The sequence below is a fragment of the Eulemur rufifrons genome, chromosome 24, assembly GCF_041146395.1.
Source record: "Eulemur rufifrons isolate Redbay chromosome 24, OSU_ERuf_1, whole genome shotgun sequence".
NCBI classification, from domain to species: domain Eukaryota; kingdom Metazoa; phylum Chordata; class Mammalia; order Primates; family Lemuridae; genus Eulemur; species Eulemur rufifrons.
In genome coordinates this window covers 18654946-18723670 of record NC_091006.1, presented here as the reverse complement: position 1 = coordinate 18723670, position 68725 = coordinate 18654946, and the positions used below count along the sequence as shown (strand labels likewise).

General features: G+C 52.2%; 6 protein-coding genes across 6 annotated transcripts; 2 read left to right on the top strand and 4 right to left on the bottom strand.

The window, feature by feature from the left end:
- The first annotated feature begins 9692 nt into the window (after window positions 1-9692).
- On the top strand, window positions 9693-13373 carry LOC138375112 (zinc finger protein 132-like). The gene is made up of 2 exons (XM_069458509.1): window positions 9693-9846; window positions 11527-13373. Exons 1-2 carry the CDS (start codon window positions 9813-9815, stop codon window positions 13371-13373), a joined length of 1881 nt encoding a protein of 626 aa, XP_069314610.1. The 5' UTR covers window positions 9693-9812.
- Window positions 13374-18971: 5598 nt separating this feature from the next.
- Window positions 18972-24020, bottom strand: A1BG (alpha-1-B glycoprotein). Its single transcript, XM_069458507.1, has 8 exons — window positions 23893-24020; window positions 23777-23812; window positions 23412-23681; window positions 22840-23112; window positions 22229-22525; window positions 20991-21287; window positions 19910-20197; window positions 18972-19122 (listed from the first exon to the last, which is right to left on the bottom strand). Exons 1-8 carry the CDS (start codon window positions 23924-23926, stop codon window positions 19115-19117), a joined length of 1503 nt encoding a protein of 500 aa, XP_069314608.1. The 5' UTR covers window positions 23927-24020; the 3' UTR covers window positions 18972-19114.
- A 6033-nt stretch (window positions 24021-30053) lies between these two features.
- On the bottom strand, window positions 30054-34645 carry ZNF584 (zinc finger protein 584). Its single transcript, XM_069458510.1, has 3 exons — window positions 34610-34645; window positions 33650-33776; window positions 30054-32548 (listed from the first exon to the last, which is right to left on the bottom strand). Exons 1-3 carry the CDS (start codon window positions 34625-34627, stop codon window positions 31548-31550), a joined length of 1146 nt encoding a protein of 381 aa, XP_069314611.1. The 5' UTR covers window positions 34628-34645; the 3' UTR covers window positions 30054-31547.
- A 5064-nt stretch (window positions 34646-39709) lies between these two features.
- On the bottom strand, window positions 39710-40684 carry RNF225 (ring finger protein 225). Its single transcript, XM_069458511.1, has one exon. It carries the CDS (start codon window positions 40682-40684, stop codon window positions 39710-39712), a length of 975 nt encoding a protein of 324 aa, XP_069314612.1.
- Window positions 40685-42075: 1391 nt separating this feature from the next.
- RPS5 (ribosomal protein S5) lies at window positions 42076-46625 on the bottom strand. Its single transcript, XM_069458512.1, has 6 exons — window positions 46542-46625; window positions 45620-45728; window positions 43685-43894; window positions 43379-43507; window positions 42284-42382; window positions 42076-42195 (listed from the first exon to the last, which is right to left on the bottom strand). The coding sequence occupies exons 2-6, from the start codon at window positions 45725-45727 to the stop codon at window positions 42127-42129; spliced, it is 615 nt and encodes a 204-aa protein (XP_069314613.1). The 5' UTR covers window position 45728; window positions 46542-46625; the 3' UTR covers window positions 42076-42126.
- Window positions 46626-50364: 3739 nt separating this feature from the next.
- On the top strand, window positions 50365-60972 carry LOC138375109 (zinc finger protein 837-like). Its single transcript, XM_069458505.1, has 2 exons — window positions 50365-50410; window positions 59365-60972. The coding sequence occupies exon 2, from the start codon at window positions 59405-59407 to the stop codon at window positions 60938-60940; it is 1536 nt and encodes a 511-aa protein (XP_069314606.1). The 5' UTR covers window positions 50365-50410; window positions 59365-59404; the 3' UTR covers window positions 60941-60972.
- Window positions 60973-68725: the final 7753 nt, after the last annotated feature.

Below are 68725 nucleotides of genomic sequence, written 5' to 3'. Positions count from 1 at the left end.
GGTGTGTGTAGGGCAGCCATGGCCTTCATCATCTGTTGATTTTTGCTGCCACTGAAGGAGGGCTGTCCCAGGGCATAGGTAAGACAGATGGTAGAATCAACATACAGTTGCCCCATTTTCTGGTTTTCCAAGTTGACCAAAGTGCATATTTTTATATGGAGGCTTTCGATTTTATAAATGTTAGAAACCATTTCCCACAAATAGTTCTACACAGAGATGGTTTACTGGAACCTATGTGTATAAGGTCTCTACATGTGTTCCAGGGCCAAGGCCTCCCTTGAAGCAGTGAACTCATCATGCATTGTCCCATCATATTAAAATGTAAACTCCTCACTCCAGTTTACTAGGCCAGCATGACAGGGTTCCTCAGGCACACTAGCTCATTCCTGCCTGGGACGTTTACACTGGAGTTTCCTCTAGGTGGAACACTGTTTTTTTTTTTTTTTTTTTTTTGAGACAGTCTCGCTCTGTTGCCCAGGCTAAAGTGCTGTGGCGTCAGCCTAGCTCACAGCATCCTCAAACTCCTGGGCTCAAGCAATCCTTCTGCCTCTGCCTCCCAAGTAGCTGAGACTACAGGCATGTGCTACCATGCCCGGCTAATTTTTTTCTATATATATTTTTAGTTGTCCAGATAATTTCTTTCTATTTTTTAGTCGAGACAAAGTCTCGCTCTTGCTCAGGCTGGTCTTAAACTCCTGACCTCAAGCAATCCTCCCACTTCGGCCTCCCAGAGTGCTAGGATTACAGGCATGAGCCATGGTGCCCTTTCCCTAGAATCACCACCACAGGGAGGTCTTTCTGCCAATCTGAACACGTCTTGTGTTTTGTTTCCTTCACAGATCTATTGGAAATACTAGTATCTGGAATTATCCTAGTTTCTCTGCTTGTATGTTAAATCTCTATATTCTCCACTAGACGGAGATCTCCTGTGGGTGAAGACCATGCCTGTTATATTATCTCATGGCTCTGTTTACCCTAGGTCCCAGCAAAAAGCCTGGCATACAGTATGAATTCAACAAACACATTTGTGGACTTGCCATTCCACAGGACCTGTGTGTGAGCCCACCTCATGCCCACACAGTCATGGATGATGCTTTTTGCAGCACGTGGGAGAAGGAGGATCATGACAGAAAAAGTAAGAATGAGCACCTTCCTTTGGAGGAAGCATTCTTGATACCAGATCATTATCTCACATTGTATACCCTATATTCATCAAGGAACCTATTTATTCAGTTATTTAACCAGTGCCATTAGAGCAACCACTGCATGCTGGGGACTGCACTAGTACAGCAGTGAACAAAATACACAGGTACTCTCTCATTCTAATTCATTGAAAAATTTAAAAAAGAAATCACAAATATAAACTGGAAACCTTCTGCTTTCAGCAAAGATGGAGTATCAGGGACCAGACTTAACTTTCCACCTGGAACAATGAAACAACCGGACACAATATAAGAGATATTGGTTTTCAAACACTGGACAGCAGACAGCATAGACCAGTGACCCCTAAGACAAGACAAACACAAGGGGTGAGTTCTGTCACTGTCTCCAGCTCTCTGACTACCTGGAAAGAGTTTGCAGGCCACAGAGAAGGAAGGGAAACGTGGTACAATCTAGAGATGTTTCTCACTAGAGGAAACTGTCCTCATTGTCCAGGGAGGCCAAGGCAGGGAGAACTCACAATAAGAGAACTGGAGAGGAGAGAGCTGCATGGAGAACTCTAGAAAATGGCAGAGTCCCCTTTGATTCTCCATCTGAAGGCTGATCAGCAAATGCACGTAAGCAACTACCTGAGGCTGGGGAAAGAACCACCCAAATGGAGAGAGGGAACAAGCCCCAGAGCATAAACAGGATTGGCTATAGTTCATTTTCCCACCAGCCAAGGAAGAAAAGCTCATAGTCTGCAGGGTCAGGTATTTAGATGAGTAGTGCCTCACAGTGGGGAAAATTAGCCACAGATTAAAAGCTGCTCTGGTCCCACTTAACAAACTTTGAAAGCAAACCTTGAATTGATCTAATGGCAACAATCATAAATTGAATTTTTTTTTTTTTTTTTTTGAGACAGAGTTTCACTCTGTTGCCCTGAGTAGAGTGCCGTGGCATCAGCCTAGCTCACAGCAACCTCAAACTCCTGGGCTCAAGCAATCCTTCTGCCTCTGCCTCCCAAGTAGCTGGGACTACAGGCATACACCACCATGCCCAGTTAATTTTCTCTATATATATTTTTAGCTGTCCATATAATTTCTTTCTATTTTTAGTAGAGATAGGGTCTCGCTCTTGCTCAGGCTGGTCTCGAACTCCTGAGCTCAAACAATCTGCCCACCTCAGCCTCCCAGAGTGCTAGGATTACAGGCGTGAGCCACCTCGCCCGGCCCATAAATTGAAATTTTAAAATAAATATGCCCATTAAAGTAGCATGAAAATATATGGGAGGCTCAGATGGGAGGATCACTTGAGCTAAGAAGTTCAAGACCAGCCTGAGCAAGAGCGAGACCCCATCTCCACTAAAAATAGAAAAATTAGCCAGGCATGGTGGTGCATGCCTGTAGTCCCAGCTACAAAAATGTGAATACTTAGGATTATGTGTTGCGGCCCGATTACAGAGTGGGGGATGAACACATAAACATACATACAGACACACAGAAAAAACACATGGACACACGAAGACGGTAAAGACTGCAGAACGGAAAGCAGCAGTCGCTTTATTTTTAAAGTCCTTTTGTCCAGCAGCTACTTCCTGGTACGTGACTATCTTTAGAGTCTAGAGGCGACATGTTCCATTTCTTATGGAAACTGCTCAAGAGAAGGCAAACGTTTGCGTCTTAACCTTTGGACCAATGAGACACACCTTGGCTATTTGCCATAGGAAACAGTTTGTCTATTTCAATAGGCCATTGACCTTTAGCTCCAAGAATCATTCAGCAGTCAATGGGCCGTGTCCGGACCCATTGACTTCTAGCCTCAAGGAACATTCTGGACCCATTGACCTTTGGACGCAAGAAGCACGTCCAGCTTCGCTGACTCTGAGCTCAAGCCAATTCTTGCTCAGGGAGGATCCCTACCTTATGTTTGACTTATAGTTTGCAGGACCAGTACACTGGGAGCTACAGACATTGCTCAGAGTGTGCAGTGAGGGAAGTCCAGGACATCAACACCTGTGCCCACACTCCTCAGAGGGAATAAGACAGTCTCATGGAAGAACGGGTTTTCAAGAACTATTTAAAGATACACATTAGCTCAGAACACATCAAGGGAAGGCCATGGGTAGGAAACCTGGCTATAAGAGGGAAGAAGGGGAAAGGGTGACACTTAGAAGACCAGTAATAGGCTGGCCAGTCAGAGGACAGGAGTCAGGCGAAAGTAGGAGTCACGGGAAAGCAGGATGGAGTGTCAGAAGAGGGTCAGGAAGACAAAAAAAGAGGCATGACCATTCATCTTGGTGCCAGGACAACAGAAAGAACAGGTCAGGTACCAGGTGAGCCACCAGCCCACTACCAATGGCCCTGCCACATCTGTCTTTCACTCACCAGGACTGGTCCTCCGTGGGGCCTCTCTGGCCATGGCCTGACTGGAGCCACCGTGTCTACCAGCCAGGTCTTCTAATTTGTTGGGGACCATATTTGGTGGTGGAGGCAGTGATTCCTATGGAGAGTCAGACCCAGGTCAAGGTGATCTACCCCATGACAAAGCACAACAGGTAAATATCACCTGTGTAGTTATATATCTGGGAAGAACTGAATTTCACAAAATGTATGCTCAGGAAATTCTTACTAAGAAAGCTCAGTGACCCCACAATCAATGGTCATGTCACTGCCTATGATGCTGGCATGTCTACTGGCAAGGGACAGCTGACAGAAAACTTCTACTAGAGTGAGGGGGTGGGCAGAGAGGACAGAAAAGCTATAGATCCTGACAGGGTCACCTAACCAGGAAATGACCCAGCTACATGTGATATGCTACACGGGTTGTGAGAATTCTGGCACTGGACCATGGTTGTCAAGGTTCCAGGGCAGAAGGTGTGGGAGTGGTTTGTGCAGCAGCCAGAGAAGGGGGTAGCAGGACACAGGCAAATGCCAGGGCCAGCAGCACTCCCCACAGGGAACATGGGAAAGGCAGAGGAAAACATAGATGTCAGGTGTCAGAGAATGAGGGGACACAGTAGACTGACCAAGTGAGGACAACAGTATAAAGGTCTCCAGCATCATGTCACTGTATAAGCCCCAGTGGGCCAAAGGAACCACACTTTTTCCTGAAAGAGGTATTGGCCTTGTCCTCAAAGATCACTGAGCCCTGCAACACCAGGCTGGTGGGCAGACGAATGTGACCTAAGCACCGGGCATGTGACCCAGTCCCTGCTCTGCTTGCCACCTCCCATTCATGTTTCCTGGACCTTGCCCTTAACACACTTGCTCACTCTCTCATATCTGACAACATGGGCTCTCCCCCTGGATGTGTACCCTCCCCAGGCCCATGGGCCTTTGGATAGTACTTCCCTCATTTTTCTGAACCCATCCCTTCCACCTAGCCATTGGTCCTTAGTTTCAACACCTCACACTCACCTCAGGGCCCATCTGTAACCACAACCTAAGACTCTCCTTCCCAAATCCCAGCCTCAGGGCCTTTCTTGGTCCAGGCCACCAGCACAATGCAGTCTGGACATCCTGAGGCCACAGCAGAATGCCCTGTGAGTGCAGGAGCCCATGTGACAACTCCACTCAGAGGTCTCCAGACAATTCAGACTCTATACCTACGAAATTCAACTGCTAATCTTGCCTGAAATATCCTCTCCTCTCAACCTCCAATCTCCATGGGTGGCATCTTCATTTTTCCTAAACACTTGGGATGGTCCTTCACCCCTACTCAAGCTCACTCCCCTTATCTGATGTAATAGGAAATTCCATCAGCTCTATCTTGAAAATCTATGGGAAGTCAGACCACTTCTTCCACCTCTCCTGCTTCCATTCAAGACAAGCTACCATTATAACTTCCCAGAACATTGCAGTAGCCTCTTCATGAGTCTCCATGCTTCCAGCCCCACCACAACCTCCTCCTCCACCAGTGTGTTCATTCAGCAGCCACTGGAATACTTTCAAAATCCTAACTCAGACCATGTCTATCCTCTTTTGTTCAAAACCTTTCATGGCTCCCAGCACCATTGTAACTGGCTCCATAACAAGAAGATGTTTTCTCAATATTTTTTTTAGTTCCCTCATATTTCAAATGAGTTTTCAGTGTTCACACTGTGGCGAGGGCTGGCTGCTTTAAGCGACCTTGACAGTGAGTTTTATCTCAGCCCTGGTGGCTTAGCAGCTGCAGTCTCAAAATAGGCAGAAAATAGAGAGCTCTCAGTAAGATGTGCTGACCAGAACTTTGTAACTTTCTGTTGCACTGATGAATTATCTTTTGAGTTTCTTTCCCAGAAACAGTGCAACCTCGTTGTAGCCACGAGATAACTACAAAGCCTCACACAATCTGTCGGAAGAAGACAAGATAAGCCATACTCCACAGATCATGCCCAGTGAACCACTGGGCCTGCACACAAGGCTGAAAGAATGACCAATATTAATCCCTAGCTCATTATAATACTAAAATCCGGCCCTGGGAGGGATTTATCCGCCATTTTTTGATCAAGATTACTCACTGCGCTTGCATGCCCTGCACTCCACCCCAAACGCATAATAATGCTCACTCCCCTCATGCATTATTCATTTCACCTCCAAAATAACCTCCCTCCCCCCCTCCCGTTGGGCTGAGAGGTGGACTTGAGGCAGTTCATACCTCCCCTTCCCAGCAGACTCGTCTCCTGCAATAAATCATTTCTTCCCTGACAATCCTAGTTATTTCAATAATTGGCTTTCTGTGCTGCGAGCAACACTGAATCCCATTTGTGGGTTCGTTAACACCATTAACCGGCCGTTAGAGGCAGGACTCCCCTCATCCTCTCTGTTCCCTGGAGACATGAGAGCTCAGATCAGACTCACGTCCAAGTCTTTGCATATGCAGATCCCTCTGCCTGAACCCTCCACGTCTCAGCATACTGGATTCTGAAATGGTGACGTCCACTTGTGAACCCTCCATTGTTCTGTGGGGCTGCAGGGGGTCCCGGGCAGGTGGCTTCTCAGTTGAGGACTTAGGACACTAGTGCTTGAGGTCCAGCCGAGTGGGGGCCAGGACACCCTCCCTCACCTAGGCCTTGTCGACTGGCTCATGTACCATGCTCACGTGAGTCCCGCCACATGCTGGGTTATGATCTCGGAGCTGACAGCTGTTTTTGGCCTCTGTCTCCCGCTCTGTAAAGGGGACACAACGCCAAGGGCAACGACTCCGGGGCCCACGGGCAAAGATGGGCTGTGGCGGAGGCCCCGGCGGACACCCCAGCGCGACGCAGCCCGAAAGCCCCACGGGGCCTCCCCTCTGTGGCCAGGGACGCCGAGGCTCGGGGAGGAACATTCGCGCACAGATCACAGAGGCGAAATTTCTCGTTTCCGCGCCCCGGGGAGCCTCCCGGACGCCACCCCTAGCCCAGCAACACGGTCCCTCCGTCAGGTGCGGACGTAACCGCGAGACGCCAGAGTACGGTTCCTGGCCCGGCGTCCTGGCCAGCCCTGAAGTCCCCTCTCCCGGACTCTGGTGGCCGGCCTGGTGTAATGCAGTTCGCTCTGTGGGAGCTGTGACGCGAGAAGCGCCTTTGCTCATCACCTTGGCAACGACGAAGCTGCACCGAGAGGGGCTCAGGGAAAGAGCGTCATAGTCGAGGGCGGGCCCGAGCCAATGAAGGGACCGCTCGACCGACGGCAGTGGATGGGGGACTTCCGGCGACGACATTGTCGTCTCGTTTTGCTGCTGCTGGAGGGGAGGGGGCGGGACCGTCACCGTCCTGTCACTTGCGCTGTGACCCCTGGCTGGTGGATCTGCCTCTCTGGCCTTGGTTTTCCCGAATGTGGAACCAGCAACGCGCATCTCCGGGCCTCTGCACCTACCCTTCGTCCCCACTGTGCCCGGAGGTGGCTCCCTGGGCCTCAGGCGCGTTTTCTAGCCGGGAAGACAGAGACCCTGCGTGCGACCCGCAGCCCGTGTTCGCGCCGCCCATTGTAGCTGTGGGGGTTCGGCTGTGCCCGCGAGGCTCGCCCTGGCACGGCCTCTCACGGCCCCGCCCAGCCCTCGAGCTCCAGTGGGGCCCGCAGCGTCGCTGATGGACCCGGTGCAGGTAAGCGGAGGATGCCCGAGCTTCACCCACTGGGAGCCCGGCCCCTATGATCCTGGAGCCCCGAAATAGCGGGTGGTGGTGTCTTGGGACCCAGCATCCTGAATCCAGGCCGGGGGTTATACAGAAGAATTCCCATCTCTGGAATACTGTGGAATGAAGTCCAGAAGACTGTCCCAGGCACAGGGATCAGCATGTGTAAATTGGTTGGATGTGATGAAATGAAAGTATTCAGGGGACTGCAAGTCTCCATTTAGTCTGGTGGAAACAGAGAGCAGGGAGAGCGGAGTTAGGCCTGGAAGGGCAGGCTGAGGAGCTGGGCCCCTATTCTGACGCTGGTGGGAGCCATGGAAGGTTTGCAGCAGAGGAAGGAGGTGCTCTGACTCTGGTCTTAACAGGCTCCCTGTGGATGCCTAGTGGAGAACAGACTTGGGGGATGGTGAGGGCAGAGACAGGAAGACCAGCGAGGGTGTGACTGCAGTGGTCCAGCTGTGTGCTTTTGGTGGCTGGACAGAGGGGTGCCTTCGAAGGTAGAAGTGGTAACTACTGAATCAAGTTGAGACATTGATTACCTGATGTGGGGCAGTAAAAGAAAGTGAGATGTCAAAGTTGACTCTAGATTATTCCGATGTGGAAGTTGGTGTGAGGAGTAGATTTGAGGAGGAAAATAAAGACTTGGGTTTTGGCCGTGTTGTATTTGAAATGTCCCAGAGACTGCCAAATGGAGGTGCCAAGTGGACCACTGAACATGCGATTATGGAGTTATGACAAGTCCAGGCTGGAGACCTCCAAGGGGTGGAGGCTTGTGTGTGGACACTGCACACAGCTGTGGAGTGGGTCTAGGACAGTGACCAAGTCTCCTGAACAGAAAGTAGACTTAGGATAAAAATGAAGTATAGGTTGGGCACAGTGGCTCATGCCTGTAATCTCAGCACTTTGGGAGCCTGAGCCAGGAGGATTGCTTGAGGCCAGGAGTTCAAGACCAGCCTGTGCAACGCAACCAGACCCTGTCTCTACAAAAATTTAAAAATTAACTGGGTGTGGTGGTGTGTGCCTGTAGTCCTTGCTACTGGGGAGGCTAAAGCTAGAGGCTCTCTTGAGCCCAGGAATTTGAGGCTTCAGTGACCTATGATTGTACCACTGTGCTCCAGCCTGGGTGACAGAGTGAGAACCTCTTTAAAAAAAAAGAAAAAAAAAAGTGGTCAGGCGTGGTGGCTCACACCTGTAATCCTAGCACTCTGGGAGGCTGAGTCGGAAGGATCAATCGAGATCAGGAGTTCGAGACCAGCCTGAGCAAGAGCAAGACCCTGTCTCTACTAAAAATAGAAAGAAATGATCTGGACAGCTAAAAATGTATAAAAAAAAATTAGCTGGGCATGGTGGCACATGCGTGTAGTCCCACTACTTGGGAGGCTGAGGCAGAAGAATTGCTTGAGCCCAGGAGTTTGAGGTTGCTGTGAGCTAGGCTGACGTCACGGCACTCTAGCCCGGGCACCTGGGAAACAGAGAGAGACTCTGTCTAAAAAAAAAGAAGAATGAAAGAAAAAAGAAGAAGATGTGTATAGAAGTGACAGGTAGGATGAGTGGATGCTTGAGATTAGGTTGATTCACCTCTCTACAGCTCACCAGGTGTTTGTGGCCATCCTTCCTAGGTCCTAGGGGTTTTGTCAGGCTGCTAGAATAGTAGGATCATAAAAGGTCAGCCCAAGCTGAGTGGGGGCCAGTGGGTCTGGGATTTGGGTGTTAGAGAGAGTGAGAACAGCTATGACTGCTGAGAGGACAGCATATACAAAGGCAGAGGTAGAAGAGGGCAGAGACATTTGAGATCTGCGTATAGTTCTGGGCAGCTGATTGTTGAAGCAATAGGGCAAAGCAGGCAGATGGACATGAGGGACAATGGCAGCCTCTGGCAGTGGGGTTTTGGAGATCTATGGCAGGCCTGGGCCAGGAGTGGATCCTGGCTGCCCTTGTCAGGTATCTGCATAGTAGGATATAGGATGCTAGGGAGTGGCCTATGGTGTGAACAGGGAGAGGGTGATTGTGTTGGTAGAGAGGGGTGGAGATATAAGGACAGTACAATCTGAAGAGTGATATGGACAAGGTGAGGGAATGTGAACCGATAGACCTAGAACCCGGGTCCTGTAGGCTTAAGGAAAAAGGAGAGCCCAGATTTTCTTATGTTCAGGAGGTGTGATCTGGGAGACACAGGGGAACTGGCCAGCAGGAGGAAGGGGACAGCATCTACCTTCCCACCTGTATGTTGTTCCTTTGGGTTGGGTTGGCCTGGATATAGTAACCAGTGGGACTATGAGGATAGAGTGGTGCCAGGGCTTGTTCTCTTAGGTGGGGCCTGGGAGAAAGATAAGCTAAGGGTAGGTGAGGGGTAGACTGAGAGGATCATGAGAAGAAGAGATGTCAGTAGTAGATGTGGCAGGACTCTGAGTCACTTGACCATTTTTTGTTTGTTTTTTAGCCTGCCTTTTGGCCCCCTGGCTCAGCTGTCCCATCATTGCAGAGCCTTGTAACCTTTGAAGATGTGGCTGTATATTTCTCCCAGGATGAGTGGGGGCTCCTTGATTCAGCCCAGAGGCACCTGTACCACAGAGTGATGCTGGAGAACTTTGAGCTCATGACCTCACTTGGTAAGGCCCCTATTCCCTGCCCCAGTATGGTGGTGGCCAGCTTCTGCCCTATGCCTTTTCCCCATAGAAAATTCTGTTCACCCCAAAGCCAGATCATGGATAGTGCTTCCTTCCCAGGTTTCCTCTTGTAGGTACCGTGGGTGCCTGGACTCTGCTGTGTGTACCTCCCGTGTCTCTCCCTGAGCAGCCTCATGAGCATTCTTAATAGCTATTTCCCAGGAGCCTTGTGGGGGCAGAGCTTAGGGATCCAGACTGCCTAATGAATCCCATCAAGCTTGACCAATCCCTGGTGGGGTGATCCAGTATGAGGCTATGCCCAAGTTCTGTTCCTTTACTCCATGAGACATTTTTTAAAAACAGCTTAATTGAGATAAACCATAAAATTCACTTTTTAAAGTGTACAATTCAGTGGTTTTTAATATATTTTAACATCTTATAACCATCACTATAATCTAATCTTAGAATGTTTTCATCACCTAAAGACAAACTTTGTGTCTGTTAGCAGTCACTCCTCATCTTCCCTTATTTCTTCCCTCCAGTTCTAGAAACACAAATCTACTTTCTAACTATATAGATTTACCTATTCTGGACATTTTTTATAAATGGAATCATACCATATGTTTTTCTATGACTAGCTTCACTTAGCATGTTTTCGAGGTTCATCAATGTTGTAGCATGTATCAGTATTTCATTCCTTTTTATAGTCAAATAATATTCCATTGTGTAGATACACCCCAGTTTGTTTATTCATTCATCCATTCACGGGCATTTGGCTTGTTTCTACTTTTTAGCTGTTATGAAAAATGCTGCTATTGAAGCTGGGCATGGTGGTTTGTGCCTATAATCCCAGCTACTCAGGAAGCTGAGGCTAGAGGATCTCTTGAGCCTATGAGTTGGAGACGAGCGTGGTACAAAAGATTTAAAAATTAGCCAAGTGTGATGGCACATGACTGTGGTCTTAGCTACTCGGGAGGCTGAGGTAGAAAGATTGCTTGAGCCCAGAAATTTGAGGTTGCAGTGAGCTATGATCGTGCCACTGTATTATAGCCTGGGCTATAGAGTGAAACCCTGTCTTTGGAAAAAAAAAAAAAAAAACAGCAACAGATAATTTTTTTTTTAATTTTAAATGCTACCGTGAACATTCCTGTACAAGTTGCTGTGTGGATATGTTTTCAGTTCTCTTGTGTAGCTATGTAGGAGCAGAATTGCCAAACTGTTCCAAATTGGCTGCACCATTTTACATTCCCAACTGTAGTGTATAAATGTTCCAGTTTTTCTACTTCATCGTCAAAATTTGTTTTTATTGTAGCTATCCTAGTGGGTGTAAAGTGGTATTTCATTGTGGTTTTCATTCGCATACTCCTAATGACTAATGATATTGAACATCTTTTTATGTGCTTATTGGCCATTTGTATGTATTTATTTTGGAGAAATGTCTATCCAGGTCCTATGACTCATTTCTGTTTCTGTGCCACTGGTGAGGTCTCCCTTATTCTGTGGCTTGCCTGGGCCCTGTGCTCCATAGTGGGCCCTCCTTCACCTTGATTCCTACTCCCTTGCGCTGTCAGCAATCCTTTGGACCTATTCCTAGGTGTGAATTCCTGGGTGACACATTTCTAATAAAGTCACCCTTTCCCACCAAGTGGTATACTCAGTTAACTGGCATTTCTCTGCTTTCAGGTTATTGGCATGGAGTGGAGGGTGAGGAGGCCCATCCCAAGCAGAATGTTTCTATAGAAGGGGTGTCACAGGTCAGGATCCCCAATGCAGATCCTTCCACCCACAAGGATAACTCCTGTGACATGTGTGGACCATTCTTGAAAGACATTTTGCACCTAGCTGAGCATCAGAGAGTACACCCTGAGGAGAAACCCTACACATGTGGAGCATGTGGGAGAGATTTTTGGTTCAATGCAAACCTTCACCAGGACCAGAAGGAGCTTAGCAGAGAGAAGCCCTTCAGATGGTACAAGGACAGGGATTCGTTTGTGAAGAGCTCTAATGTCCACCTGTCAGAGAAGCCCTTTGCTTGCAGGGAAGGTAGGAAGGCCATTCTGGACAGCCAGGATCTACAGCATCAGGCCATTGGCAGCAGGAGGAAGCCATATTTCAATTTTGGACAGCTCCCAGAAATCCATACCACACAGAAACTCTTCCAGGGCAACAACTGTGGAAAAGCCTTTCTAAAGACCTCCACCCTCCTCAACCACCTGAGAACTCATTCTGGTGAGAAATCAACCTTTGTTAATCAAATATTGCACACTGGAGAAATACCTCATGTGTGTAAGGAGTGTGGGAAGGCCTTTAGTCATCTGTCTAAACTGAGGAAGCACCAGAATTTTCACACTGGAGTAAAATATTATGAGTGCAGTGAATGTGGGAAAACATTCAGCCACAAACTCACACTTGTTAATCATCAGAGAATTCACACAGGAGAAAGACCTTATGAATGTAGTGACTGTGGGAAAGCCTTCAATAACAAGTCACACCTCACTCGGCACGAGAAAGTTCACACTGGAGAAAGGCCTTTTGAGTGCCTCAAATGTGGAAGAGCCTTCAGCCAAAGCTCCAATTTCCTTCGGCACCAGAAAGTTCATACCCAAGTAAGACCTTATGAGTGCAATCAATGTGGTAAATCCTTCAGCCGAAGCTCTGCTCTCATTCAGCACTGGAGAGTTCACACTGGAGAAAGGCCTTATGAGTGCAGTGAGTGTGGAAGAGCTTTTAACAATAACTCCAACCTTGCTCAGCACCAGAAAGTTCACACTGGAGAACGTCCTTTTGAGTGCAGTGAATGTGGAAGAGACTTCAGCCAAAGCTCCCACCTCCTTCGACATCAGAAAGTTCACACTGGAGAACGGCCCTTTGAATGCAGTGAATGTGGTAAAGCCTTCAGCAATACCTCTACCCTCATTCAGCACCAGAAAGTACATACTGGGCAAAGGCCTTATGAGTGCAGTGAATGTAGAAAGGCCTTCAGCCGCAGCTCCAGCCTAATTCAGCACTGGAGAATTCACACCGGAGAAAGGCCTTATGAGTGCAATGAGTGTGGGAAAGCCTTTGCTCACAGCTCTAGTCTCATTGAGCACTGGAGAGTTCACACAAAAGAAAGGCCTTATGAGTGCAATGAATGTGGGAAATTCTTTAGCCAAAACTCCATTCTCATTAAACATCAGAAAGTTCACACTGGAGAAAGACCTTATAAGTGCAGTGAATGTGGAAAATTCTTTAGCCGGAAGTCCAGCCTCATTTATCACTGGAGAGTTCACACCGGAGAAAGGCCTTATGAATGCAGTGAATGTAGGAGAACCTTCAGCAATAACTCCCACCTGGTTCGTCATCAGAGAGTTCACACACAAGAAAGGCCCTATGAGTGCAGCCAGTGTGGGAAAGCTTTTAGTGAAAGATCCACGCTTGTTCGACACCAGAGAGTTCACAACAGAGAAAGGACTTATGAGTGTAGCCAGTGTGGGAAAATCTTCAGCCGGCTTTGTAACCTTGCTCAGCATAAAAGGATTCATTCCTAAGTGGATCTTTATGGAAGCAGACTTTGTGAGAAAATTTTCAGCCAAGTCAAACTTCACGCAGCAGAATCCCCACCCCAAAGAAATTACCTATATGTACCACTAATGTGGAAAAGCCTTTAGAAGCTACTCTGTCCTTTCTGATTAGCCCAGGAACCTTGGCAGAGCCATCTCACCCTAGAACATAAAGCAGAATCCATAACCACTTTCTATCCTGCCTGGATCCAAATATTTGCAGCATTCCTCTCCTCATGCATGGGGAAAACAGCTCCCTCTGTCTCCTTTCTCCTTTCTTGGAGGGAAATTAGAATTGTCCTCAGCCCACTGGTATGTCTTAATTCCCATTGCCTCTGAGAGGTTTCATCGGTGAACTGACCCCATGCTGGTCAGTTCAATTTGACTGAGGGGAATTCAGTTTAAGCTTCTCAGGAAGATGCACATGCGTTATGGGATGTGGTAAAGTCTTCATATAACCACTATAATATGTCCAGTGAGCCCACAAATTACCCTCCACCTACCTTGTCTGCTCTATGCTGTGTGATACCAACGAACTTATTGATCAAGTCACCTTTAATCCTAGGGGTTCTATTGGGGTAGGTTGAGGAGAGGAATGGGTATAGTGGAGAATGGCTTTGTGGCATGTAGGAATTGCCCCAGGGCATAGTAAGAGAGTAGGGAGCCTCTGTCCTTTTATGTCCTACTTTGGATTGCTGTGTGAAGGACTGGGAAAGACTGAAAGGCTCTAGAGTGAACATAGGGGCCTATGTTTCAGAGTTACCTGAGGACTCAGAGCTTACCCTGAGGAAAAAGGAATTAGTCTACAACACTAATGTGGTCTGTTGGGTCAGAAAGCAGTTCCCCTCTAGGAGGCTGAGGCGGGAGGATCGCTTGAGGTCAGGAGTTCGAGACCAACCTGAGCAAGAGCGAGACCCCATCTCTACTAAAAATAGAAAGAAATTAGCTGGACAACCAAAAAATATATAGAAAAAATTAGCTGGGCATGGTGGCGCATGCCTGTAGTCCCAGCTACTTGGGAGGCTGAGGCAGTAGGATTGCTTGAGCCCAGGAGTTGGAGGTTGCTGTGAGCTAGGCTGACGCCATGGCACTCTAGCCTGGGCAACAGAGCGAGACCCTGTCTCAAAAAAAAAAAAAAAAAAAAAAAAAGAAGAAGGCAGTTCCCTGATTCCCCAGGAGAAGTCTGGGTTTCTCCAGCTGTCTGAGGGGAACTGTCTTCTGATTCCTAATAAGTAGATAATGAGCCTGGGAGGCTGTTAGGGAAGGTCACCAAGGCAGAGACCTAGAGGGGCCCAGTGGGAACTATATGTGGATAGAGAAACACTAGGTGTGAGGAAATAAATACAAAGTTAGGGAGATTGGTAAACTACAGGGCATGTGCCATCCTGGACAAAGGAGCAGTCATGGCTCCCTGTCAGCTGTGGCTATACAGGTGTGTAGAGCAACTCGAGAGCTGCAGACCTGTGTGCCTCCCATGCCTGAGGTCATACTTAAAGCAAATACAGTTTTATGTGCATTCACCTCACATCTCTTGAACCATATCTTGGCATCCATCCCCCCTAGGCAGGAACTCAAGACTAAGAAGTGATATCCAGTAGTCCAGGGAAGTGGTTTTTGTAACCTGGCTAGGGTTTCTGGTCACTGACACACACTGCCTTCATTGCTTTGCAGTCCTGCTGCCCAACAGAGGAGTGGACACAAGGGGATGAGTGGTATTTAACACAGCTGACAGATCTAGTATTTAAGAAGGAGCTTGAGATCCAGAATCTTGTAGAATCTGGTGTTTGGCACCTATTACCAAAAAAAAAAAAAAAAAAAAAAAAAAAAATTACCATGTAAGTTCAGCACAATCCACATGTGAACTGTTGCTGTTTCTTTATCTGACTCCCCCTCGGCCCCCAGACAGGGGAGTACTCCTCATGGAGAACTGGCTGGGATATTAACAGGAGTCCCTATAAAAGAGGAACATGGCCAGGCGTGGTGGAGAACACCTGTAGTCCCAGCTACTCGGGAGGCTGGGGTGAGAGGCTTGCTCAAGTCCAGCCTGGGCAACATAGCAAGACCCATCACTTAACAAAGAAGAAAGGAGGGGCCTGGGCTCACATCACTGACTATGGCATCAATAGCTACTGTTGCTGCCACTTCTGTCCCAGGTGCCTCCTCTCTCCACAGTTCTGCAGGCTTACTAGTGGGGTACATGGCAGGACCAGTACTCGATCACTGGTCGTTCCTCACCCTGACCATGGCACCCTTGGCCTGCCAAAGTTCCTATGAACTTTCCTGGCTGAACATTAGGCATTATACCCCCGGTCGAAACCCCACACATAGGAGTGCATCAAACCTTCACCACCAACAGGACCATTACTGGTGGAGATGGCCTTTGCAGATGTGGCATGGTGCAGAAGCTCATTTGTAAAGAGCACTTTTCTGTTCATGCACAGCAGGGTTCACAAGTGAGAGGACCCCATCTAGGGCCAGGCATCTGTGAAGGCCTTTAGGGGTAACTATGCTCTTCCAGCACTGGAATACCCGGAGCAGTGAGAACCCCAAAGGAGAATGACATGTGGACAGTCCTTTCCTTCTCCATCACCAGAGCACTCATGGCACAGGGAAGCATCAAAGAAGAGCTAAGTGGGAAGACGGTCCCACACAGGTCCAATCTCAGACAACTCCAGGCAGGCCATACCCGACAGAAGCCCTTCAAGAGCAGTGGCTGTGGAAAGGCCCGCATGAAGACTTTTGCCTTCTTCAACCACCTCAGAACCCACACTGAAGAGAGGCTCTTTAAACGCTCAGGAAGATATCAATCCTAACAATAACCAAAAAATTCACAGTAGAGAAACATCCCATGCATGTAAGCAATGTAGGAAGCTCTTCAGTTACCTCTCCTATGTAAGAAAGCAATAGAAAGTTCCTATGGGAGGCCAGGCGAGGTGGCTCACACCTGTAATCCTAGCACTCTGGGAGGCCGAGGTGGGCGGATCGCTCGAGGTCAGGAGTTCGAGACCAGCCTGAGCAAGATTGAGACCCCTGTCTCTACTAAAAATAGAAAGAAATTATATGGACAGTTAAAATATATATACACAAAAAATTAGCTGGGCATGGTGGGCACATGCCTGTAGTTCCAGCTACTCAGGAGGCTGAGGAAGAAGGATTGCTTAAGCCCAGGAGTTTGAGGTTGCTGTGAGCTAGGCTGACGCCACAGCACTCTAGCCAGGGCAAAAGAGCGAGACTCTGTCTCAAAAAATAAATAAATAAATAAACAACAACAATAACAAAAAATAAAAAAACCAAAATTGTACTCACATATGACAGATATAGAAATCTTAATTATAGTGGTGGTTACGTGGGTGTATATATTGTCAAATTCTATCAAACACTTGAAATGTGTACATTTTATTGTATATAAGTTATACCTTAATAAAGTTGACTTTTAAAGAATAGGAAATTACTTCTTTGTATGTTAAAAAAGGTAAAAAATGGGCCAGGCACGGTGGCTCATGCCTATAATCCTCTAGCCTGGGGAACAGATCAAGACCTTGTCTCAAAAAATTTTTAAAAAAGGTCAAAATGGCAATTTATATAGTTCAATGTAATGAAGTTGCCAATATTTGATCTTTTGATCCACAAAGAAGTAATTTCCTATGATTTAAACTAATACATGCCTGTTTTTTTGTTTTGTTTTGGTTAGGTTTGAGACAGGGTCTTGCTCTCTCTCCAAGGCTGGAGTGCAGTGGTGTGATCACAACCCACTGCAGCCTTGAACTCCTGGGCTCAAATGATCCTCCTGCCTCAGCTTCCCAAGTAGTTAGGACTATAGGCACACACCACACACCTAGCTAATTTTTAAAAAATTTTTGTAGACACGGGGTCTCACTATGTTGCCCAGGCTGGCCTTCAACTCCTAGCCTCAAGCAATCTCCTGCCTCAGCCTCCCAAAGTGCTGGGATTAGCTAGCAGGTATGAACTACCATGCCCAGCATGAGCCCCTTTTAAAGCCTAATAACTAAGCCGTTACTGATGTTTACCCAAAAGATCAGTGAAGAAACTGGAAAATAAGAGTAAATTAAATCGGAGGTGGCCGGGTGCAGTGGCTCACACCTGTAATCCTAGCACTCTGGGAGGCCGAGGTGGGCGGATCATTTGAGCTCAGGAGTTCGAGACCAGCCTGAGCAAGAGCGAGACCCCGTCTCTACTAAAAATAGAAAGAAATTATATAGACGGCTAAAAATATATATAGAAAAATTAGCCGGGCATGGTGGCGCATGCCTGTAGTCCCAGCTACTCGGGAGGCTGAGACAGGAGGATCCTTTGAGCTCAGGAGTTTGAGGTTGCTGTGAGCTAGGCTGACGCCACGGCACTCACTCTAGCCTGGGCAACAGAGTGAGACTCTGTCTCAAAAAAAACAAAACAAAACAAAAAAATAAATAAATAAATCGGAGGTAAGTAGACGAAAGAGAATAATAGTGATACTAGTAGAGATCCACAAAATAAAAAACAGACAATACGAAAAAATGAACAAAGACAAAAGTTAATTAGTTCTTTGAAAAGATTTTTATTTATGTATTTTTTATTTCCAGATATCACGGGGGTATAAACGTTTGGGTTACATGGATTGCTTTTGTACTGCTTGAGTCAAAGTGGTAAGTGTGCCCATCACCCAGATGGTGTACACTGTATCCGTTAGGTATGATTTCACCCGTCCCCTCCTCCCCTCTCCCACCTGCATGATTTCCATGGAGTTTTACTTCCATCTGTGCATATGAGTACTGATCCGTTAGATCCAATTTAATAGTGACGAAAAGATTTTTAAAATTGATAACCCCCTAGCAAGATGGGGAGGGGGGAGGAGAGACAGACAGAGAGAGACACAGAGAGAAGATACATCATCAAGCATGAAAGAGGTGATGTTATAGACCTTGCAAACACTAAAAAATACAGGAATATTATGAACTAGATATTATTTAATACTATGGCAGTAAATCAGAGCACTAGGCAAATTCCTTGAAAATGAATTCCTTGATAAAAAATTTATTAAGTATTAATTGATAACACTAATACACACCTACTGTGTACGAGGACCTTGAGGGCCAAGTCCAGGCAGGGACTAGGTAATGGGTCAGGTGGGTGTCGGGTGGGGCAAAGGGGTCTCAGGGCTGAGGGGCAGTGGGATGAACACAGAGGAATCCAGCCACTTCCACAGCTTTAAGCTCTGATGTGGGAGGCCTGGAACAGTCCAGCACCATCACCCTGTGACTGAAGGACAAGACCACAGAATGCAGCCTCTCTGAACTTCCTCCCCATCTAGGGACTGATGTGATCAAGGTAGAGTCAGGTATGAGCTACCTGCTCATACCTACTGGGGACCAGGCAGAGGTGCCTGGGGAGGAAGAGACAGCTTGGTGGAAGACGGCAGAAAAAAGAGGTCTTGAAGAATGCGGGCTTAAGGGCCAGTCCTCTACCCCTCCACTCTCAGCACCCAACCCAGAGTCCATCGACTTTCAGCACAGAGGATCCCAGCCCACTCAGCTCTGGGTCTGGACTCAGGGGCTGCTCTGGACCCACTGGCCAAAGACACATTTTAAACAAAGTCTTTCTTCCCGTTTATTAATTCCTAGGAGGAATGAGTGAGAGCCCTCCAGCCTCCCGCTATACAAGAGGGATAGCAGCCAGTCCAGCATTCCCAGTATTTCCCACAGTACCGTCAGCACCCTGAGTCTGCAGCCGGATCAGTGTCCTAGAAAAATGTGAAAAAAGAGAAGTGAGAAGCCTGTGCCCTCCTCCCACCATTCTCATGGCAGACCTCCCTGAGGCCCTTCAGGAAGGAAATGGCTTGGTCAGCCGCTGGCCAAGACCCCCCAGGTGCTCGCTCCAGGTGCTCTAGTTCAGCAGTGCCCAACCTTTTTGGCACCAGGGACCGGTTTCATGGAAGACAATTTTTCCACGGAGGCGGGGTGGAGTGGAAGATGGTATTGGGATGATTTCGAGCTCATTACATTTATTGTGCAGCCAAACCACTATGCTAATGATAATCTCTATTTGCTGCTGCGCCCCAGCGCTGGCATCACGGCCTCAGCTCCACTTCAGATCATCAGGCATTGGATTCTCATAAGGAGTCAACCTAGATCCCGCGCATGCGCAGTTTACACTGGGTTTTGCGCTCCTGAGAGACTCCAATGCCAGTGCTTATCTAACAGGAGGCGGAGCTTAGACGGTGATGCCAGCGATGGAGAGCGGCTGTGAAAACACATGACGTTTCGCTCTGTGCGACTCGGTTCCTAAAAGGCCGGTACTGGTCTGGCGGCGGGGGAGCTGGAGGGGTGGGGACCACAGCACTGGCTAACCGAGCCACTCTCTGCCTCAGGGCCTTTGCACGTGCGGTTCCCCCGCCTGCATTTCTGTCCCTGCACCAGGCTGGGACTAGACACACTGGCCAGTGTGCCCGGAAGGAGGCGCGGAGAAGTGCACAACCCAGGCAAAGGCAGGAGGCGGAGCCCAGCCTACAAGACCTAGGGAAATGGCACCTGCCACCAGGAGCTCCACAGGGTCGCTGAGTTCCGACTCGAAGCGGTTGGGCCACCAGGAGCGGTAGCGGCAGCTGTAGTTGCCAGCGTGCTGGGGCCCCACGTAGGTCAGCACGAAGTCCGTCGAGCGGTGGGTGGCAGAGAGCCTGTCCAAAGCCTCCGTCTCACCCACGCGCAGCAGCTCGACGGTGACGTCCGGTAGGTGGCCTTCGCAGCGCAGGACGGCATCACGGCCCGGGGTCACCACCCCGCTCCACAGGGCTCGCAGCCGCGGCCTGGGAGGCGGTCCTGGGCGGGGCAAGGGGGTCACGGGTGAGACCCAGCCCCAGCCCCCTTCACCTGCCCTGCGCCCTCCACACCTCCAGGCTGGGCGTCAGCCGTGCGCTTAACCCCCTCCCTCGTCTGCATCCGGAGCTGGGGCAGCTTTTCTGCGCCTGCACCCGGTCGGCCTGCAGGGCAGCCTCTGCGCCTCCTGCGAGTCCCCAGAGCCAGGTGCTCTGAGGCTTCTTAGGGTCCCATCGGGCACTCGGGACACGTGCAGGGAAGGAAGAAATGACCAAGGGAAACGGTGCTCCCTGTAGAGCGCACGGCCCAAAATTCTGGCGGCGGAACCTGTGCCCAGCGGCTCTGCGTGGCCCCTGCCCCCAGGCAGACCTCGATGAGGAAATCATAAGGACAGACAGACCCCAGGGATGGCGAAGGTGTGGGGAGAATTACACGAGACCCTCGGCTGTGGGTCAGGGGTCCAGGGAGGGGAAGGGTGATAGTCCAATATAACAACTGACAAGAGTGTAGCACAGGAAAACCGAGGCACGGGCAGGTGCAAAGCTGGCAGGAATTTGAACAGGAGAACCCGGGCCGGCCCTCCACGCTCTCCACCTGGCTCACGTCCGTTTGAAATGTGCCAAAGGGTTCCGGGACCCTTGGCCGCCGCTCCCAGCCCCGGTCCCCCTCCCTACAGGGGTAGGCGATGGGGGCCGGAGCAAAGCCCGGGCGCAGTCGTTGGGTCCCCGAGGAAAGGCGAGCACCCTCGTCGGCGCCCGGCAGAGAGGCCTGAGGGACGCGGTCCTCCCGGGCTCACCGTGGACCTGCAGCTCCACGCGCGCGCTGGGCGCCGAGCCGGAGAACGGCGGCTTCGGGTCCACGTAGACGCAGCTGTAGTTGGCCGAGTCGGCCACCGAGACATCGTGGAGCTCGAACTGGGCTTCGGTCCCCGCGGGGCTCAGCAGACTGTGCACCCGGCTCCCGCCCTCGTCCTCGCGCACCAGGGAGAACCGCAGGCCGGCCAGGGGCGCCTGGCACCGCAGCCGCACGAGCGTGCCGGGCTCTGGGCTGCGACCCGCCGGCTCTGCCGAGAGCCGGGGCGGGGGCAGCTTCTCTGTGGAGGAGGATGCGGGCTGAGCAGGGCGCCAAGCGGGTGGCCGGGGGCGGGACCCTTGGGCCGGGCTCTTGGTCTTTGCCCGGCCTGAGTCTTCCACCTGCAGTGATCTGCCCTGCTCCGCCCTGTTCCCTTCCTCGCCTACTCAGGGAGGCCCGCCGGGACCACCCTGCTGAAAGCTGCACCACCCGCCCGGCTTCTGGTCGCTGGTCCTTCTTGGATCTCTCTCACACATCCCTTCACTGTTTCTTATTAAGTTGTTTATCTATAAAAACAGACGGGGCAGGGGGACACGTTTTGTCCATGGCTTGGTGCCTCCTACACATGGCTGCTCAAGAGTGGATTGGGTGCGGTGCGCAGCGTCTGGGAGACGGACACACTTGAAGCTCTGACTCGGGTGGGGCAATGGCAATATATATAATCTAAACATTTGTACCCCCGTATTATGCTGAAATAAAAAATATAGTGGATTCACCCCGGGATTGTCTGCCAGGCACCGCCCCAAGGCCCGCCCACCTGGGGCACCTGTGAACTCCCTGGGTGTGGGGCTCGCAGTCCAGTGCTCAGTCAGGGGTTGCCAACTGTCACTGAGCCCAAGGCGAGCGGTCGGAGGAGCAGCCGCAGCCTGGCCGCCTGGGCAGGCCTCAGCGCCACTCAGACCTGGGGAGGCCAAGGGGACCCCGGGCGGGCGGCGCCGGGTTGCCTGTGCCAGACCTGAAGACCCAATTGTTCGCTGGGCCTCAGGTTGCCACGCTCATTGCCCCATTCGCAGTTGAGGAAACTGAGGCGGGTGGGGGCGGGGGTGGATGAAGTGGGACTGGTCTCCGCCCGGAGCCCCGCACTTCCGGGTACCCTACAGCGGGGCCCTGCTCCTGAGCCTCCAGGACTGAGCCCTCTCGACCCCCATCCCTGCTCCGTCCCTGCGTGGCCACCGGGCTCACCGTCGCTCAGGGTCAGCTCCGCTGGAGCGCTGTCCCCGGACCAGGCGGCCTGCTGGTCGCGCAGCTGGTAGCGGCAGGTGTAGGGGCCGCCATCCCCCAGGGCCAGGGCGTTCAGATGAAAGAAGACGCGGTCCGGGCTGGTGCTGCTTTGGGGCACCAGCAGCTCCTTCTCGCCCCGCCGCAGCTGGAAGTTCACGCCGCTCAGGGGCGCCACGCAAATGAAGGTCGCGCTGTCTCCGGGGTGCAGGACCCCGGTGGACTCTCTCTGGGGTCTCAACACAGGTGGCGGCGGTGGTGCTGCAATGCAGGGAGGGTCACTGCGCTGCCAGAGGCCAAGACACCAGCTGCTGCAAGTTCCCTGCTAGAGCTGCCATCTGCCCAGTCTCCAGATCTCTGCCCTCTGCCCTCTGCCCTCTGCCCTCTTGGTGGCAGCCCCAGGAACACCCTTTGATTGTTCCTTTGTACATCCCCTGAGCAAACTCCTTTGCAACCTCTAGGCCCAGGCAATTGCGTATTCAGTGGGTATTCAGTGTTGGAGGTCAAGGCCAATGTGGCTTTGCCCTCCAAGATTTTCCTCCCCCAGAAGCCCTCTGATACCATCCAACAATCACCGAGTTCCTTGATGGTCACAGTGGCACTGGGCTCCGAGGGGGTGCCTGCTGCATGGATCCGGTAGGTGCAACTGTAGGTGCCAGCCTGGTGCACAGGGAAGGTGGCCTCCACATGTTTCCTGGCCTTGGCTACCTCCAGAAACTCATCATCCCCTTCTCGCCTCAGCAGAAAGGTCACACCTTTCAGCCCCCCGTGGCACACCAGTGTCGCGTTCAGGCCGGGTGTGATCCAGGACACTGGCTCTGCCGAGAGCTGGGGTCTGGGCAAGGACTCTGCAGGTGGGAAGGGTTGGTGAGTGGTTCCCTGTGGCTCAGGAGATGGATATGAGGGGACAGGAGGGAGGGCATGCATAGGGGAAAGGGAGGCAGGGACAGGCAGAAAGAGGGCATGCAGCCAGAGGAGGAAGTGTCTGTGCGGCCCCCTGGGGATGCAATCATTCATTCCTCAAGCCCTCTGGGGTCAGTACGATCATCCCCTTTGACAGATGGGAAAACCGAGGCTCAGAGATGTCAAGGGACTTGGGGGAAGGAAGGGCCCCTACAGCCCCCTCCTGGCCCCTGTTAATGCTCACTTGGCCCTGTCATCTCCATGAGGTTGCTCAGCCGGGTCCATTCACTGCTGAAGCCCGAGCGGCAGCGGTAGAGGCCCTGGGTGTCACCTGTCAGCAGGAACTGGTGCTCCATGGCAGGTGAATTGAGGTGCACGAGCTCCTGGGACACCCCATCCTTGAAAAGCTGGAAATCCTGAGTGGGCAGGCGGGCCTGGCAGGTCAGCGTCACATTGGTCCTGGGTTCCAGCAGCGATTCAGACTCTGCCCACAAGCTGGGCTGGGGGTCAAAAACTGTGAGGGGCAGCTGGAATCAGCTGGGTGCTGCAGGGCCAGGGGGTCCACCCCCAGGCCTGCAGCCACCATCCCAGGTCTTGGCCTGTACTCACACACGGCTGCCTCTGTCACTGGGCCCAGGGTGAGACCTGTGGAGACAGCACCCGTGAGGCCCCCAATTCCACCCCCAACCCCTGCCCCAGGGGACCCCAGGCTGCAGACTCCTCACCCCAGAGCAGCAGGAAAGACACCAGCGAGGACATGGTGGTCACGCTGGCTCTAGCCGCTGTGAGCGTCTGCAGTGATAAAGCCTGAGCGAGGGTCCGGGGCAGTGGGACACTGAACCCTTGCCTTGTTTGTCCTTCCCGGAAGACAGGGGAAGGGCCTGTGAGGGGCAGGGACAAAGGGCAAACCCGAAGGCCAGCCAGAGCCTCAGGATCCCCAGCGATACTGACAATCAATAATAACAGATAATCATTAACTGAAGCAATAGAGCAGTTTTAATGAAATGATCATAAAATCACCTCATTCTCAGATAGGCACTGGGGTCCTTTTCCAGGAGGGGACACTGAGTTCTCCGCACCCAGAAGCCCAGCTGCCCCCTTGAGGGAAGCCGAGGGTGAGGGCGTCTGGGGCCGTCCTCACTCTTCCTGGAGGCTGCGGTCCCTTCCCCATTGCTGGTCAGTGCTGCACTGTGTGACCCTCCGAGTCAGGTTTGCATGCAGACCTGTGCTCCCCACCCCTGCCGGGATGTGTGCTCCAGTGTGGACAGTCGCCCAAGCTGCTGGTGTCACTCCAGTGGCTGCAACCTGCTGCTGCTGCCTGGAGGCCAGACCTCCTCCTCTCCCATGGCACCACCTGTGGAGATGGAATGCGAAAATGAGACCCTGGTGCTCTGTGGAGGCCCTGTCACCCCCAATCCCAGCCATCTGGTCTCCATCCTGGTGTCCCAGCCCCAGCTCCCCGCCAGGATAAGGACCCATGGAAACCTCCCGCCTTCCTCCTCACTCAGTCATTCCACAAGCATTTTTTTTTTTTTTTTTTTTGAGACAGAGTCTCACTCTGTTGCCTGGGCTAGGGTGCCGTGGTGTCAGCCCAGCTCACAGCAACCTCAAACTCCTGGGCTTAAGGGATCCTACTGCCTCAGCCTCCCGAGTAACTGGGACTACAGGCATGCGCCACCATGCCTGACTAATTTTTTCTGTATGTATTTTTAGTTGTCCATATGATTTCTTTCTGTTTTTAGTAGAGACGGGGTCTCATTCTTGCTCAGAGTGGTCTCAAACTCTTGAGCTCAAACGATCTGCCCACCTCGGCTTCCCAGAGTGCTAGGATTACAGGCGTGAGCCATTGCGCCTGGCCCCAGCTAATTTTTAGAAAAATTTTTTTTGCAGAGACAGGGTCTCACCACATTGCTCAGGCTTGTCTTGAATTCCTGGACTCAAGCAATCCTCCTGCCTTGGCCTCCCAAAGTCCTGGGATTACAGGCATGAGTGAAATATATTATGAATCATGAAACATTATTCATAATATGTACTGTTTCAAATACCACAATGTCTTGCAGTTGTTTTATGTTTTTTTGTTTTGTTTTTTTTTTTCAGAGATGGGATTTCACTATGTTGCCCAGGCTGGACTTGAGCTCCTGGGCTCAAGTGATCCTCCTATCTCAGCCTCCCCTAGCTAGGACTACAGGAGTATGATACTGTGCCCAGCTTAGAGGTTTTTTTTTTTTTTTTTTTTTGGTAAAGAATTACATTGATATTATTTTGTGTTTTTAAAATTATTTTATTGATACATAATTTGTGCATATTTATAGATTACATGTGTTATTTTGCTACATGCATGGAACATGTAATGAGCAAGTCAGGGTATTCAGGATATCCATCACCTCTGAGTGTTTATCATTTCTATATGTTGGGAACATTTCAACTCTTCTGTCCTAGGTATTTTGAAATATACCATACATTACTGTTAACTATAGTCACCCTGCTCTGCTATCGAACATTAGAACTTACTCATTCTGTCTAACTGTATGTTTGTACCCATTAACCAACTTCTCTTCACCCCCCCACCCCCCCCCGCCGACCATTGCCAGCCTCTGGTAACTCTCATTCTATTTTCTACCTCCATGAGATCAACTATTTTAGCTTCCACAGATGAGTGAGAATATGTGATATTTGTCTTTATGTGCCTGGCTTATTTCACTTAACAAAATGATCCTCAGTCCCATCCACGTTGCTGTGAATGACAGGATTTCATTCTTTTTACGGCTGGATAGCATTCTATTGTGCATGTATACCATATTTTTTTGAGACAGAATGTCACCCTGTCACTCAGGCTGGAGTGCAGTTGTGCAATCATAGTGCATTACAGCCTTAAACTCTTAGTCCTGCAGGTGGCTTGCTCAGGTGCCAGCAATGTCATCAGTGGGCTGAGTGGGTGGTGGGTCCTTGGGCCCTGGGAAGCATGCATGGCATTGGCAATGGCAGTAGCAGTGGCAGAACAATCCTCAGGCTCCCAGGAAGTGTGCTCTGGTGTTAATGGTGGCTGTAACAGGCTGGGCAGGCTAGTCCCCAGGTGTTCAGGTGGCACAGGCAGGAGGGTGCCAGTGGTTGTGGTGGCAGCAGGCTGGGTGGGCCTGTCCTCAGGCCTCCAGGAGGAGTGCACAGACGCCAATGGTGGTGGACAGGGCAGTGTGCTCAGGCACTGGGGGTTGGAGGAGGTGCCAGGGCAGGTGAGCTTGTCTCAGGCCCTCTCGTGGTGCCCACAGGCACTGGCTGTGGTGGGCAGGGCAAAACACTCTCCAGACCCCTCAGTGGTGTGTCTGTGTGCTTGATGGTGTGTTTGGGTGGTGGCAACAGTGACAGCGGTGGGCAGGGAAAATTTGTCCTCAGGGCACATGCAAGTACATGTGGCCCTGCTGCCTGGGTGATGCGCAGCAGGAGGAGTTGCTGTCAGTGGGACTGCCCTCCAGCAGGTAGCTATGAAGCTCTGGGGAGCACGTGCTTTGGCCTCCTTTGTCCCAGAGACAGCCTCCTCAGTTTGCCGCACTTCCTGTTCCCCGGGGTATAGAACAGTGGGCTAGACTGCCCGTAACCTGCCACACTGCTGGGTCCAACCAGCGTCGTGCCATTGCAGCCCTCCACGTGGACAGAGAGAGATGTCAGTGGGGTTCTAGGGATGTGGAGATGTAGGGACTGTTGGGCCCCAGGGCAGGATGTAGCCTGGTGAGGGCTGGCTCTCAAAATGGGACTATGCTGCAGCTGCTTAGGCCTCTCGAGGGGTGTGGGCCCCAGTGTGAGCTCCCTCCCTTGAACAATCCCATGGCTCAGACTCCAGGCAGCTCCCTCTGCTAGTCTTTGGGCCCATGAGGGCTGAGGGGCTCTCCCATGGCTAGGATTGCAGGAGTCTTTCGTGTGAATGTGGATTGTTGGAGATTTCTCACTTACCCATTTTCCGCACTGGGGAGCTTCTCTGGGCTCCCAGTCAATCCCGGCTGAGCCAGTGCCTTGCTTCCCTCTCCTTACATGCCTCGTGTTTCTTGTCATTTGCTGAATTCCAGTGTTCTTAGATGCACTATTCAAAGTGTGATTATCGGCCGGGCGCGGTGGCTCACGCCTGTAATCCTAGCACTCTGGGAGGCCGAGGCGGGTGGATCGCTCAAGGTCAGGAGTTCGAGACCAGCCTGAGCGAGACCCCGTCTCTACTAAAAAATAGAAAGACATTATATGGACAACTAAAAATCTATATAAAAAAATTAGCCGGGCATAGTGGCGCATGCCTGTAGTCCCAGCTACTTGGGAGGCTGAGGCAGTAGGATCGCTTAAGCCGAGGAGTCTGAGGTTGCTGTGAGCTAAGCTGATGCCACGGCACTCACTCTAGCCTGGGCAACAAAGTGAGACTCTGTCTCAACAAAAAAAAAAAAAAAAAACCAAAGTGTGATTATCTATTTGCTATTTTGGTTTTTCTTTGTGGAGGAAGTAAGTGCCAGATGTCTCTAGTCAGTCCTCTTAAAGCCCCCTCTCATGTTAATTTTTTTTTTTTTTTTTTTGGAAAGAGAGTCTCACTTTGTTGCCCGGGCTAGAGTGCGTGCCGTGGTGTCAGCCTAGCTCACAGCAACCTCAAACTCGTGGGCTTAAGCGATCCTCCTGCCTCCCTGAGTAGCTGGGACTACAGGCATGTGCCACCATGCCCGGCTAATTTTTTCTATATATATTTTTAGTTGTCCAGCTAATTTCTTTCTATTTTTAGTAGAGACGGGGGTCTTGCTCTTGCTCAGGCTGGTCTCGAACTCCTGACCTCGAGCGATCTGCCCACCTTGGCCTCCCAGAGTGCTAGGATTACAGGTGTGAGCCACCGCTCCCAGCCTCAAGTAAATTTTTAATGTGACATAAGGGTCAAGGTTTTCATTTTCATTTTCCTTGCTTTTTTTGCATATAGATATCCAATTGTTCCAGTATCATTTGTTGAAAAGACTATTACTTTCCCCCATTGAATTTCTTCTGCTCCTCTTTCTAAAATCAAATGATCATCTATGTGTGTTTGTCTATTTTGACATTCTGTTGTCCTACTTGTCTATTATTATACTAATACCATGTTTTTTTTTTTACCATAGCTTTGAAGTAAGTCTTTTTTTTTTTTTTTTTTTTTTTTTGAGACAGAGTCTCACTCTGTTGCCCAGACTAGAGTGAGTGCCGTGGCGTCAGCCTAGCTCACAGCAACCTCAAACTCCTGAGCTCAAGGGATCCTCCTGTCTCAGCCTCCCGAGTAGCTGAGACTACAGGCATGTGCCACCATGCCCGGCTAATTTTTTCTATATATATTTTTAGCTGTCTATATAATTTCTTTCTATTTTTAGTAGAGATGGGGTCTCGCTCTTGCTCAGGCTGGTCTCGAACTCCTGAGCTCAAACGATCCGCCCACCTCGGCTTCCCAGAGTGCTAGGATTACAGGCGTGAGCCACCGCGCCCGGCCTGAAGTAAGTCTTGAAATTCATGCTATATAAGTTCTTTGCTTTATTCATTTTAAAGTTGTTTGGTCCTCTGGATATGAATGAATTTTAGAATCAGCTTATAAATTTCCTTTTTAAAAAAGCCTAGTGGAATTTTTATTGTGATTGTATTGAATTTACAGATTAACTTATTAATATTGACATATTAATATTGAGATTTACAGTTCACGACCATGGTAAATTTCCTCATTTACTTAGGTCTTCTTCAATTTATCTCACCAATATAGTGTTTAGTGTACAAGTTTTACATATTTTTGTCAAATTTATTCCTTAGTATTTCACAATTTTATGCTCTTGTAAATTGTATTTTTAATTACAATTTGGACTCACTTCTCTTCCTCTTAAAGGGGCAGCACTTTGATTTTCGTAGGCAGCAAGGTGATCTATATCCTATCCAGCAGCCAGTCCTGGAAGGGGGGCAGCAATGGAAAATGAAGATCATGCCTCCCTCATGGAATTTTTGTGAGGTAATGTTAAATATTCCTTCAATAAATGTCAAACCATGCTATCTATTTTGGAAGGCGGTCACATGTAAATCACTTTAAGCAGTGCCTGACAAACAGTTCCTGCTGGGGCCGGCAGCTACTGCGATTGGAATTATTGTCAGAAGATCCTCAGAGAGACTGCTGAGGATGCGGGGGCAGGAAGAGTAAGGTCACAGAAGCCCTTCTGTAGAGTCACTGGCCACATCTGTCAACATATGAGTGCACTGACTTCTCTCCCCTCGGCACCCCTCTCCCCACCTCTGCAAACAGGTGGACTTAAAGAGAACATTTGTGCTTTGAGGAAGCAACCCAACAGCCCATGCAAGAAGGGACAGGAATGACGCCCTGAACATGGTGGCATCCAGGTGAAAGGGGATGTGCTTATACTACAGCAAGTCCAGATCTTACACTCCAGGTCGCCCAGTGCAGACTATGGAGAAAGGGTACCGGCAGAGAGATAGCCAACCACACAGATCAGGTATCCTTCAAGAAGCTGCACAATTGGCAACTATGACAAAAGCATAAACTCTTAGTTAAGAGAAGTCATCATGGCTGATTCTTTTGCATAGTTGTGAACTTTTTAAAACTTTACAAACTCCCCTAACTGTAAACCTACCTGCTGGGGTCCCACCTAGGTATGGCCACCACCCCTCATGTCAACAGCAGGGTGGGCAAGAAGAATCACTCAGGCAGAGGCAGCAGCAGCAGTGGTGTCACAGAACTGGCTGAGCACCGTGGTCTGGAGGCCCTCAGTCTGGGGTCCCCTGCTCTCTTCCCAAACATGCCTCCCAGGAAACATTCTCCTTTTCTCCGGAAGCACAATTTTTGGACCAGGGACACAGCTACATCCAATATACATGTTTTGCTGAACTGACATTTTATTTACCTTTTGGGGAAATTTTTTCCAAAGTTTTTAATATCAAGAGGTCACACAAACCAGATCTGGATCCACATATTGATCCCCCAGCTCTCTCCCTTGAGTTCTGGGGGGAGAGCCCAGCCACTGTGGCAGTAAAAACTGAATGACAAAGGCCACGGCACCCAGAGACACCAGGAGCACTGGCTGGGTCACAAAGGCACACCCTAGGCTTTCAGGATCTTCATTCTCTCAGTCCCAGGATGATGGCCATGAGGTGAGCACCACAGGGAGGATACGGAAATCCAGAAAACACGAAGACTATTAGCTGACAATGACCTTGTCACAAATAACAGGTCTGTAATTCCTGACTCATTTTGGAATCCTCACCCCATGAAACCACAGCTGCTGGAACATTTGTGGATGCCTCTTTAGAATGGGCTCAAGCCCTCTAGTTCATCAGACCCCTGCTCCATAATACTTCTCTCCCTATTTCTGTGCCCACTTACTTCCTCTGTCCAACAGGCTCTGTAGGTCTTACAGTCCAGAACTTACCACCATGTTCTAGATTTCAGAGGACATGGCTTCTGAGCTGATTCTGAAAACACCTTCTTCTGACCAATGCTGGAGGTTCTAGAACATTCCCTAGGAACAAAGGACCCAACTTTTGCTGTCCCTAGACACACAGAAGATCTCACACCAACTCCTTCCTCCTTCAAGGTGAGCTTTGGACCCACAAACAAGCCTGACATCCAGACTACAAGTCTTTCCCTGGAGGACTCATGTACCAAGGCAAATTAGGCCAACCTTTACTACAGCTGTTCTCTGCCATCCTGCTGTACCCACTGAGGCAGAAAAAGGTCAGGGATCCACCCACACAAAGCCATTCCTTCTATTCATGGTGACAGTGCCCAATTCTATTCTCAATCCCTCCACACACAGGTATCAGAACCACCAGTATTAGAGGTGGCTTAAATAGTAAAGCCTTCACTACCACACAGTCCAGAGCAGTATGAGGCTGCTAGGGCAGGACAAGTACCATGTGTAGTGTCCATGAAAATGGTAAACCTTCCCAGGAATCCCCCAGCAGACACTGGCTCACCTCCTCTGGGCCAGAGCTGGGTCATGTCTACACCTAACCCAGTTGGGGGTGGGGAGGGAGAGAACGAGGCCTGTTAGGGGCTCCACCATTCATAATTCTCTCTGTCTCTGAACCTGATGGGCTCACAGATGCACACTGTGGGGACATGCCAGTGGGAGAGGAGGGATGGCCTATGTCACAAACTGGTAGTGACACAACACTGCCAACAGCCCTGGGCAGGTCAGAGAGTACATGTCTCCTGAAAGCTTCCCACACATCTGGCACACACGGGGACTCTTCCCAGGGTAGATGTTGGGATGAACAAGGTTTAGCTTCTTTCAGATGGCCCTTTCACAGAGGCTACTCTCTCCTCAATCTCCTTTCTGGAGTGAGACCTTCTGTGATGAACAAGGTGCTAGTGGCTAATGGCTTTCCCACATGCCCTGAACTCCTAAGGCCTCTCTCCAGTGTGGACTTTCTTATGCTGAAGGAGGGTAGAACTATGTTTGAAGGCTTTCCCACATTCTGTACATTCATAGGACCTCTCTTCAGTGTGGAATTGCTGGTGCCGGTTGCGGTAGGACCTGGTAGTGAAGGTTTTCCCACACAGGCTGCACTCATAGGGCCGTTCTCCAGTGTGAACTTTCCAGTGCTGATAGAGGCCAGAACGGGTCACGTAGGTTTTCCCACATTGCTTGCACTCAAAAGGCCTTTCTCCAGTGTGAACTCTCTGGTGAAGAATAAAACTATTATTATATTTAAAGAACTTGCCACATTCTGTGCACTCATAGGGCCTTTCTCCAATATGAACTTTCCGGTGCCGAATGAGGGTAGACAGAACACTGAAGGCTTTCCCGCATTTGCTGCACTCATAAGGCCTTTCTCCAGTGTGAATCCTCTGGTGCAGAACAAGTGCATCTTTGCGGTTGAAAGTTTTCCCACATTCACTACACTTGAAAGGTTTTATGCCTGTGTGAACCTTCTGGTGCTTCCTCAGTTTAGACGGGTAACTGAAGGCCTTGCCACACTCGTTGCACACATGAGATGTTTCTCCAGTGTGAATTTTTTGATTAATATGAGTTGATTTCTCCTTGAAGGCACTTCTGCCTGTTGGGCATCTGAAGGTTCTCTCTCCAGAGTGAGTTATCAGGTGGTCAAGGAGAGCAAAGGCCTTCAGGAAGACCTTCCCGCAGTCACTGCACTTGAAGGGCTTCTGTGCAGCATGGGGTCCCTGCTGCTGACCAGGACTGGATCTGGGTGGGAAGGCTGCCCCATGCTCAATGCTCCTGCTTGGCTTCCTCTTGCTATGGGTGTCCTGGTGTTGGATGAGGCCTAAGGTAGCTGGAATATCCTCAGATTCTCCACACATAAAAAGCTTCTCTGAAAGGTGAACTCTGCAGCTCTTCACTTGCTTGGGAGGAGCTTCCTCATCCTCTATCCTACACAGACAACCTGAAGGTAGAGAAGAGTCAGTTGCTGAGAGTTGGCCTGGGGGCACGAGGTACCCTCATCACCAGTGCATGTCAGACACACCCAGAAAGGACTCCACAGAAGTGTTAGGAGGTTGCTGGGAAAGGTCTGGCCCAGCTGAATAGTGCTCCACCAGACTACAGAATAGGGAAGACCTCACCTGAGATGAGGACACAAGATGGGGTGCAATGCAGGGAGGAGAGTTGGGGTCTCTAGGTCACTCCTTTGCAAAAAGGGTTTCAGCAGGGCCTTGGCTGCTTGTGACAGCTGAGCATTGTGAAGAGGAATGTGTCTAGCCCCAGAAAAATCTGATTGCAAAATAGTACCTGAGGTAAGGTGTGGTAGCTCAAGCCTGTAATCCTAGCACTTTGGGAAGCTGGGGCAGGAGGATTGCTTGAGGTCAGGAGTTTGAGACTGAGCAAGAGCAAGACCCCATCTCTACAAAATATATAAAACTGAGCTGGGTGTGGTGGCACATGCCTGTAGCCTCAGCTACTCAGGAGGCTGAGGCAGGAGGAACTCTTGAGCCCAGGAGTTTGAGGTTGCAGTGAGCTTTAATGACACCACCGCACTGTAGCCTGGTAACAGGACACTCTCTTCAAAAACAAAAATGAAGAGCTAAATAAATGAAAAGACGCCCCATGTTCATTAACCTTAAGACTTGATATTAAGATGGCAATACTCTCCAAACTGATCTACTGATTCAAATTCACGGCTCAAGCTCAGGGAGGGCCCTATAAAATTTCTTTTGGAGGAAGAAGGCAAAACCTGGAACACAGATAAACCAAGTCTTTAGCAGTCACGGGGCCAGAGAGAGGCAGAGCTGTTTGGGATTTAGTGGGCAAACTGAGAAACATCTGACCCCCAAACCCTGCTCCACTAGGTCCTAGGGCAATAGGTGTTGAGGCTGATAACTGGCTGCTCAAAGACAGGGACAGAGTACACAGCCCAGTCCCAGGACCCACAACACCTACAACATGGAAACTGGCAAGGAAGCAGTGTGCTCTAGCTTTGGGACGGACTGAACTTCGCATGGGGAAAAGGCAGAGGTGGTCAGTTGCTGGGGAAGAGTGTGAGACTTACCCAGGGAGCTAATGAGTGCAAAGTTCTCCAGCATCACATCACGGTATAGGCTCTTCTGGGTCACACTAAGGAGCCCCCACTCCTCCCGGGAAAAATACACAGCCACATCCTCAAACATCACCAGGCCCTGCAATGATGGATTCAACTGAGCCTTAGGGTCAATGGTGGGCAGAAAAAAAAACACCAAAATATGGACACATGGACACATCCAGACCTTTGACCTGTGTCTCAAGGTCCTGTCACATCTCCTACTGACATTGTCTTACCCTTTCCCAAACCTTACCCCACAACATTCCCTACACATACCCTTATACCGCTCTTCTTCCAAGACCCCCACCTCAGAGGAATACCAGAGCTTCTGGTGTCATTGATGCCACCAGTGTTACTACTGGACACTGTGTCCAGCCCACAGAAACAGAAGGCTAGTGACCAGACTAGTGCCATCTACGTGCAGGACCAAGCACCCAGGCCCCACCCTATCTCCTGCCTGCCAATTCCGAGTCCCAGAGATCACCTCTCGGACACAACGAAACCGATGCTCACCATTCTCCCTTAGGCCCCAGGTACCTGGTCCCAGGGCCCTCCAGTTTGCCTTCCTGCTCTCCAGGAACATAACTGTAAGGCAGCATACTTACAAGTTTACACCCCCGGCACAACCTCACCAGCTCACCCTACAGGCAATTCCCTGGGCTCCGCACAAGCAGTTCTGCACACGATGTCTCCAGAGTGCCTAGCACAGCAGCCACGAATTCATCCTGTCCCGGTGCTGACCCACATCTCTAATGGCCCCCACCGCCAAGGACGTCCCCTAGCCCTGCAGGAAGTCTTCCCTACTTGGACCTATTTCTTAGCCGCCCGGAACCACACACAGATTTCCGAGACTCCTGGCCCTCCTCTACCTCTGCCTGTCCCTTCGCCTGACACGCCCTTCCTCGCTTCTCTTGGGCATCCCCTACTCACCTGCGCCGCCTGGGCCATTGGAACCTGCGGGCGTGCCGGCGGACTCCGCCGAAACGCGTCTCCGCCACCGCCGGCCTGGGCGCGGGAACCTCCGGCTACCGCGGACTCTCCGAAGGCAGCTCGCCCCCGCGGGGTGAAATGCGCCTGAGGACTGGGGCTGCCTCTGGGAGACGCGGGAGGGAGGGCAGGTCCGGAGGCCGGAACCTCGCGAGCGACACCGAGTCTCAGGAAGATGGATCACCCTCCGCTGGGGCCACGGCGTGCTGAGGCGGTGAGGGTCCCTGCCGTACACCTCGCCCGGGGGCGCCCCAGAAAAGTCACCCAGGCCTGGCGGAACCTCCGGGACGCTCGGACCCACCCGGCAGCAGCAGAACCAGGACGCCCAGGGCGACGCCGGAAGGCTCGCCCTGCTCCGGGGACCAGGACCCCAGCAGCCACGCCCCGCACACTATGACATCATTTCCCTGCCCCATTGCGGGGCCGCTCGGCGGTTACCAAGGCGATACGGGGATGCGCTGCTGGCAACTGAAGGTCGCATATGAACTACATTTCCCATGAGCGATCTCGCCGTGCGTCCGTACACACGTGGCCAATGACGGCCCAGGAGAGGGGAGTTTCCGGGCGGGCCGCGCGGCAAGGACTGGACTTCCGGCAGCGGCTTGTGACAGTTATTTTGGAACTGCAGTAAGCGGTGGGGTGGCTGGGCTGGGGACGGTGACCCGGAGGTTCCCCGAGGAATGCGGAGTGGAGAAGGAACGGGTGTCGGGGAAGTTCCGTGACTTCTGTGCGCCCTGACTACGGCAAATGTTCTGCCCCGGGGCCCAGCGTCCCTGGCCATAGAGGGGCGCGCCGCGCGGGAGTGTCCGCCGGGCCTCCCGGAATCATCCCTCTTGGCCTGAGTGCGCTGTGTGGAGTAGGAGACCGAGGCTCAGGAAAGCATCCCAGACAGAGTTCAATGAGCAGCTGGGGACCAGCAGGAGGGGGACCGGGCAGGAGGAGGAGGTGCTGTATTTTAGATGTGTTGAGTCTTCGGTGCCCCACAACCTAGGAGACTTACGGGCCACTGGATGCCCACAGGTGTGGGATACCACTAAAGGTCTGTTACTGAACCCACAAAGGGATCCAGCCTAAGTGCTATTACTCGCTGCACAAAAAGCTAATTATTGAGACAAGGACGATTGCCAAGGAAGAAACGAATTTTAATACACAAGACGTCTGTCGGGAGAAACAGTCTCAAAACTGACTAAGGACAAGGGCTTTTATAGTGGGTTGTGGAATACAGGTCAGGTTGCGTGGGGTTTAAAGTGATAGGGTTGGCAGGGCGCGGTGGCTCACGCCTGTCGTCCTAGCATTTTGGGAAGCCGAGATGGGAGGATCGCTTGAGGTCAGGAGTTCAAGACCAGCCTGAGCAAGAGCGAGATCCCCGTCTCTACAACAACAACAAAAAAAAACTTAGCTGGGCAACTAAAAATAGAAGCAAAAAATTAGCCGGGCATGGTGGTGAGCGCCTGTAGTCCCAGCTACTCAGGAGGCTAAGGCAGAAGGATCACTAGAGCCCAGGAATGTGAGGTTGTGGGTGAGCTACGATGACTACACTGCACTTTACCCAAGGTAAGAGAACGAGATCCTGTCTAAAAAAAAAGAACATGAAGTTCAGAAAGTGCCTAAACTAGCTTCCTACTTAATACTTTAAAAAAGAAAAAGAAAGAAAAAAAAAAAACACCCACATTTCACTAAGTTGAGAGATCTGGGATGTCTGCTCTTTAGCAGCAGCAACTCTCCTACTTGTCTATCTGCCACTCCCCAGTAACTATCTGGCACCCACTGTATGCTGGGTGCTGAGGACACACATGTAAACAAATCAAACGGGAGCCTCTAGCATCACAGAAGTTACATTTCTCTCTGGACAATGCTGGGTGCCCTCTTGGCCACCTCTCCTCCAACCACCCTCTGCTCCTTACTGTGGCCTTCATAGAACAAGCCTATCACTGTCTCAGGGCCTTGGCACCTGCCATTTCCTCTGCCTGGAAGGCTCTTCCCTCCTATCTTTCCATCATCTGTGTTCCTACTCACTGACTCCACCATCTGAGTTGGGTCCCCGTGAATCTGTCACATCATTTTGCTTTGTCTTCCACAGGACACTTAGCCCTGACTTAAACAACCCTATTGATGCCCCGTTTGGCTGTTTATTGTCCATCTATGCCACAGAACATGAAAAATGGGAGCAAGGATATCTGTGACCTTCTTTTTCACTGCTGCAATATCAGTACCCAGCCCAGAGCCTGGCACGTGTGCAGGTGCTCGTTGGGATAAATCATGAAGAATGCAATGAAATGTCAGCATGGGACAGAGACTGGGTAGGCCCACAGGGCACCTGGACAGATGCTGAGTCCATAAGAAGGCCAATCAGGGACAAGCCCATGTGTTGCCTCTCAGTGACTCCTCAAAGTCCAGCAGAAACCTGCATCTCTCTCACAGCCCACCAACACCAACAGCAGGGAGCACAGGCTAAGCCCAGCAAGCCCAAGGCCAAGTGTATCCCCCACCCCCTCTTCCTGAGTGGACACTGAATTTCAGAGGGGCTAAGAACAAGGACCAGGACTTGCACTGACATCTCTCCAGCTCAAGACACCATAGCCATGGGTGAGTTGATTCCATCAGCTAGGAAGAAAGATCTAAACACTACTTCCTCTTTAAATATGGATGTCTGACACCCTGTGATTCTGTTGATATGAAATGTCCAGAATAGAAACAGAATATAGATGCATGGTTGCCAGGGGCCCAGGGGAGGGAGGAATGGGACCTGACTGCTAGAGTATGAAGTTTCTTTTTCACAATGTTCTGGACCTAGATAGTGGTAATGGTTGCACAACTGTGTGAATGTGCTAACAACCAATGAATCATACCATCTAAATGGGTGAATATTATGCTATGTAAATTATATTTCAGTAAAGCTGTTATTTTTTGGAGCCTGCAGATCTGTTACCTTACATGGCAAAACGGACTTTGCAGATGTGATTAAATTAAGGTTCTTGAGATGCAGGATTATCTTAGATTATCTGGGAGGGCCCAGTGTTCTCATAGTGTCCTTATAAGTGAAAGAGCTTCAGCCGGAGGGTGAGAGAGAGATTTGAAGATGCTGTGCTGCTGGCTTTGAAAGAGTCAGGAGCCAAGGAATGCTGTTCTAGAAGCTAGAAAAGTTAAGGAATGGATTCTCTCTTAGAGCCTCCAGAAAGAACTAGCCCTGTGGGCACCTTAACTTTAGCCCAGCGAAACCTATCTTGGATATCTGCACTGCAGGACTGTAATGTAATAAATGTGTGTGTTCTAAGGGATGGAGTTGTGAGTAATTTGTTACAGCAGCCAGAGAAAACTAATAGACCACCAACCCTGCTCCTGCCCTACCAGGTTCCCTCACTGTGAGGCTGGGCTGTGGCTGCCCCATGACCCAGTGCACTGGTCCAACTGGGTAACATGGGCACCTGGGTTGGGCTAAGAACTGGTGTGAGAAGACACGCCCTTGGTCTCCCTGGTGTTCCTCCTCTGGTGTTCCACCTGGAAGCAGCAGCTCACACCAGAACTAGCTCCACAGACATGCCTGGGCCCAGGGTGCATTCCCAGGCTGCCTCTCAGTCACCTGTAATGCTGTCACTCCCCAGTAACTATTTGTATGCTGGGTGCTGAGGACACTCATGTAAACAAATCAAACAGGAGCCTCCAGCTGCATAGACATCACATTTCTCTCTGGACAATGCTGGGTGCCCACCCACAACACACAGCACCCCATCCCTGGGCTAGGTGAGGCAGGATGGAAGCTCCAGGGCCTGAGAGGAGACAGAAGCCCCGTGTTCAGTCTGCACAGAGGGCACCTGCCCTCTAGCCCCCTGTGACTAACCCCGGAAGGCTTTTGAGAGTAGGACAGGAACCCGTGAGCCACCTTCCCTGGAGGCTGCTATCCTCTGGGAAGGCCCAGGCTTTGGCTGGGGGCACAGAGGGAGACTGAGCAAGGCAGATGGAGTCCTGGAGGAGGAAGAGCAGTAACTGGCCTCAAGAAATTAATTGGGATGATGGGGGCTCCCAAAGGCAGGGAGAAGGGCCGGGACCCCTGAAGCAAGCTAGTGAGATCCAGGACGCCCCACCACACTGTGTGCCTCTGACCCAGGGGTGACCTTGGCCTCTCTGAGCCATGACTACCACAGCTGTCCCACAGCATATTGGGAGGATCTGAGAAGCCATGGTGGGGGGGAGGGGAGTCAAGGCTCCCAAAGCAGTTTGGGACTTAGGATGGGGTTGGGAGCTGGTTTTTCAGACTCAAGGCCCTCCCCAGCCCTGGCTAGGCCCTCCCTGCCTCTTCCAGCCCAAGCACCTGCCCCAGCAAGGTGTGCAGGGTGGCTACTGTACATCAAGGATCAGTATGTAGACAGCTGGATCCAGCCTAGCCTGGACAACAGAGTGAAAAAACTAAGTCCACAGACTGAGGTGGGGGCGGGGTTGTCCCCTGCAATGGGCCAGTAGGGAGCAGCATCACAGGAGTAAGAGCAGCAGCAGCTTTGCCCTCCAAAAACGGGAGGCCCACAGCTGGCAAGCTCAGAGGATGGGCAGTCCGGTACTTTGGGCCCTGGTGTGGGGGAGGGTGCTCCCCCAGGACTCTGTAGGGCAGTGACTGGGGCTCCAAGTTCAGCGCTGGGGACCCCTGGCTGGACGTCTGCGTGAACATGGGCCGGGGGAAGGTCCCCACCTGCACTCCCGCAGGGCTGGGGATCAGGGATGTTCCAACCAGACCCCACGGAGACGGGTCCAGAGCATCCCCGGGCAGGACCCTCGCAGACATCACGGTCAGGCCACCGGCTAGACAGCCACGAGAATCGGGGTCAGAGGTGACCTCCTGGACCTCAAGGGGGATCTGGGTGTTCCCAGAGGATCCCTGTGGGATGACGGCGGTGGTTGCTCCTTGAGAGGGTCCCTGCCGCAGGGTGACAATGCCAGGGACGTCCCGCCAGACCCTAGTTTGGAGAAATGAGCGCTTGCTGTGCAACCTGCTAAGGCCTCCCAGGGGAACAGAGGTCCAGGCAGGAGACAGGGTCTGCAACGCTGATGCATTTATTGTGGCCCCCACACCCTCCTCCCGCCCCGAACCCGCGGGGCCCAGCCGGGGCCTGCTTCTGTCCCCCACCTGCGGTCCGACGGCCCATCCAGCGTCCCCTCGGCCTCCACCGGGTCCCCGGGGCCCGACTCCGGCTCCAGCGCATCTTCAGCAGCCGCAGTTGGGGCAGCGTCCGGGTCAGCGCCCGAGGGCTGCGGGGTCCAGGGCGCCCCCAGCGTGGGCCGCGGGTGGAGCCAGGAGTAGCCGGGCGCCGGGGCGAGCGCCACGAGCTGAGGCCGCGCGGGACCCGAGGAGGCGGCGTGCGGGATGAGGAAGAAGATGTAGACGCCGGAGACCACCAGGCCCGCGGCCACCAGCACGGCTAGCGCCACGGCTGCATTGAAGGCCCAGGCCGGGCTATCCAGCCTCGGGCGTCGCGACAGCGGGCGGCCTAGACGCAGCGGCGGGGGCGGCGGGGGCGGCGCGGCGCGCGCCTTGCGGGGCCCCGGCGCCGGCGGCGGGCGCAGGTACAGCAGGCCGCGGCGCCGGTCGAAGCGCACCGAGCCCTGGCGCGGCAGCGGCGCGCGCGCGTCGCGGGGCAGCAGGCCGGGCTGCGTGGGCAGCGATGGCAGCCCGCGGCGCGGGGCCAGGCGCGTGGGAGCGCGGCACACCGGGCAGGCCACCGCGTCGCCGCCGCCAGCAGTGGCCAGCGACAGGCGGGCCAAGCACTCAAGGCAGAAGACGTGGCCGCAGTCCAGGCGCTTGGGCAGCTTGAACACGCCGTCGAAGGGCGACACGCAGATGAGGCACTCCACCGGGGAGGCAGGGGTCAGGATGGGGCCCGAGCCCGGGCTGCCGTCCACCTCCTCATCCTCTTCCTCATCCTCCCCTCTGGCCGGGGAGCCGGGCGTGGAGAGCGAGCCTGGGGAGCTGGGGCCCGAGCCCTGGGGTGCTCGGGGGCGGCGGAGCCAGGGGGGCCGAGGGCAGGGCATCCAGACCGGACCTGCGGCGAGAGGCAGTCAGGCAGGGGAGGCGGCGGTGGAAGTGTGGGCAGAGTCTGAGATCAGTGGTGACTCCAGACTGGAGCTTGAGGACCACCCAGCAGAGTCCCCAGAGAAGGGGTAGCTAGCGCCAAAGAGGAGCAGAGATGGGGGGACCGCAGATCTTGAACTGGAAACTTAGGGGATGCCCTAGAGACAAACAGGGGTCACAGATCCGGGCAGAATGTGGAGATGGGGAAGACCTGACTGGCTCCAGAAAGGACAGGGATGGAAACTCCAGGAAGGATCCAACAGGGGGAAGAGCCGGCAGGAACCAGAGCTGGGCAGACAGAACCCAGGGGGTTGGGATGGGGGTGTCCTAGAAACCCAGGTTCGGAACCAAGAGCTCCCCAGAATGACAGACCCTAGCTGGCCTGCAGGACTCTTCCTACCTGTGGATGCCGCCTCCCTCTGGCCAGTGGTGAGTACCTTCCCTTTCTGGCGGACTCCGGCCTACCAGAGGCTGGGTAGCTCAGTGCCCCTCCCTGGGGGAGGGCGCCTAACCTGGGGCCGCCCTTCCAAGTCCCAGGTTCCCACATACCCGCTGGACCCGTCAGACTGCCTGCTCCACCCCCTGGGCAGTCCTGCCAGGATAAGCACCAAACCTGACCTTGGCCGGATGTCGGGGGTGGTGGGAAGGTGATGGCACAAGGTGGGTGGGCATGGGCACAGTCCACCCGTCCAAATCTGATGAATCTCCAGTATGGAGTCACCACTTGTGGCCCTGGGTGGGTCCCAACCTGCCCCCAGCAGCCTGGCAACCCTGCATGGGCCACTAGTGGAGAGAGGGGGAACCTGTCATGTTCAGGGTGACAGTGTACAGGGCTGGGCTGCAGCTACAACCAGTGTGGCTGGAGAGGCAACCTGGCCAGAGTAAAGCCAGTCCACAATTGGAGAGGGTGGGACTTCTGGAGGCCAGGGAGTGGACAGCTGGACTGACCAGCCAATGGATGAGGGGCTGGGAATGGTTGTGGCCCAGACACCACAGCTTTATTTCTCCCTGGGGCTGCTTTCGGGCAACATGCCTCTCAGGATGGTCTGGTGCCACCCAGACCTCACCCGTACACAAGCCCATCCCAGATACGAGTAATGTGCCAGATCCTCAGAGGTTACTGTCAACCCTGTCTCTCTCATCTCCAATACCTGCTGGGACACTCCGGGCGGCCTAGCCTGCCCTGTGCCCCACCTGCTAGCCCTCAGGTGCCAGGTTCTGAGTCAGTGGTGCTGCCAGGTCCCCAAAGGCCAATGGACATGCCTAAACATGAGCAGCTCCAAAGGCCACCACCAGGGCTATCTTGCCACCTCTACTGCTGCTCCCCACCAGTCAGACAACAGCACAGGTGGGCAGGGCCGCCCCCAAGGGCAGACAGGTTTATTGGGCAGCAGCCGAGAAATCAACGGTTAGACTTGGCTACACGCTCCAGCTCATCCTTCTTCTTGATGGCGTAGGAGTTGGAGGAGCCCTGCAAGGAGGCAGATGGTTAGCTGTCAATTTTGAAGAACCCCTACCAAATGCCCAACTTATGACTCGCCCCCAGTGTCCCTACCCACCTTAGCAGCGTTGATAAGCTCATCTGCCAAGCACTCGGCAATGGTCTTGATATTCCGGAAGGCAGCCTCACGGGCACCTGTGCACAGCAGCCAGATGGCCTAGGGAGTGCAGGGGTCAGGCTAAGGCTACCGACAGAGTGGTCCTCCAGCACCCTGGCCCACCCTCAACACATGTGTTGGCTGGCATGCTCTCTCCCACTGGCCCATTGAGATAAGATGGAAGGGAAGGTGGCATCATGCCAGATCTGGGATCAGAGGGCTGAAAAAGCAAGTGTCCAGAGACATACACACAGGCTGCATTGGGTCCCCAATGACAGACTTGAGAGTGGTTGTGACAGCAAAACGCAATATATGGGGCCAGGCATGGTGGCTCATGCCTGTAATCCTCCCACTTTGGGAGGCCTAGGCTGGAAGATCGCTTGAGGCCAGGAGTTCGAGAATAGCCTGGGCAACATAGTGAGACCTTGTCTCTACAAAAAAATAAAAAATTACCCATGTGTGGTGGTGCACGCCTGTAGTCCTAGTTACCTAGAAGGCTGAGGCAGGAGGATCGCTTGAGTCCAGGAGTTTGAGGGTGTAGTGAGCTAAGATGATACCACTGTATTCCAGCCCAGGAGACAGAGTGAGACTCTGTCTCAAATAAAAAAAAGGGGGGGAGGGGCAATGTATGCTCTTGACCTGGACTGTAGATTGACCAAGAATAGCTAAAAAGGGCATACTGGGACAGATATGTAAATGGAACAATGACTAATTCAATATTCCATAGCTCTTAAGAGTTCACTGTGTTTGAGGGAAATCGTCTGAATGTCTTCAACTGATTCTCAAAAGGCCCAAGGGAAAAAAGCACATGCACAAATGTACACAGTGTAAAAATATATACCCAAAGGAAACTAGACCTCAGCCAAATGTAGTCCAGAAGAGGGCCCAGAGCCTGGGTCTGCCCTGGAAAGGGTGGGAACCCAGGAAGGCTTCCTGGAGGAAGTGATGCTCCTGGTAAAACACGCAGACAGCAACAAGCCTTTCTGCCCCAGGCAGGACCCCACCCACTCCTGGTGGCTGTTTCCACTGTGCCTTGTGCATAAGCCCCAGGCCCACCTGATTCACACGCCGCAGGGGGGACACGTCCACAGCCTGCCGTCGCACTGTCCCAGCTCGCCCAATGCGTGTTGAGTCCTCCCGGGGTCCACTATTGATGATGGCATTGACCAGGACCTGCAGAGGGTTCTAGGAGAGAAGGGGATTATGAGCCTGACATCTGGGCCACACACACCCCTCTCCCATTCTCCTCTCCCCTAAAACAAGGGCAGCTGCACCACACAGGTGATGAGCCTGGCATATAGACCATGGGGCTTTGGGCTATACTAAGGGTAAAGCCCGCCCCCGCTGGCCACAGAGCCCTACCTCGCCTGTGAGCAGGTGGATGATCTCAAAGGCATGCTTGACGATGCGCACAGTCATCAGCTTCTTGCCGTTGTTGCGGCCATGCATCATCATGGAGTTAGTGAGGCGTTCCACGATAGGGCACTGAGCTTTGCGGAAGCGCTTGGCAGCATACCGCCCGGCACTATGAGGCAGGTACTTGGCATACTTCTCCTTCACTGCAATGTAATCCTTGGCAGCAGGGAAGGGGGATAAAGGGACAATGGTCAGGAGCAGGATGGGCCCTGGCCAGGGACCAGAAGGACCTAGCACCCATGAAAGGTAGCCCCCAGCCACTTGCAATTCTGGTCTGCCTCCCTCGGGGACTAGAATGTAAGCCCCACCTACCATGAAAAAATAAAACCTAAACAAGTGACTTGACCAAGTTACTAAAAAGAGAAGGAGAGAGAAGGTGGGAATCTAAGGAGGTTAGAGCCCATGATTTCCATTTTCTAAAGCAGTGTTCCTCAAACTCTGCACTATGGGGCACTTTAAACCAGATAATTCTGTCGTGGGGGCTGTCCTGTGCACTGGAGGATATTTAGCAGCATCCAGCAAGACAGTAGCACTCCCCTCAGTTTCAACAGCTAAAAATGTATCCAGACATTATACAGTGACCCCCGGAGGGAGGGAACAGCCAACCCAGAGTAACAACCACAGTTTTAAAAGAAAAAAAATCATTTAACAAGCATTCCTACACACACACATCCCCAGAAAGCAACCTACAAAAATCCCCAAATATTAAACTTGGATACATAAAGGGGGGATGGAATCAGTGGAGTTGTGTATATTTGAAGGGGACTGCTATTGATAATTCCATTACAAAAACGTACCCAAGGCCATTCTACCACTTGCATGTGAGAACATACAAACCATGTGTCTCCACAAATACAAAGAGTGACAGGAAAGGAAGATAAGAGACTGACACTGAAGACCAGCGTCTACCCTGAAGAGAAGCACCTGCATAAACAGGCAAGTAGAAGGGTGTTCAGGCAGGGCTTCACCATGCAGCACAAAACTGCAAACACCGAATGACCTAGCAAGGTCTTGGTCCCACAGTGGAGAATGGGTGTTTACGATGGAGTTAACTCCCACGCTACACTTTTACTTACCCAACCCCTAACAGAGCAGACACTTAATGAACATTTGTTTAATAGGCCAAGAGACAGTGAACAGTTCATTTATTTTTAAAGGGTTGTTCCAAAAATAAAGAATATCCGTAAAAATAAGTAACAGAGATCCAATGTCTCACCAAGCCCAAAACATTTACTATCTGACCCTTTAATGAAAAAGTCTGTGGATCTCCCCAAATCTACCCATGAAGGAAAAACTAAGATCTAAAACACATTCATCCTAAGCCCTCTGCGAGGCCACAGCAGGAGGATCGCTTGAGGTCAGGAATTCAAGAACAGCCTGAGAGAGAGTAAGACCCAATCTCTACCAAAAATAGAAAAAAATTAAGCCAGGCGTGGTGGTGTGAGCCTATTGTCCCAGCTACTTGGGAGGCTGAGGCAGGAGGATGGCTTGAGCCCAAGAGTTTGAGGTTGCAGTAAGCTATGATGATGCCACTGCACTCTAGCCTGGCAGCAGAGAGATCCTGTCTCAAAAAAGACAATAAAAAGAAAGTGAATTTTATGTGTATTTTGCTACAAAAACAACAAAAAACAGCAGCATGTGGAATGTGATGCTCCCTCTGGGGAATGAACCATCTCATGAGTAAAGTTGCAGTAACCTTTGGGCAGGATGTGAAAGAGTGGATGTGACAAGTATGGTGGTCCAGGGATCCCTTCCTTACCTGTCATGGCTTCAACTGTTGACTTAGAAGGAAAGCAAAAAGTTTGAAGTGTCCCCTCCTGGAAAAATCCACATCTGTTCCCAATCCTCTGCCAAGAAGACTAACCACCATGTCCCCCTTACCTGTAGGGAAATGTCATTGATCTGCACATCATCAGTACTCCACTTCCCAAAGAGCTTGATGTCTGGGGTTTCTGCCACCGCTGGTGCAGCTGTCTCCCACTCGGTCATCCTGGGTACAACATGAAAGCAGGAAAAAACTGTCAAGAGTCCAGCCAGCCTTGGGCATAGACACACCATGTACGACTCTCTGAGGCTGGCCCCTACCCTGTGGTGAACTGGGGAGTTATGAGGGACCAAGGAAGGCTGCAAACATCGTTTTGAGCCCTAGGAAAAAAAGCCACTCAGCTCTCAGCAAATGCATCTGTCTTTCAACCAGGATCCATGGGCCCAACACCTCACCCGGTCAACAGCTGCTGCATGAAGGTATAATGGCTCAGCAGATACCAAACGCCCTAAGGTTGCATCCACTGGGATTCAAATTCCAGCCATGCTATTTGTAAGCTCTTTAACTCTGGGAGAATCAACAAGTGCTTTGGACTCAAGTTTCCTTATTCGTATAGTGGAAACGTTATCTGGCATCAAGGTCCCACCTAAGACTTCTGTGACACAATCAACACAAAGGTTCCCATTCTCCTCGGACACTAAGGAAGCTCTAAAGGTTGCTACTAAGTGGGCCACGTGTACAAAGAAAAAAATTGCATAACGTAGCTAAAAAATGAAAACTTCCTGTCTCAGTATAAAACTGCAGAGTTAGAACCAAACCAGCATCCTCCAGACCCGCTGCGCGGCAAAGCTACAGAGACGACGGAGTACCGGCAAGAAGCCTTGGGTAACTTTACCCGCGGCCGTTTCCTCTGTACCTTTTCCAGAGAAAGGTACAGGAAAGGCGTAATGAGGTAAAACCCGGGACTTGGGGCCTGCCCACGGCTCCCCAGAAGACCCTGGGCGGTTCCTCGGACCCCAGACCCCGCGGCGGCCTCACCTGAGGGTACAGCCGCGGCGTCTCTAACCGCTCCGGCTGGACCACGCGCCGCCCTGGTACAGACAGGAAAAGGCCGCACGCCGCCGTCGGACGCTTTTAACTGGGGCGAAACCTTCCGGGTTAACGGCAGCAGCGTGTGCAACACAGGACACCATGAGCCTACGGACCAATCCGGAGCAAGGATGTAAAGGCAACCCTTTTGCTAGATGGAACGTTTATAGCGTGAGCGCATGCGCACTTGCAGAAGGCCCAACAAGCTTGCGGGCGGATGTCAGACATTCAATGCTTGCCCGGTCTGGAGGGCGCTTGCACAAGCGCAGAGATCCCCGTGAGGCCAAGGCCTTCATGTCTAATAAGGGCAAAAGTCCAGTCCGCGCTCACTTGTTTAGCCGCTGACCTCACGTCCCAGCAGCCGCGGGTTTCGACCGGAGGTTAGCCAGTTCGGCACCCTCTGGTTTCTCGTCGCGGTTACGGTCGCCTTACAGGCACGCGTACGCTGAGGGCCTGGGTTAGCGGAATAGTCTCTCATGGTCACTACCGCCATCTGTGGGCTCCGGGTCGCCGTGCGCATGCGCGGGCCCCTTCCCCAACGCGCGTGCGCTCTGGGTGCTGCGTACGGGGGCCTCAGAAGGGTCAGTTTTCCTGTTGGAATCCTGCAGTTACTCCCCAGCTACTGTCCAGTCATAGCGTCTAGGAAAGCAGAGGAGGACCCCTGAATGAGAGGCCGGGGGTCGTGGCGGTAGGAGCCAGACCCCCATCCAGGAGCAGTGTGACCCATCTTGGGGTAGGGGGCGCAGTGGGGATTAGGGGTTGCCTGGTGTCTTGGGAGGGCGGGGCATTCAGGTTAGGGACCCCTCCGGGCGCTTTTCTTATCTGAGTTCTTTACGAGCGGAGGGGGACGGTGCCCGCGAGGCGTTTGCAGCCCCCTGACCTCAGGGTGCCCATTACGGGAACCCTCGTGTCCACACCTGGCTCCTAGGGGTGCACCTTTGAGCTAGCCTTGTTAGGTTTGTTCTGGGTGGGAACTCGAAAGTCTGTATGGGACGGAATGCGGTTAATGGAAAACCCAGATTTGTGAATCAACTGCTGCAGGGGTCTGGAGAGTCCCCGGAGGTTGTAAACCTAACAGATAGCTGCAGCCAGCATTCCTATCCCCCCACTCCCTGCCATAAGGATGGAACTACTACCCTCCCTTATCTCTACAGGATGTGACCCAGGGGTCCCAGAAATTGGCTGTTTGAAAATTTTTATTGCAGCGGCTGTTCTGGCCCAGGTACTCACTCCCCACTGAGAAAGCTTCTATAAAACCCAAGGCTGTCTTGGTGGATGCTTTTTCACCTCCACCAGTCTGCACCCAGATACTCAAAATAAACAGCATTTTGCTACACATGAGACTTCCTGTGTGTGTCTCTCTCTCGGCTCCGGACCTAACAGGACTGACCTCGCCAAGTTCTAGAAACGTACACTTGTGGCCAAAGGCTGAAAGGAGGGATGAAAGACAAAGCCAGGAGTTGAAGGAGATTAATTTCCCCCAGCACACAATCCCCTCCTCCTGCTCTGAGAAGAGTCTCTGTGAACAGGTCAGCCCTGGCTAGGGGCCAACCCGAGAACCCTCTGAGAGGGCTCTGGAATGGTGCGTGGGGTAGGCATGGTGGCAGGTGCCCCTGCTGGCTCTACAGCCCCACCTGGTGACCCTGGCAGCCAGTGTGGAAAGTGTGTGCAGCCTTTGACCCGCCCTCATTTCCCTGTCTGTCACTTGCCTCTTAGACATAGGCCCATGAGCCAAACTGGTACGTGGAATCAGCCCTGTTGGGCAAAAGCAGCATGCATGGGGATGGTGTCCACAGAGACAGACTCCAGGATCACATGTGGCTGCCTGGCCTTTGGTGCCCACCTCAGCCTCCAAGAGAGTGTCCCCCAACCAGACTCCAAAGGGGCCAGCGGCCTGACCCAGTCCCAGGTGGTCCTTGTCTGTCACAGTGGTGGGCTGGGCCTACCACACTCCCAACCCCCCAGGCATGCACAAAACAGATGTCCAGCAGCTGTTGTTTCTTCACTGACTGACAAGGCTCCCGACCCAATTCCAGGGGGTGGAGTTTCTGTCCCAAGACTGCTGAGGTCTCCCCACAGTGGGCCCCTCGGACTGTGGTCAGTCACAGCTCATGAAAGGACACACACCCTTAGCTGGCCTGGGCCAGGGGTCAAACTTCAGCCTCTGATGGGGTCATAGCCAGCCCCTGCCACTCCTGCCTTCCACCCTGTGCACTGGGGTCTGTGGGGTTGGGGGAAGGGCTAAGAGGGCTTCTCCCTAGTCCTGGGTTGGGGCTTAGGGGCTGACAGAAGACAGGTCACCAGGGCAGCCATCCTCACACTCAGCCTGGGTCCAGAGTGGGGTCCCCCACCCTGCTTCTTTTTCCTCAAAAGCTGACAGGTCCCACTGAACCTCAGTTTCCCCCTTCAATGTGAAAATGAGAATGCAACCAAGTAAGGCTGGTTTGCAGGCTGTGGCATGACCACTATAATCTGACTACATCACTCTGACCTCTACTTCTGTCATATTTCCTTTTCTTCTGCCTCCCTCTTAGGGGACCATTGTGATTCTATTTAGGACCCACCTGGATAATCCAGGATATCCCCCATCTCATGATCTTTAATTTAATCATATTTGCAAAGTCCCTTTTGCCCTTTGAGGTAACATTCACGGGTTCTGGGGATTAGGATGTGGACATCTTTGGGGTCCATTATTCTGTCTACCACACACATACATTCGATTCTAAGCCACAGTTAGCAGCAGGTCAAGCATGTGCGCATCCACACAGCCAGCCAGCAGCTGCACTCCTTTGTCTGAGGCAACTGAGTCAAGGCCTTCATGTGCAACTCGCTCTTGAGCCACCAGGGGACCAACGCAGGCAAGCCGCCCTCCAACTGCCTTCCAGCCACCTCTTCAACCTCAATGAGCATGATAAGAATAAGCCCCTGATTTTGTCCCTGGACAGGAAGACAGACACCTTGGCAAGGCATTCGATGTCCAGACACCTACAGGATCGAGAAAGGGAGTGAGGCAGTCCTGGCGCCCAGGAAGGAGATGCAGTGGAAGATGCAGGTGCGGCACGCTGGGTCGCTGAATGCAATCCATGTGCTGGACTGGCTAACAAAATTGGATGTCTTTATGGAGGGCAGGAGCCACGCAATAGATGGGGACAAGATAAGGGTTACTTAAATATATAGGAAGCCAATAAGCTCTTCCCACTCAGGAGAGCCAGTAGGGTTAGCATCACCTTTGGGGATGGGGGGACCGTGGTTCTCCAACGGGGCTGCTCATATTAGAATCAACTAGAGAGTCTTGATTCCCAGAGATTCTCGTTTCATCAGTCTGACTTGTAGCCCGCTCACCAGGACACTGCGGAACTGCCCCGGCGCTCCCCACCCCCGACTCCCACCTGAGCGAGGCTGGGAATGGCAAGTCGTTTCCGGGTTGGGACCTCTTGGAAATCTCACTGAGAAAGAGGGCTATCAATCATCGTCATGACCAATCGCGTGCTTTGCTGGGGCAGGTGGGGCGGGACCGCGCGCACACCCGGGACGCCGTCTCCTTGGCGACAACGCAGGTTTGCGTGTCGCCTATTAGGTGTAGCCGGCCTCTGTTGCGATGACAACCTGGAGTCCTAGTTCCCCGCCCCGCTTTCTTATCAACATCGGAGTGGGACGCGTCGGGACTACGTTTCCCAGTGGTCCCCGCGCGGACTCCCACCTGCCTTTGCGGCGGCCCCGACCCCTCAGTGCCACGGCGGTCCGGAGGAGGCGGGAGGAAGGCTCCGCGCTGCGTGCGGGGCGGGGACCAGGGGGCCAGTGTGGGCCACCTCCAGCGAGTAAGTGGCATTCTGCGCGGACCCGCGACCTCGGCCTGCGAGGCGGGGGCCTCCAGGCGCTTAGTGCGGCGGCCACCCTTGTCCCCTCCTCACCCCCGCGCGGGGGGTCCGGGGCAGAGGCGTGACTGCGCTCACTTCCTGTCTCTTGCTCTGGGTCCTGACTGGCCGCAGCACGCGGAACTTTCAGTTCCAGGCGGTCAGGTTGCTGTAGTTCTGGCTCATGTTTCCCAGTCCTGGGTGTGATTGAGGCCCGCGAGGGGAGGCGCCAGGCCCAGGACCGATCATAGCGGTTTACAGCTCTCAGAATCAAGCCCACCTTCTCGCCGTGGCCAACACCCACCTTTCTGCTGCCTCTGGTCCCACCTCCTGGCCTTGCACTTGCGGTTCCCCTTTCCCTGTCTCCAGACTCGGCTTCAAAATCCCATCCTCAAAGAGGCCCGAAGAAGCCACTCCTCTCTTCCCAGCGCTCTCGCGACGTTCTTGTTTGATGGTCACGTCTTTTTCTTTCTCTCTTAAATTGTCTCCTTGTTCGTTTCTTTTCTTGTCTGTGCTCCCCTCATTCACTCACTATAAGAGCTGGGTCTGGCCGGGCCTTGTTCTCGGACGCTGACACAGTTGAAGTCCCGCGAATGTCGACGCTTGTTAATCCTTGAGGATGGAGGCACTGTGGGGAGGACCAACACAGAACGGAGTTGTGCTTGCACTCAGAGGACATTCCTTCCGCTCTTTGTGGTGCACTGTTCTTCCCGCTGCGTGTACATGTAGAATAGAACATAGAAGCTAGGGTCTGTATCCACTGGGACTGTCAGTGGGGGTGAGGTTTGTGGGCTGGGCACTTAGCCTGTGTCCTGCACACCTCAAAGCCTCCTATGTCGACTTCCCCGCGTGCCCTCTTGGGCTGATAAGCCCTCACAGGCTCATGTCCAGACTTCATGAGGACATTGAATGTCACTAACCTTCGCATGTGTGCCGTTGCCCTGTGGTTATGCAGGGTTCAGCCTTGGACACCTTAACCTCTCAGTCCCCCTGACCCCTTGATGGCTACTCCATGCCTTGTTCCCCAACAGCAGCAGCCCTGAACTGAAAACAATTAGAAAGGCTGGGCAAGCAACCAGGGTGCAGGGAATGCCCACCCAGGACAGATGGGAGGTCACTGTCAGAACAACCTGGGACAGTTGTAATGCAGGGTCAGGGATGGGCTCCTGGGGCCTTGAGACCCAGAGCCTGGATTGTCTTTGCTATGGTCAGACTCAGATCCTGGGTCCATGGCTGGAATGTCACCCAGGTACAGGTGGTGTAGTTTGACAATGTAGTTTGGAAGCAGGGCCAGGAGGTGAGAAGGCTCAGCCACGGCACAGTTTCCACCTGCTGTGTCTGGTGCTGGGAGGCAGGTTCTTGTTGCAGCCGATAGGCAGAGGAGCCCCCGTGGGAGGAGGGCACCTGGGGACCCTTATGAAAGTGCTCTGTGCACGGGGCTAGCAGGCACCTCTCAGCCCCCCACCTCCCATGAGTTCAGGGTCCCTCCTGCTAAGAGGGGGCTGCTGCTGCTTCAGGACCACCTGGCTTCACCCAACCCTCTCTTCAGGAACTAAACTGTCATTTGACTCCCCATCATCAGGGATCAGGAGAGCCCCCACAAACTGGGGCTTTATTAAAAGGATTTGTTCTATAAAATTTGGATTCAGTCAAGAGGCTGCACTCAAGGATCCAGAAGGCCACATGTGGCCCCAAGGCCACAGGTTCCCCACCCCTGCACCACCAACCCATTCTGTCGAGGGTGGTGGACCAGTCTCAGTATTAGTTTTCTGTGGCTGCTGTAACACACTACCACAAACTGGGCAGCTTAAAACAACAGAAATTCTCACAGTTCTGGAGGCCAGAAGTAAAAAACAAGGTGTCAGCAGTGCTATGCTCTTTGAAGGCTCTGGGTGGGGATCTTTTCTTGCCTCTTCCAGGTTCTCGTGGCTCCAGGTGTTCCTTGGAATGTGGCTACATCACTCCAATCTCAGCCTCTCACTCCAGTCTTCACAGGGCCTCCTCTGTGTCAAACCTCCCTCTGTCTCCCTCTTTCAAGGACACCTGCCATTGGAATTAGGGCCCACTCAGGTTATTCAGGGTGATCTCATCTCAAGATCCTTAATTACATCTGCAAAGATCTTTTTTCTAAACAGGGTCACATTTAGAGGTTCCGGAGGTTAAGGCGTGGACATATCTTTTTTGGGAGGCATCATTCAACCCACTGTAGCCTCCTTCGGTGGACCTTGACCAGCTGTCCTGGTTTGGCCAGGCTGCCCCAGGTGTAAGCTTACTCCCTGGGGGGTCCTCAGCCCCCAACCCCCTAGAGTTCCAGAAGGTCATGCTGAGTGCTGGCCCAGGCCCTGCTCAGGCTGCCAGCTATTGTGCAGACCAGGACATTAGGCCAGCAGCTGTGACCCCCTTGGGGGCAGCATTCAGTGGAAGCCCTGGGGCAGGTGCATGGCAGGTGCCCAGGTCCCACTGTCCCTCACACCTGGGGCACTGTGACCTGGTGTCTTGTCAGAGAGATCAGGATCCTGGCCATGGGGCCTCCAGGATGGCGGCTTGTGGAAGTCTGACCTGAGCTGGAACATGATAGCAACAACCTAGAAGCCAGGCACCTGCACTCCTGCTATTAGTACTCATGGTGGTGTGCTCCCTCTGTGTGAGGGGCTAGAGTCCACCCTGCAGTTACAGGATATCCCCATCAGTGTTCATGACTGGGGAGTCCCCTCCCCTGTGTGTGGGGACATCATATTCCAGCCTGGCAGTGACCCTGGACTGATCCCCTTAGCAGAGGGTCCTGGTAGCTTCCCCTAGAACTCTCCAGTTCGCCCCTGCAGTCAGCCTTGCCTCTCAGAGGCAGACCAAGGAACTTTACAAAACCTGCAGTGCCCAGAGGCGGAGGCTTTGGGGGAGCAGGGGAGGGTGGGGAGGTGGGCAGGGTGGGCCTGCCCTGCACAGCTTTCCATGGCTAGCAGACACCCTACAGAGGGAGAAGCCTGTGAGAGGCAGAAGCTGAATGCAGTGGATGGTGGCAGGGAGCCAGTGGGCAAGCTGGGTATGGACGGGGCTCCACAGTCAAACAGACCAAGATGTGCATCCCCGAGTCCTGTGTCCTGCCTGCGTCTCCTCCCTCCCAAGTCATAGCTTCCCATCTGGTGACAGCAGTGCCCTTAAGCTTGTGCCACCATAAGGAATCACCCTGTGCCTTGAGCATGCTGCCTGTCATTCCCAGTGGATGTGTTCAGCTTTCCACAAAGAGTTTTCTTTTTGATGTGAGTAGACTAAGAGACACCTGGTTGAAGAAAATGCTGTCATCCTGGAACTTAAGCCTCTGATGTGGAAACTATGGCCACCTGGTGCTCTGGTGTGCAATTGGTTTGGCCATATGTGAGAAGTTATTGTATTATTTTCACCTAGCAGTTTTGAAGACCTTGTTTTTCTCATTACAAAAGTTATGTTTTAAAAAAAAAAAACAATCTTCATCCTGTGCAGTGCCACCCCTGTGGCCAGGGCTTAAATGATGTTCTGGATGTTAGGACTGGGTGTCTGCAGGGTGGGTAGATACCTGGCGTGCTGTAAGCAGAAACACTTTGTGCCATAGGTGCATTCTGGATTTTTTTTTGTAAGATATAATTCATGTGACGTAAATTGACCATTTTAAAGTGTACAATTCAGGTTGGGTTTCAGTATATCTTTTAGTTTTTAATATATTCACTGTGTTGTGCAACCATCACCAGTTAATTCCAGAACATTTTCATTACCCCAAAATGAAACTCCATACCCATGAAGCAGTTACTCCGCATGCTTCCTCCCCATGATGCCTGGCTATCACTAATTTACTTTCCCTCTCTATGGATTTGCCTATTCTGGGTATATCATATAAATGGAATTATACAATATGTAGTCTTTTGTGATTGGCTTTTTTCACTTAACATGATTTTTCTCTCTCTCTGTCCCTCCCTCCCTTCCCTTCCCTTCCCTTCCCTTCCTTTGTTTGTTTGTTTGTTTCTTTCTTTCTTTTTTGAGACAGAGTCTCACTCTGTGCCCAGTCTAGAGTGCAGTGGTATCATCATAACTCACTGTGACCTCAAACTCTTGGGCTCAAGTAATCCTCCTGCCTCAGCCTCCTGAGTAGCTGGGACTACAGGCAAGCACTGCCGTGCCTGGCTGATTTTTTTCTATTTTTGATAGAGACTGATTTTTTTTTTTTTTTTCCTATTTTTGGGAGAGACGGGGTCTCGCTCTTGGTCAGGCTGGTCTCAAACTTCTGACCTCAAGCGATTCTCCCTCTTTGGCCTCCCAGAGTGTTAAGATTACAGGCGTGAGCTACCATGCCCAGCCTAATATGATGTTTTCTGAGGTCCACCTATGTTATAGGATGTATCAGTACTTCCTTCCTTTTTATGGCTGAATAGTATTCCATCCTATGGATATATGCCACATTTTGTTTATCCATGCATCATTCGATAGACTTGGCTTGTTTCCACCTTTAGACTATTGTGAACAAAGCTGCCGTGAACACTCGTGTGCCAGTTTTTGTTTGAATGCCTGTTTTCCCTTCCTCGGGTAGGTACCTAGGGGTAGAATTGCTGGGGGTGTGGTAACTCCATGTTTAACCTCTTGAGGAACTGCCAGTTTTCCACAGCAGCTGTGCCAGTTTACATTCCCACCAGCCGTGCAGGATGTGTTCTGCACTTGGCTTGTTTCTGCCAGGTCTGCTTGCCCTTCTGTCCTCATCAGGGTAAACGCTGAGCACGGGGAGCACTAGTCCTCCCACAGGGGGAGGAGCAGGGGGGCTCACAGCCAACAGCTTTGCCAGTTCCGGGATATAGGTGGGACCTTTTGAAACCTAGACCCCCAGCTCATGTGCTTTATTCACACAGTGAGTCCATACTCCACATTCTAGAGAAAGAGCCTCTCCCGTAGGGCCTGTGACAACTGCTCAGGAGTCAGTGAGCCTGGCTGCTTCCAGCTCTGGGCCTGGAGTCCATTGTGGGTTAGATTCATGTCCATCTGGTGTTGGGACGGTCAGTGCTGGTGGGCAGGTGGGGCCCAGGGGTGCTTGCTTCTCAGTGTGCCCATGTTGTTCCCCAGTCCTGTTCCCGGGAGGCTGCACAGTCAGAACCTCAGGACGCAACGGGCAGCAAGAGAATAACCAGCTGGAAGAGCAGCCCGCCGACCCCTCACCTGAAAGGAATATCTTCAGAGTCACATCCTCAAGCGCTTGGCAAAGAGATGCATTTAACTGAGTGCCCATTGTCTCTCACACCCTTCCACTGTCTCAGGTGGTAACGGGTCACTCTAAGGACCCTGTGGACAGTCCAGCACTGGGGTAAAACATGCCACGTGTCACCCAGATGTCCTCATGCTCAGAAAGTTCCTTACTTCCAGGCATGCTCCCTTGAGTCTCAAGTACCAGCTAGCTAATTTGTTAGTTGGAGAAACCAAAGCACAAAGTGGCAGTCTCCACAGCGGGAGAAGGTGGATTTTCTCGACAGTAGCCCTGATATGTGCCAACCTCAGGGGCGAGGGAGCCAGCAAGAACCGGTGCCACGGTGAGTCTGGATGCAGCTCCATGAAGCTTTAGTCAACCTGGACCCTGGCGGTTTTGAGGTGCAGACAGGGAGGGCCAGTGTCACCCAGGCCTGGAGAGGACAACAGGGTTATGCAGTTGTCATGTGTGACTGGAGTGAGGCTGAGAAACTCAGGTCACAGCAGAGCCCTGCCTTTATTTGTTTCTTAACAAACAGCCAGGACCAGTGCTTGCTGAACATGCAAGACTAACCTTGACATTGGGCCCTTCCATGTCCTTGGCCTCCTACAGAACAGAGCAAAAGGACCAAGCTGCTCCTCTGGCCCTTCATGACCTGTAGAACATGCTCAACTCTGTGCATTTTCGTTTTTAATAAGTTCAATGTGTTTAATTTCCACTCAGAAACATGCAAGTGCTGGCCATCAATGCATTTCTGCCACCGTAGATCACAGGGTCCAAAGGTGAAATAATCAACAGTTGGCAGCAGCGTCCTGAAAAGAACCAGTCGCTCTGAAGTGTCCTTGGCTTAAAAGTCAGTGTGTAGAGAGTCTTGGTTGTTTCTTGATTCCTTATAGTTCTGGGTCAAGTTATTTCAGGACACCAGGGGGCCCAGGGCAACTGCTTGTTAGAAATTTACAAAACTGACAGAAAAAGTGATAGTGGGTCAAGGAAAAAGTGGAAAAAGCAACCTTACTAAATGTTTAGGTTTCTGTTGGCCAGGCCCGGTGGTTCTCACCTGTAAATAAGAGATGGCTCCCCTGTCTCTAAACAGACAAGCACTTAGATTTCCAGAACATTTGGTAAAGGGATATCAGCCTTGACTGGATGCAGTGGCTACCAGGCACAGTGGCTCATGTGTATAATCCTAGACCTTTGGGAGGCCAAAGTGGGAGGACTGCTTGAGCCCAGGAGTTTGAGACCAGCCTGGGCAAGATAGTGAGACCCTGTCTCTACAAAAAATGAAAAAAATAGCCAGGCATGTTGGTACACACCTATAGTCTCAGCTATTGGGAGCCTGATGCAGGAGGATCGCTTGGGCCTAGGAGTTTGGGGTTGCAGTGATCTCTGATTGTGCCACTGCACTCCAGCCTGGGCAACAGAGTGAGACCCTGTCTCTAAATAAATAATAAAATCAATCAATCAGCCTTGCACAGAAAAGAGAACACAGAGCAAAAGGAGAAGAACCTGTGACCTCGTGCTCAGTGAAATAGTGATTTATGGTGGTGCCATGAGTGTGTCCATTTTCTGCATGTGATGTTAGCCATTGTTGATTCATAACCCAAAGGGTGCACTGGACAGATCTGTCTTTGTTCTGGAAGCCCTAAGAAGCTAGAGCAAATCCTCATTCTTATCCATGGGCTATTTTATAGGTCAGTTTTCTGATTCTTGATGATTGTCATTGAGTTAGGGCTTTTCCGATCAAGAAGCAAGTCCTCCTCCTCTTCTTCCTCCTACTTCCTCCTCCTTTGTTTTCATTGGCCATTAAACTGCTTGCTTAGATGTGTATTTATATGTGCATGTGTATGTGTTTCCACTTACATCAATGTATATAAAAATGAGAAACTGCCAGGCGTGGTGGATCACGCCTGTAATCCCAGCACTTTGGGAGGCTGAGGTGGGAGGATTGCATGAGGCCAAGAGTTCAAGACCACCCTTAGCAACATAGCCAGGTGTAGTGGTGCATGCCTATAGTCCTCAGGAGACTGAGGCAAGAGGATCACTTGAGCCCAGGAGTTTGATGCTGTGAGCTATGATGATGCCACTACACTCCAGCCTGGGAGACAGAGTGAGACCCTGTCTCAAAAAAAAGAAAGAGAGAAAGAAATGCAATCTCTGCCTCCAGTATGGTGCCATAGCGTTTGTAGCCCATCCCTTTCTTTTTTTGTGACTTCTTTCTCCAACAGTAAGAAACCTGGCTCTTATAATAAACTTCAGTCTTCTCACCTACTTGTTCACTTTCCCCCTGAGTAACCATTCTGCCCACCAGCTGGGCCTTCTCCTCTGCCTGACCTCTCAAAGCACACTGGCTGCATATTGGAACCCCTTCCCCAGACTCTGCAAGTGCCTGGGCAAGTGAGCCCCTCCCCCGATGGGACTGGTCTGAGCTGATGGGTATCTTTCAAGAATTCTCTAGGCTAAACATCTGTGTCATCTAAATAGCATCTCGATGCGTATATACTGTGTTTTCCCAGTAAACAGTGTGAAGAGCTGGGAAAAGTCCACTGTTGTAGGCAGAATAGTGGCTCCTCAAAAGATGTGCACATCCTAGTCCCTGGAACCTATGAATATGTTACTTCACAGGGCAAAGGAACTAGGAGATGTAACTAAGCTATGGATCCGGAGATGGGGAGCTTGTCTGGATTATTCGTGGTCAGCCCAGTGTGATCACAAACTCCTCACAAGAGGCAGGAGGGTCAGAGTCCTATGAGGAGATGTGACACAGACCCAGAAAGTGAGAGATTTGAAGATGTTTTACTGCTGACTTTGAAGGTGGAAGAAAGGAAGGTGGCCTCTAGAAGCTGGAAAAGGCAAACACTCTCCCCTAGAGCCTCCAGAAGGAACCAACGTCACTGAAACCTATTTAGGACTTCTGACCTCCAGAACTGTGAGATAGTATTAATAAATTTGCATTGTTTTAAGCCACTACGTTTGTGGCAATTTGTTACAGCAGCAAAATGAAACTAATATAGCCACAGTGGGATTTGAAAACACAGCAGGCACCAGGCCTTCCTCGTGTCCACATTTGCTGGAAGGATAGGGGTTGCCAGCTCCCACGCCAAGCTGTTTACATTTACAGTTATATCCATTTTGTAGATGAGGCTGCCAAGCTTGAGAGAGGTAAGGTCACCTGGTTGAAGAGGGAGGGGCAGGCCCAGTGTTGGCCTTTGTGGCATGGGCCCCAGCCAAGTTCTCAGCTGTCCGTTGAGTCCCACCTCACACCTGCTAGAAGAGCTAGATGGTGGCGGGTGTATGGGGCCAGGCCTGGCCAAGGCAGGGAGCCAGGAGGATCCTGAGTGCTGGGCTTGCCACTGGGAAGCTGGCGGCCAGGAGTAGAGGGGGGACTCGGGGCTGGCAGCTGAACAACCGGGAGTCCCTGTTGCTGGGGGAGGGGGACTGCTGAAGTCCTAAGCCAGGTGACAGTGTTTCAGCAGCCGGCGTGGAGGAGGAGGGGCGATGCTGGGGAGCAGGGAGAGCCAGGGGTCTGGGTGGTGACCCAGGCTTGGCAGACACCTGGCGGGCGTGGTGGGAAGGAGGCATTGGCTCCAGGATGCTCGTGTGGGCATCACTCCTTTCCCCGTCTACGGAGAGGCGTCAGCTGTGGGGTCGTCATTCTTTGGCTCGGTTCTACACTTCTCCCCTCCTGGAACTGCCAACTTCCATTTCTCCTCTGCTCTTCCAGATCCTACAACCAGGACTCCGCGTTAGGGGCCGGCCCCAGGATGGAGGCTCCGGCCAAGAACGCTGGGCAGGGAGGACTCCCCAAGGCTGATTCCCAGGGAGCCTCCCCAGGCTGGGAGGAGAAGCCCAAGAAGGAACCCAGGTCCCTCGCATTGGACCAAGCCAGGAAACGCCCCACTCAGAAGGGGAACTTTCGTAGAGGGGCTGCGGGCGGCAGGACGACTCCCCCCGGTGGGGGCTCCTGTAGCTGCAGCCTCAGCGTGAGCCCCTGCCTGTGGGCCTGTCACAGCGCGGAAGCTGGACCCCTGGCGCGGGAGTCCCGGGGCCCCGCCTGCCCACGGGACCCAGGCCTATTCACCCCCGAGGGTGAGGGCCCCTGTCGGAGCCTTGCGGGCGCCGAGGGCTCCAGCCACAACTCTTGCCTGGCATGGCCTCTCAGAACACCCCCCGAGGAGAAGGCCCCTGTGTGTGACCACTGCGGCCACCGGGAGTGGCTCCAGAGCTGCCCGCGGGCTCAGCTGCGTGAAGTCCACTCGGACTATCGGCCATGCCCACGTAGGACCCTGCAGCCGACCCCTCTCCAGCGGGGACCGTCTGCGAAGTGGCCCGGGGCGTGCGCCTGCAGCGAGGCCTTTGCCTGGAGGGCCCCGCGGGAGCCCCGCCCGTGTGCCGGGTGCGGGAAGCGCTTCGGCCCCAACAAGCAGCAGCAGATGGGCGAGGGCCCCTCAGTGTGTGCTGAGTGTGGCCAGGACCCGGGCCTTCGCTCGGGTACTCCCGACCCCCCAGCCCAGCGGCTGTACGCGTGCGACGAGTGCGGCAAGGCCTTCACGCGCACCTCGAGCCTCCTGCAGCACGAGCGCATCCACACGGGCGAGCGGCCCTACGAGTGCGCTGAGTGCGGCAAGGCCTTCGTGCGCTGCTCTGGCCTCTACCGCCACAAGAAGACGCACTCCGCCGAGCGCGGCGGCCCGGCCTTGGCCCGGCGCTCTTTCCTGCCAGGTTGCGCGCCCTGCGGGGACTGCAGCCGGGAGAGATCCCGACGGGAGCCTGTTGCTGGCGAGAAGCCCTACGAGTGCTCCGAGTGCTCCAAGGCCTTCGGCCTGCTCTCGCACCTCGTGGAGCACCGGCGCGTGCACACGGGCGAGAAGCCCTACGCGTGCCCCGAGTGCGGCAAGGCCTTCAACCAGCGTTCGAACCTGAGCCGGCACCAGCGCACGCACAGCAGCGCCAAGCCGTACGCGTGCCCGCTGTGCGAGAAGGCCTTCAAGGGCCGCTCGGGCCTGGTGCAGCACCAGCGAGCACACACCGGCGAGCGGCCCTACGGCTGCCCCGAGTGTGGCAAGACCTTCCGCGGCTGCTCCGAGCTGCGCCAGCACGAGCGCCTGCACTCGGGGGAGAAGCCCTACATCTGCCGCGACTGCGGCAAGGCCTTCGTGCGCAACTGCAGCCTCGTGCGCCACCTGCGCACGCACACTGGCGAGCGGCCCTACGCGTGCGGGGAGTGCGGCCGCGCCTTCAGCCAGCGCTCCAACCTGAACGAGCACCAGAAGCGGCACGCGGGCCGCGCGGCGCCCTGATAGCTGAGAGCGGCGAGTGGACGCGATGCATAGGGGCGGTTGTCACCGAAACCTCACAAACGTTTGTAACTTCTATTAAATCTCACTTTTACACGTGGCGTCCCCAGGTTTCCCCTACTCTGAAGTTTTATTTTGCGTTTTCTAACTGGGCGCATAGCATCCGATTGCAGGGGAAAGATAGCTAAGCTATCTCTCCCAAGCCAGGAAGGACTTTTAAGATGTCAAAACATCATAATATATAGAAAATAAGAATATAAACAATACACTCGGCCACTTCAGCTTCCATCATGGCAGTGGGGCTAAAACTTGTAAAGGTGGTGTTCTCTGCCCTCTTTGCAATTCCTGCAGAAATGGGAACGCATGCCCCTACGGCTCTGTTCTCAGCATTTTGGGGCCCATTTTAACTTCTGGTACACTAGTAGACATAAGCAAAGTCGTGCTGGCTGCCTGTGGATTGTGATTGTCGAAATCGCCATCAGGCCTTCGGGGAAACCATGACCTCTCAGGATTCCGGGTCTGTACCGAGTATTAACTGTCCATGGCTGCTCACAAATTACCCCAAAATGTATAGCGTAACATAAGAATAAACATTTATCATCTTGCACATTTTCAGTGGGTGAGGAATTCAAGAGCAGCTTGGCTGGGTGGTTCTGGCTCAGAGTCTTTCATGAGGTTGAAGCTAACATATCTGCTGAGACTGCCACCATCTGACAGCTGGAGGAGCCGGCAAGTGGGTTCCTCTTTATGTGGGCCACTCCACAGGACCCGGCCTTGAGTGGCCTCCTGACCTGGCAGCTAAATTCCTCCAATATGAGTAATTCAAGAGTCCACATCACATACTATCCCTTCTGCTGTGTTCTATTGGCAACACAGACCATCCCTGATTCAATGTAGGAGAAGACTACACAAACAAGGGTGTGAATGCCAGCAAATGAGGATTGTTGACATCTTGGAGGCTGGTTGCTACACTGTCTGAGTGAGAGGCATGTGGAAAAGCCTTTGCTGATGGCTCAACCTCATTAAGCACCAGAGAGTCTGTGTGGGCAAGGAGCTGGAAAGCCTGGGAACATGGGAGCCTCTGAGTCCAGTGCAAACTGGGGAGTTTTGTGGGGAGAACCCCTGTGAGTGCAGAGACCATGGGGCAGCCTCTAGGGGAACTCAAACACTAGAGACCACCAGAAAAGCCTGGTGAGGGTGGTGAGTTATCTTACTTTGAGTGCTTTCACGATGAACTTCAGTGTGAAGAGGGCATGTGTGGGTCCTTATTGAAGAGATGGACTGAAATGCCCCACCGTCTCCTTTTCTTGTCCTGCACACACAAGCGCACATTCCCCAGATTCCCTTTTTTGGGGGGAAATCTAGGGACAGCATAAAAAAAAAAAAACACTCCCCAAACTGAGAGGGAAGCGAGACAGCAAAGAATGACTCAGACAAGTCCAGCTTGATGAGTTAGAGAGTTTATTAGAGGTTACTTACAAGGGCACTTGCTCCTGGGTGGCAAAGGAATTTCTTGCACGGGAGCTTTCTTGCTAGCAAAATTTGCATCTGCACACCCTGTGGTGTTGCTCTAAATCTTTTCCCAGTGAGGAATGCAAAATTTTTACAAGGTATTTTTGCTTGTTCCAGTGAAACAAATCATGCAGTATCATCATGATACTCTGTCATGCAACCCATGTTATGTTGAAGATATTACAATTTTTCACTAGGTGGGGATTTTAGTATTATAATTAGCTAAACGGCAGTATAGGACAACCGAAGCAGCTCTAAAGCAGCCAGGGCCACTTTGAGCACCATGTCATGGCAAGAAAGCGCTGAGCACCCAGGAAAGTGCCGGGCACTACCCCTTCCCCCAGTAGTTATCTTGGTACCTGCCTAGTCTACTTTGTAACAATTTTACTGAGCACTCCAGGTTAGCACAGTGTTTCTGTGATGGGGAACCTGCATTTTCCCCTTATCTTTGAAGTTACATTGGACCTTGGGACTGGCTTCTGGCTAATGGAATGTGGACAGAAATGATGGACTTTATGCATCATATACCACTTTCTCACTCATCAGCAAGCTGGAGAGAAGAGATTCAGCAGAAGATTCCAGGAGGCCATAAAGAATGGTGGAGACGCAAGATAAAAGGAGTCTGGGCCCTGAGTTATTGTTTGGGGAACAGCCTTCCAGGAGGGCCACTTGACCCATTTCAGTCTGTGACATGAACAAAAAATAAACCTGTCATGTCAAGCCACTGAGATGCTGTTAAAGAAAAAAAAAAATTAACGCTAAAATCATGGGTTTCATGCAAATTTGGTAAAATGGGCATAGGTTAAAGATGTTAATTTAGGTACTGGGCATGCTCTGCTCGAGTCTGTAATCCCAGCCACTCTGGAGGCTGAGGTGAGAGGATTGCATGAGGCCAGGAGTTTGAGACCAGCCTGGGCAACATGGCAAGACCCTGCCTCTAGAAAACAAAAAAGATGTTAACTTGATAAGAGAAACAGTAAGGTGTTACCAGTCCTCTGAAGATGGGGGAAAGGACCATAAGCGAAGAATACAAGGAATGCAGTTCCAGATGCTGGAAAAGACAAGGAGATAGATGCTCCCTTAGAGCCACCAGAGGGAGCTCAGCCCCGCCAACATCTTGATTTCAGCTGCTGATACTGATGTCAGATTTCTGGCCCCCAGGACTGTGGGAGAATAACTTTCTGTCGTTTTTAAGCCACCAAATTTGTGGTAATTTGCTACACAACCACAGGAAACTAACACACTATCCTTCAGTTCTGCTTTTCTATGTGGACTCCATTATCTTAACAGGTTTTCCCTCATGGGGACAAGAAGGCTGCAGTTGCCCCAGGGGCAGGTGCTCACAGCTTCAAGTTCGATGGAAATACAGGCACTGACAGTTCAGACCGAATTCCCAGCCCTGGCCACTCCCAGGCCCAAGGTGGTCACGTGTCAGCCCGAGTAAATCCTGAGGCCAGGGGGATGGACTGTCCGTGCTCTGTCTGGGTCATGTGCCCTCAGCAGCCCGAACCACCTGGGCTGGGAGTGGGGGCTGCGCCTACTGAGCGAGACCCCGCGGTGGGAGAGCCCGGTGGCCGGAGGCGAACGCGCGGGACGAAAAGCCCGCGACCTCCCGGCCTGCGCCTGCCACCCCGGCGACCCGGCAGTCTTTGTGCGAGCGTGAGGCCCTTCCGGGGTGGTAGAGGCAGGGCCCGAGCCCGGCAGAGGAAGGGGCGGGGCGTATCCACGGCAACACATGACGCCACAGTAGAGGGCGGTGGCGCCGTCCCCATAGGAACCAGGAGACGCGCTCCAGCGACAGAACGGCGGCTGCGCAGGCGCAGTGAGGAGATCAGCGGGGCCCGGGCCGCGCCGCCGGGCGCAACTGCGCCTGCGCCATCTCAGAGGCCTGACCTCCCCGCCCGCCTTCAATTCTCCAAGGCTGGAGCGCCGGTGCTGGCTTGTCTGGGGCTGCAGGCTTGTATTAGTTTAAATCATAGGAAATTACTTCTTTGTGGATCAAAAGATCAAATATTGGCAACTTCATTACATCGAACTATATAAATTGCCATTTTGACCTTTTTAATTGCAGTTTGCCTCTACAGGCTTGGCCTCCAGCTCCCATCCTGAAACAACCCAAACCACAGCATCACCACTCCTGCCTCACCAAGCCTCCCTCACTCTGCTGAGGGCCCTGGTCATGCCTCGTAAGGGGAGATGGGGCCCATCCCTAACATCTGGCCCCATTTCCAAAGGGAAGTTTCTCATTTAGTGTTATGGATGACAAAAGGGTGCAGGGCTGTCCTCCCACATATAAAACTGCATCACCTGCCAAGCAATTCATCTAAAAAAATAATAAGATAAAACTACATCATGGGTTCTGATTTTTCTGTCCTCCTCAAACTCCATTCTTCAAGGCTCCTGATTTTGGCTCAAGTGTCAGGAAAAAAAAAAAAAAACCCTGATATGGAACTGATGATCCTTGTTAGGTGTCCCCATGGGCAGGCCCTGAGCTCTGGGAGGTCGAGGCTTTGTCCCTCACATTCAGCATCTTGCCTCTGAGCCCGGATGGATCCACAGGTGGTCAGTGAACACTAGCTGAATGAGGGAATCAATCCAGATGCCCCCGATTGTGAAATTTTCCATAAGTAGAACTCCAGGTAGACGACCGCTATTGGGGGTGAATGGTTGATGTGCCCACCTGGCCCCCTGAGCCCCCAGGAGGCCCAGGCCCAGCCTTTAAAAGTGCTGTGAAGGCAGCCTGTGGTTAACGAGTGCCAGGATTGGGGATGTGTGAGGTAGAGGTATGCCTACACTGACCTGCCCTGGATGGGTGCAAAGGCAATCTGGCAACAGCTACTGGTTGGATTCCAGGGAGGAGGCAGAGAGATGGGTGGAAAAACTGCTGCTCACGTCCAGAGTGGGTTCAGCAGTGCAGAAAATGGGCTCAAGCCCCAGCTCTGCCACTGGTCAGCTCTGGATCCCTGAGCAATCCTGCCCTTGTTGGGGCCTTAGTTTTCTGACTGTAAAACATGGACGCTATACCACTGGCACCCCTCCTGTTATATGCCAGGCTCCGAGTAAAGCAGACAACTTCCATTGCCTCATTTTCACTTCAGTCCACTCTGAGAAGCAGGCACTGCGATGACTCCACTGTGGACTGGAGACTGAGGCCCGGCTGAGAGAAGGTGTTGAGTGACTGGTGTGAGATCACACGATCAGTCAGAGTGGTTGAGTAACTTGTGCAAGTCCACAGTTAGCTAGTGGCCAAGCCAGGATTTTAGCTCTGGAATCTCCTCCTCCAGGCCCACAGACCATCCCCTGCTCCCCTGCTCCCCCTTTCTTCCTGTACTCCAGAAACATCACACCGCCTGGCCTGTGCCCCTGCCATTGCCTCTGCTTGGACTGTCAGCTCTTTCTTGCCTTCTTGGCACCACTTTGCCCTTTCTCTGAAGCCTTTGTTGACTGGCTGGGAGGATGGGGCCCTCCCACTTTCCTCTCCCTGTGCCTGTGACATCTGCCCGGGGACAGCTGATGGGGCCAAGGGAAGGACCCCATCAACCTCTTCCAGAGAGGTCTGTTTCTCAGGGAGCTGAATGAGATACCCTAACAGCTTCAGTTACCATGTGTTTAGTCTGTGCCAGGCACCACTTCAGGTGCTGCACAGGTACTGCCTTGTTTATATCTCTCAACAACACCAAGGTGGGTGTTTTGATTATAATCTCTACTTTACCCACAAGTAAACTGAGGCACAAGAGAGTCACATGGCCAGGAGGAGGCCAAGATCTACCAAGCCTTGATGGTTCAGCTGTGTCCAAACTCCATGTTCCCCTTGCCTCCTGCACACCTCCTCCCTGGTGCCTGGCTTGGCCCCTGCTCTGTGTTACCAATGGGCCAGGCCGAGCCCTTCTGAGATGAGCCTTCACTCCTGGCTCTGGACTGTCCCATGGCTGGGTCCTTCCTGCATCCCACTGGACCTCCTGGGCTGGGATGTTTGTGTGTGTCTCCCTGAGTAACAGTGCCCACCCCAGCTGGGGCAGGTCTGACTCTCGCAAATCCTGGAGGCCAGCAGGGGGTGGGTCCAAAAAGGGTGCACAGGGGCACCTGGTATTTGTCTCTCCCAACCCCTGTCCCAGGCATCCAGCATCTGTACCAGCAACCAGGTTTTCCTGTGGGGGAATTGCCCCTTGCTCACTGTCAGTCCCTGGGATTTGGTGGCCAAAGACAAACACAAGATCCCAACTGGTTCAGTGGAGCTCAGTCCAGGGACTTCTTATTGTTATTCCCCTGGGGCTTCTCCATTGGCAAGACATAAGCCTGGGCTTGCTGGTCCATCTTTGTCCCCGTGGGGAAAGAACCTAAAATGAGAATGAAGCTGACATAGGAAAACCCAATTGAGAAATAGCATGAGAGAGAAAGAAAGAGTCCTGATGCTGCCAACAGATCTTCTGGCTATAGCCATGTCTGAAGCGTCCTTACCCTTCTTTGTTTCAGCCAGTTTGAGCTGGGTTTAAGTCACCTGCAACTAAAACAGACCTGTCTAGCACAGTGTGTGAGAGTCTGAGCAAGGTACACTGTGGGAATGAGTGCATGAGCAGCCCCAAACCAGAGCCCTGTGCTCCCACGTCGCTGTGTGGGCCCCGCCCCAGCATGCTGCGAACACCTGCCCCTCGCTCCCCTTTACCTCTCTTGTCCAGCACCTGAGTCATATCCTCCACCAGTACAGCAGCTTCCTCTCCACTCCTGGGGCACTGGGCGCCCACCCAGGCCTGGATCTCAGAGGGCAGCATGCCCAGGAACTGCTCCCAACACCAGCAGCTCCAGCATCTGTTCCTTCGAGCGTGCCTCAGGCTGCAGCCACTGGCAACACAGCTCTTGGAGCTGGGTCAGGGCCTCGTGTGGGCTGGATGCCTCCTCATAGTGGAAGTGCCGGAAGCGCAGGCGTGCAGCCTCAGGGTGGGCAGAGTGGTCATGGCTAGATTCCTGGCCCTGAGAGAGGCCAGCATCCTCCTCCTCCTCCTCCTCCTCACCTTCACTTGAAGAAAGCTGCTCTGTTCCCGGGGCCCTGGACTCAGGGAGCACTTGGGGATGGCCATCGGGCAGCAGCACTTGGTGAGACACGGGATGGCTGGAGCCTTGGAATGGGTCTGCAGCAATGTCAGAGCTTCACCGTCATGTGGAACCCAGGGCACTGGCTCATGCCTGCAGAGAAGGGCATACGCAGGCTTGAGGCCTGTGAGACGTGACACACCCTCACAGAGACGTAGACAATCATAATAATCAGGACAGCACCCATTTATTATTGAGCACTGTTCTAAATGCTTGCATGTACTAATTCATTTAAAACTTATAACAAACTTAGGAGGTGGGAACATTCTTCCCATTTTATGGATACACAGACACAGAGGAGGAAAAGATTTGCCCAAAGTCTCCCAGCTAGTGAAGGATTATCGAGGAGCTGAGCTACAAACCTAGGCAAATCCGCAGCCAGTCTGTTTTAAAGTCTCTCTTCCTGTTTCACACACACACTTCCCAAGTAGCCGCATGGTCATTCCCTCACTTTATTTGCTCATTATTTTGTAGTGTCTGAGATTGATACTTTCACAATTGACTTTCAGCCTTTCCTCTTTTCTTTTTTAAGACAGGGTCTCACTCTCTCACCTAGTTTAGAGTGCAATGGTGCAAACACAGCTCACCGCAACTTCAAACTCCTGGGCTCATGTGATCCACCCTCCTTGGCCTCCCAAAGTGCTAGGATCACAGGCATGAGCCACCATACCTGGCCCCTTTTCTCTTTCCTAGTGCATGTATTTAAAGCTATAAATTTCCCACTAAACACAGCTTTAGCTACACACTAAAAATTTGATATATCTTCATTATCATTTAGTTCAAAATATTTTTTTTCTATTATGTTTTTTAAACCAGTCAGATTTTATTTTCTGATTTCTGTTGTGGTTTCTTCTTGACCCATTGGTTATTTATAACTCTGCAGCTTCAATGTCAAACAATTGGAGGTTTTCTAGTTGCCTTTTTATTATTGACTTCTAGAATTAAGTCTTTTGTGGTCAGAAAATGTGCTATGATGTATTTCAATCCTTTGAAATTTGCTGAGATGTGGTTTGTGATCCAGTGTGTACTTAATTTTGGTTAATATTCCACATACACTTAAAAAATAATGCAAAGCCTTTTTAGATATGACACCAAAAGCATAAATGACAAGAGATAAAATAATAAACTGGACTTGATCAAAATAAAAAACTTTTGTGATTCAAAGGACCCCATCAAGAAAGTGAAAAG

Coding starts and splice junctions, on each gene's coding strand:
- ZNF584 (XM_069458510.1), bottom strand. Junction 32,549..33,649: donor TGCACTCATTAGCTCCCTGG/GTAAGTCTCACA, acceptor CTCTACCTTCAG/GTTGTCTGTGTAGGATAGAG.
- LOC138375109 (XM_069458505.1), top strand. CDS start 59,405: ATGGAGGCTCCGGCCAAGAACGCTGGGCAGGGAGGACTCCCCAAGGCT.
- LOC138375112 (XM_069458509.1), top strand. CDS start 9,813: ATGCTGGAGAACTTTGAGCTCATGACCTCACTTG. Junction 9,847..11,526: donor TGAGCTCATGACCTCACTTG/GTAAGGCCCCTA, acceptor CTCTGCTTTCAG/GTTATTGGCATGGAGTGGAG.
- RNF225 (XM_069458511.1), bottom strand. CDS start 40,684: ATGCCCTGCCCTCGGCCCCCCTGGCTCCGCCGCCCCCGAGCACCCCAG.
- A1BG (XM_069458507.1), bottom strand. CDS start 23,926: ATGTCCTCGCTGGTGTCTTTCCTGCTGCTCTGGG. Junction 23,113..23,411: donor CATGGAGATGACAGGGCCAA/GTGAGCATTAAC, acceptor TCCCACCTGCAG/AGTCCTTGCCCAGACCCCAG. Junction 22,526..22,839: donor TGTGACCATCAAGGAACTCG/GTGATTGTTGGA, acceptor CCTGCATTGCAG/CACCACCGCCGCCACCTGTG.
- RPS5 (XM_069458512.1), bottom strand. CDS start 45,727: ATGACCGAGTGGGAGACAGCTGCACCAGCGGTGGCAGAAACCCCAGAC. Junction 43,895..45,619: donor TCAATGACATTTCCCTACAG/GTAAGGGGGACA, acceptor CCTGCTGCCAAG/GATTACATTGCAGTGAAGGA. Junction 42,383..43,378: donor CCCTGCGGCGTGTGAATCAG/GTGGGCCTGGGG, acceptor TGCACTCCCTAG/GCCATCTGGCTGCTGTGCAC.